Here is a 64,914-nt window from a genome sequence, read left to right as displayed (position 1 = left end):
ATAATTAAAAGTAAACGCGAAAAGAACAATCAAACAATCACAAGACACAAGATTTACGTGATTCGGCAACTTGCATACGTTCACGAGAGCTGCAGATTATTTTTATTACTTGAGGAATCACAATACAATAGTGGGGCGACTACTGTGCACTCATTGTACAACCACTGTAACACAAAACACAAATATATAAGGTACATGGCAGAAACACTAAAATTTCATCAAAAGCGACGTTCGTTCGAGCGGCGTGTCGAGCGCGTATCAAGGGAACCTGTTCCCCGTCAATTGCTTGAGCCATGTGTCAAGCGGCTCACGAGCGAACTCTCTGACTTAAACTCCGCTTGAGCGGTATGTAAAGCGAGTGTCGAGCGAACACTCTGTATCGCATCTGCTCAAGCTCACTGTCAATCAAGCTTTGCGCAAAGTCTCTATCACGCCTCCGCTCGAGCGGTGTGTACCAGACTCCACAGTACTCAACATCTTCTGCAAACGCTTTTTATATTGAGGTTTCTTTCTTGTTATGATGTTCCACATCTTCGCCAAAACCTGTGGAATTACTCATCTGGTTTCTAGGATATTTTTTTTAATATGATTCTATCGCATTCTACTTTGGCTCGTGTTATATTGTGGCTGGTTAAACATTTTGTTTACGATACTTGTGTATAAATTCAAGGGTTCAACGATTTTTGTCTAAGAAAAAGAAAAAGAAAAACTTGAAATCTACTTTAATATTAGCTCTAAGATTGTATTTTCTTATTTGGTTCCACCTTTGCCTAAGTAGTTTATCTGGGTCTGTTTTGCTAATGGTTTTTTGGTTTGTTTGGATGAGTTACGGAGATAACCAGACATCAATGTTGTATATGTCTGTGTTTCTATGTCTGACATGTACTCAATGACTAAAATAAAATAGAATATAATGGCATCTGGCCCATTTGTTTATTTTTCATCATTATATGCTTGTAGGTGGAAGAAGTTTAGGGATCACATTCCTGCTGCTTGTAAGACTCTGGCAGTTTTGCTCATGTTTGATCTAACAAGTTGGTGTACACTAAATGGGTGAGTTTTTAATCTTCAATATTCTTTAAGGGTTTCGAGATTGAGAATGAAGAGTCAATGCATGGAGGAGTATGAAAGATAACTCCGCTTCCTTTAATATGTAATGGTTCCAAGATTGAGACTGAAGTGGTTTTCCTGACATGAGTCTGAGTTCTTTATTAAGACTACCTGAGATTAGAATCTGAGGCTACTGCACTAGTTGAACTAAATCATTTGTGGTAAACTTTCACTTCTTTATTTCATTTTTAGTTAAAAGGGTAATTAGTTTCTAATTTTACCTATTTTTTTACATAAAATTTAATTTTCTATTTTGATATATTTTTATTATTATGGACAATGTTCAATGCTATTATGCTTTTCAGCATGATTTCTTGAAATATAGGCTTTTTAGATAAAATAAAAAAATTATGCTTTGTAACATTACTTTAAAAAAATAAAAAACATTTAACCATAGGCTTTTGTTAATAGTAATAATAAAAAAAAGACCAGGTACTACCCTGAATCCAGATTTTCGGATTCTAGAAATTCGGTTTCATCTGGATTTCGACTCGGGTTAACCTGTAACCCGATCTAGAACCTGGTCCAAATTTGAAACCCAAATTTCGGGTTAGGATGAATAGTTATAAATAAGAAAGAAAGATATAGATCTAATCGATACAAGTGACACGTTCTTGTTGTATTATGTATGGTGGCCAAGCTGACGGCCAAAGTCATCAAACTTTTTTTTTTTGTCTTTCATAAGTTTATTTTTTATTTTATTTTTTTAATTTACATCAAACTTTTCAAAATTTCATCTTAAAAATATTTTATAACCTTTTACATGCATATCTCTACTATGCATAATCGTATCTTAAATCTAAATATATCCTAAATATACTATACAATTTATCTATTTTTTTTTTCTATATCATTTTTTTTTTTTTCAGGAACGATAAAGTAATATGAAGATGAAAAGAGGTTGGGAGAGAAACCACAAAAAAGGAGAGAGTAAATTCATAAATTCATAAAAAAAGAGGTCGGGAAAGAAACCACAAATGAATTCATAAATTCATAAAAAATTCTATTCACCGTCTTCTTAATAGCTATCTTTCAACAATTTTCTTATGTGATATTAAGTGATTGAATGATAAGTAATAAATGGCTGTGTTTAGATGTTGAGATAAGTTGAGTTGAGTAATGAATATTTATATTTTGTGGGTTTCATTGAGATGGATTTAACTTTTTTAAGTTGAAAGAGTTAGTCTACATATAGTCCAAGCCCATACAATTATATTTAAAAACATTTTAAAATTAAAATAATATCCTATTTAAAATGATATTTTTTCCTTTTTACTCTCATTCATCAATGAGACTGCACACGTAGTCCCCTACTCAGGACTGCAAATAGAATTTCTCAAATGGAAATGAATTTAACTTTTTAAATTGAAATGTATGAAATAAGTTGAGATGAGTTTAACTTTCTATGAAAAATTGAAAAAATAATGAGTCACATCAATAATTGATTTGAGATGAATTGAGTTGGGTTCTTCTTCCAAACATAGCATAGATATATTTTCAATCATTTAACTTCATATTAGATGATGATTAGATGATAATGATACGAAAAAAATGAAACGGAGAGATATTTTTTAGATTTGATGATTTCCCAATAAAGCCAAAAATCTTGATCTCTTTGCAAGTTTACACTCCTTTGCAACATTTGGGTTATCTAATCTCATCCTCCTTCGAAGCAATCCAAGGAAATCTCCACTTTCTCAACACTCTTCAAAAGTATGGAAATGGATTAGCTATTTATAAAAACTTGAGAGAGATATTCATACATACTCAAATCGGATTGCCTAATTTTATAAATAAGGTAATAATATATAATTGAAAGAGTATATTCATGACAATATATACATATATATATACACATTTATCAAAAAAATATAAGTTTGTTTATTTATATCTTGAACAATTTCATCATAACAATACAAAAGGAACTAATAATTAACATGAATATTTTTATATGAAAATGTAAAACATTCTTGTTTTAAATTTACAAATCACTTTTAAACATTGAAGTGATTTAAAAATTAAATTCATTTTTCTAACGATATTTTTTTAATGGGCAATATAATTACACTGAAGGATAATTTTATTTAAACGTTTTTACACCGTATACTATCTATCTGTATAATTTTATTTAAAATTTAAAATTTAAAATTTAAATTTTATAAATTAAATTATATTATATTGATGATATGCGGTGTAAAAACTTTTAAATAACACACTAAATAAATTGTTTGATCCCATAATTGGCTGCAGCAAAAGTGGTTGTCAAAGCAATATTCTCTTTGTTGAATTACTTTTGAGACATCCATTATCAAAATATGAAGATGCATATTGACTCCGATTGTGTTAATTTGGTTAAAACTAGACGTTTAGCTAAAAGTCAAACTCATTTAAGTATAACCTCATATTGAATTAGGTAAAAATAAGTTAAAATAATAATATAATATTATTTTTTTAATAATAATTTTTATTTTTTTTTCATATTTTGTCACTAAATTATTAATTAACATATGATTAATGTTAACATTAGAATGCAAACAATTCAAAGTTTAGAAATTAAATATGGGTTTGATATGTGAACACTGATCAGTGATTAGCCAGATTTGCCAAGTTTAGACTTCCATTTTCATTTATTGTAGTTCAGAGTTTCAGTTAAAGGACTTTAGCTATCCAATACAGCTCATTTAAGTAGAACTTAGCCATATTTTAGACTTTATTGACATTTGACTAATCCAATCCCAATGCAATGATGAGTTTTAAGAATTCAAACTCCGATATTTTTTGCATTGGAATAGCTCGATAAAAGCTATTTATTGCCAAAAATTAGCACCAATGTGTAATGATAAATGGATAAGATGATATGAAATGAGTTAAGAAGTTATAATGATTAGATGATATTAAATGAGATGAGTTAAAAAATTTCTTTAAAACAAATGAGGCCTAAAATCTGACTTCAATTGGAATAAAATAGTAATAAAACAAAATAAAATTGGAGTTTGGGATTTTTAAAAAAAATCATTGTCTAACTTTAAAGAAATTAGTGAAATGTTCTTATTATAAATATATTTTATAATAATAAATTTACAGATTAACGTGTGTATATTAAAATTTAAAATTTTTTTTATTATAAAATAAATATAATATATTCCACGTAAATTACGTCAAATCGTTTTAGTGGTAAAAGTTTTTAAGAAATAAATAAATAAATAATCAAATTATTGGTCAATGAGAAGTGAGAACCTAAAACCCATCATAACCCCTCCAAAACCACAGCCCCGATACTGAAGATTCTTAACCCCTGCAGATATTTTCTTACAGTCCCAACCCCGAGCTTCGACCATGCCCATGACCCTCACTACCTCCTCTTCTTCTTCTTATGCCAATCTCATAAACCCCTTCTCCAACTTCCCCCGAATTCCCAGCTTTGCGGTTTGGCCCAATTCCTTTAATCCCTCCCCTACCCTTATCCGTTTGTGTCTGAGCTCCAGTGCTTGCGGATTCTTCAACAGAAATTATGGAATTTCGAACCCCAGTTTTGGTTTCTTCCGGAGGAGATCATGTTGCGCTTCAATCAAGGCCGCTGGGACCGATTATTACTCCACTTTGAGAGTAGGTCGCAATGCCTCTTTGCAGGAAATCAAGAGCGCTTACAGAAAGCTCGCTCGTAAGGTTTGTGATTTTTTTTATGTAGTAAATTTATTAACTTTGGAAGCAAACTTTGTTATTGGTCTGTTTGGTTGCTGAGAAAATGATAGAAACGTAATTTCACAACTTGGTGCCACGCCAATGTCCTTGGGTCAGTGATTGGAAAAATGTAGTAGTTCATGTCAGTTTGTCGTTTAATTTATTGTTCTTGCGAACATGCCAAATACATATAGCAGATGCATATTGTAGTATTTAAAAAGGATTTTCTTCAACTCATATTTGGAATCCATAAGCTCTATGAATCCTTTTCTTTCTAGAGCGTTCCATGAAATTTCACCGTAACAAATTTAATTACTAATCTTGTTCTCCTGCTCAGGTAATTGGTATAGAATTTACCGCAATTGTATTTATTTCGTCTTTAAATAAGGAAATCAATTTAGTGTTGAGATAAGCTAGTTCTTCTCATACCTTTGTTGTTATTTATGTCTACAGAAGGCGACCACCTTCCTATGCTGCTACCCATAGAAAAGCTGAAATTTTTCAATAATTTGTTATGATGGTTTATAAATAATCGTAAAAAATTATGCTTCATGTATCGTTGCAACAGCTCTAAACAATTAATCCGGGTTGGTCTAGATCTCAGTTTACTTATTTTCAAGTTATATTTTATTGGGAAACTGATATCTTCTTCTATGGAACAGTACCATCCAGATCTTAATAAGGGTCCTGGGGCAGAAGAGAAGTTTAAAGAGATAAGTGCTGCATATGAGGTATTTCTTCTCCCAACATTCTGCTTTGTTTGTCATCATTTATATTTGCTCATTCTAGAACTAACTTTTTGTACCTAATGAAGTGGTTAGTTGGATTCTTTGACATTTTTTTTGGAATTTTTTTTTCTTCATCCTTCCATTCATCATTCTTTAATTATGTTAGACTAAAATTTTGCTTCATGTGTTAGTTTCAGTAAATTTTCTTCTTCGGGGGATGTATGGCTTGATGTTAAATCAAGTAGATTAAAGAGTTGTTTGTTGGAAATTCAATGATTTTATATGCAGCTCAATTATCTTTTTGATTTCTTTTTGTACTTAAAGTTTTATTTCATTCGGTAATAAAGTATCTGTGTAGGTCCTATCAGATGATGAGAAACGATCTTTATATGATCGCTTTGGTGAGGCAGGTTTACAGGCAGAAAATGGTGGTTCAAGCGGTGGTTCACAGGGGGTAGGTTCATAACCAACTTTACCTCTTTCCAAAATGTCCAAAAAACCAAATTACTTTTATATTTGTTCACTTCTGAATTTTATTTTAGTGGAGTTTTTGTGTGTATTTATATTTTCTTACGGGGGTGGGGTGCTCATTTCAAGTAACTTCCTTATGTATCTTTTCTTGTTTCATTTCATTATTAAATTTTTAGGTGGATCCATCTGAAGTATTTAGTGCGTTCTTCGGTGGGTCGGATGGGCTTTTTGGAGGAATGGATGATCTGGGAGGCATCAATTTTAACCTGAGAAACAAGCAAAACCAGGCTCTTGATATTCGGTAACTATATATCTGCAAAATATTAGTTGCTATTGAAGCTATAAATGTAGTCCCTGCATTCAGTATCTAGATAAGTCAGTTAAGAGAAAAGAAAGTTGATTGCACTTATATACTAAAACTCTACTCCTGTGTCTTTCAGATGAATTGTTTCCTTTAGCCCTGTTTTTTTTTTTAAGATGCAGCCTTAACTTTTTGCATGGGAAATGCCTGTATGTGAATTGCTGGTTTCACCTTTTACAGTTGCCAGCCATCTTTTGGAATAGTGTTGGAATTAATTCTGATGCATATTTTGTATCGTTATGATCATGAATATTTGAGAATTTATTTTGTCATATTCATAATCTTTATTTGAATGCTTAAACTAATTCTTTTTATTATAGGCATGACCTTTATATGAGCTTTGAGGAATCAATTTTCGGTGGGCGGCGTGAAATAGAAGTTCCTTGTTCTGAGACGTGTGATAAGTGTGATGGGACAGGAGCAAAATCTAATAGTTCCATTCAATCATGTTCTCAGTGTGGAGGTAGAGGAGGGGTAATGAAAAGTCAGGAAACGCCATTTGGAATAATGTCGCAGGTAATATGACCTTCTAGAACATATTGGTGATGACATATAGAGTGAATGAGCATACAAGTGAATCATCTATCAAATGCATAATCTTTTGTCTTTGAAGCTTGCGGAAAACTTCTAGCCTGGTATCAACTCTCAAAATAATGACTCACCTAGTATTTATCAGGGTGCATCAAACTGACGGCATGCTTTTTTCTGTCCGTGAGGTATTCATTCAATATTCACTTTATTCATGAATGAATATTGTGAGACAGTCCCAGGGGGGAGGATATAACAAGAATTTCAGTTGAATAACTAAGTTCCAATTGAAATGCAATTTTCAATTTTGTTATGTTATGCTCTAGTTCTACTCTGAGTAAAGGGTAAAAACAGATTTTTTTTTGTCATTTGTATATCAAATTCACATGATGTTTATTCATTCACTCTTTCAGCTTTTATTTAATTGGAGTATCTTACTTTAACGCTATTCACTTCAATAGGGAAATCCCAGTCCTTGGTCCTTTCAATGCTTATAAATAATGTTATGTACATAATCCCACAATGCGATACTTTTCAACATGAAAAAGAAAAAAATGGAACATAAAAATCATTTGTATTGAGTTGGGATTTGTGAAAAGACCCTATAATTCTCGTAAATGATCCTTGAAAGCATATGGTGGATGCATCCACACTTTTGTCAATGAATTAACTTCTGCTACACTGTTACAAACCTGTGTCATAGTCAAATAGCTAAATGAATGCAGCTTATTTTCTTAATGTTCTTTGTTGTAACTCAGCTTTTATCTTATGTGGAACAAGTTTTGTTTGAGCTAATATTATCAATTATAGGCACATAGGATGGGCTGACCATATAATCTTTCTCCTTCCATCTTTCTTTTAGATTTCACTTCCCTTGTTTGATTTGCTGCATGGATGTTATTATACCACTTTTTAGGTATCGACTTGCTTCAAGTGTGGTGGTGATGGAAAGATAATCACTGATCACTGCCGAAGGTGTGGTGGCAGTGGTCAAGTGCGGTCAAAGAGAAACATGAAAGTGGTCATCCCACCTGGCGTTAGTGATGGAGCAACAATGAAAATTCCAGGTGAAGGGAATGCCAATAAGAACAGGTTTGCTATCAATTCCAGATTTTTTTTTTAAATTGAATTTTACTTATGTAATCTTTAAATTGAATAATCAGAGTTTTGCCAAGTGATTCTAGAAATTGGCTCTTTCTGTTTCTATTTGGTGCCAACAGCTCCAGAAACTGAGAAAGATTAATCTGAAAAAGGGATATGGAAGAAGTAAAAGAGTGAAAATGAAGAGTGCCTTAAGGGGCATAACTTTGGCTTATTACTGATATATTGTCCTGATTTCATTTTGGTCCATTGTATGGTTTTAAATTGCTAATAATTTCTTGGTGAAGTGTTTTTTAAGTCCATGAGTGGGTGGATACAATATAGATCGACTATATTGTAAAATTTGAGCTGCTTTGTGGCCTAAAATTGGGGCCAAAAAGTATGATGAAATTTATGGACAAAGTGATTCTAATGACTAAAAGGAAAACCTAAGCCATATCTAGGCCTATACTCCAAAAGGACTAGTCCAGATTAGAATTGAAGCCATTGGAATCATTATAAAGGGCAAGAACTTACTGGCAATGTAGGACCCCATTCACCACCTCCTATACTCAATGTACGGCGTTATACTCTTCCCCTGCAAATTCCTAACATTCTTGTCAGACCATTACATTATTGGTGGCAAGGCTCGAGTCCCACACTTTTGGTTGGGATTAGCTCTGATACTCTTTGTAACGACCCAAGGACAGCCTTAACCAAATTTGGGTCATACTTCAAAGAGACGAATTAATGTTACAATTAAAATCTTTGTAATCATTATAAAGGGCAGGAACTTCTCCCAGATAATATGAGATCCCATTCATCATCTCTTATACTCAAGCCTGAATATTATAGAGGTAATTTTTCTCTTTTGAGGATTCTGAAGAATATGAAAGTGTACAGATGTTAGAGTTTGTAAACAATGGACTAGAGTATTGAAAAATAACTTGATTTCTTAGAATATGATGTTTGTGACTCAAAAGTCTTAACGGCATTGCTGAAGATAAAAAAAAAAAAAGAAGAAAGAATAAAGAAAATCAGAAGTAGAAAATGCTGACTCACTAATTTGTTATGGGAGTCTAAAACCTAGCGGTGCTAGCTGCCTAGCACCCCTCATAATTCAACCAAAACTCAGCAGAAGCATGCCCTAAACTTGTATGGAAATTGGTGGAGCCCAGATTGGTTAGAAAGCTTGAGTTTTCAAATCCTACTAATGCCATTTTCACTACTACTACTATCTCTAACTGGCATTCCATTCTTCTTCTTCCCCTTTATCATGTTACGACATGCTCATTATCAGGGCTATTTGATTGTGTTCTCAAAAATAGTTTTTTAAAATTGTTACTAGAGAACAAGAAAAACATTTAGAAATATCTTATTTCTGATCATTTTGTTTTACCCTAAATTTGAAACCAAAGAAATACAAAAAAAAAACTGGTAAGTAAAAGTTGGAAATAGTCTTAGGAAACACATCCGGTAACACATTTTTGGACTTTTTTTTTCTGTTTTAATGAACCTGAGAGCGGAAAATGAGCCGTAAAAGTTGGAACAAAACAGGCTCTTATATGTTTGTTTTGTAATGTGCTTTTCACTTTACATGACATAAAGTACTTATCAAAAAGATTTATAGATAATATTTTTTTTCTTTATAATATATTTTTTAACATAAAAGAAAAATAAGGTATCATGACAGGGATGTTTAAACTTTGATTCACTCTTCTGTCTTTTTTTCCTTTTGGCAGGGGTGTAGTTGGTGATCTCTATTTGGTCCTCCATGTAGATGAAAAGCGTGGAATTTGGAGGGAAGGTTTACAGCTTTACTCAAAAATTAATATTGACTATACTGAGGCAATACTAGGGACTGTAGTTAAGGTAATAATAGCTCCTAGAGTTAGAGGTGGAGAGGTTTTATTGTTCTTTGTCATTCATCTACTAAGTTCTATTAACAAATTATTTGATGTGATTAATATTTTGCTTCACGTTTTCCTTTCTATGTTGATTTTGTTATACTTAACTTTCATCACCAGATAAATAAGAGATTAGAAAGGTAAGCTGGAATTGTCGATCACTTTGTCCAGAAACAACTTGAAATAGTATCGTGAATCTAATAAGATCTACCAAAATGGGATTCCATCTTAGGTTTCACTAGTTTCTATGGCATAATCCATAGTTATAGAAAAAAAAGAGCATAATTCAAGAGGCAATTCCACTTTGATTTTTCATCCCTAACAAACTTGGTGACATGATTGACCAGCTAATACCATTAATACTACCTCTGACTCAGCAGGTTAAGTGGTATCTAACTTGGCCTTTGTTCTTGTTTTGAAAATGCAATCAAATTGAAGAGTTCAATTCTAACTTGCACTTTTTTTTTATTATTATTGGCACCGGGTGTCCGGGAACAGCATCCTGACTAATGACTAATACAGGGGGTGCACAGGCCCTCAGCAAGAAATTTCCCACAAGTGCACCTCGGATAATTTAAGGGAAAAATCCCCAATCCGATGGCCCCTAGAGATTGTTTGCACCCAAGAGGATTTGAATCTTAGACTTGGGGGTAGCATACCCCTAAGCCCAAGGCCTTTATGACTTGAGCCAACCTCTAGGGGTTAACTTGCACTCTAACTGCCAATATGTTTCAATTTGCACCTTAAACTACCAATAGGTTTTGTTGTGCACCCTAAGTTCCAAATTAATCCCTTAGATGGACAGGGAGTGCACATTGCAGTTTTCATAGTGTATGGTACCAACTGAAACTTTTGGACCTTTGGTACTGTTTGGTCCACAGAGAAAAATGGATGGCAATTCGGTAGAGCAAAATGTAATTTCCCCCTTTTTTTTATCTACATTCTTCTGTCATTTCAGTTTCTTGAATATTTTTTTTTATCAGTAAATAAGTATTTTATTGATAATAGGCGAAGCCAAGTACACGGGACATATACAAGAGTCACACCTAAGTTTCTTGAATATTTTTATCTGGCTTGTGTGTTGTTTTTCCTACTTTCTTCAGTCATCTTTGAATTGTGGGGTGTCTGATAAGCATGAGTTATGGTATTCTCCAGAGCACTATGGCCGGTGATATTGGTGTGGTTCAAAATATGAATAAATAAATTGACTTAGAAATCTTAATGTGATTTCAGGTAGAAACTGTTGAGGGTTTGAAAGATCTTCAAATTCCCTCCGGGATTCAGCCTGGAGATACAGTTAAAATTTCACGCATGGGGGTTCCAAACATCAATAAACCTTCTCTGAGAGGTGATCATCACTTCATTGTCAATGTTCTGATCCCAAAAGCTGTCAGGTGTGTGCCATTTTGCTGTTTATACTTCTTTCCTATGCAGTGGATAAGTTGGACAGCTTTTAACAGTATATTTCTGTCTACTTCTTATATAACTTGTTTTTTTTTGTTTGTAAGTAATGGAGAATTCTATTATTAGAGAGAGGAAGCGGCTTATAGAGGACAAGCAATTTTTGGAAGAAAAGGAGGTGATATTGTTGTTATCGGAAGAGGAAAGAATCAGAAAATTAGGGGTGGTTTCGAACTGGAAAATTTAGCCTTGATGGAAGAGATTTAATGGAGGCAAAAATCGAGGGTGTTGTGGCTGAAGGAGGGGGATAGGTGTTCTAAATTTTTTCATCAAATGGCAAACTCTCATAGAAGATATAATGCGATTGAGGTCCTTCGTGATGGGGACAGGTTGATTACGGATCAAGAAGATGTTTAAGGCACACATTGTGAATTTTTATGAGCAGCTGTTTTCAGAAAATTTTTCTTGGAGACCAAAACTGGAGAGTCTTGCTTTTAATTCTATAGAGCAGTTGGAGCTGTGTGGTTGGAAAGAGAGTTTGAAGAAGATGAAATTCTAGATGTGGTAAAGGGTATGGACAAGGATAAGGCTCCAGGTCCGGATGGGTTCACTTTGTCTTTTTTTCAAGATTGCTCGAACGTTTTTAGAGATGATATCATGAAGGTGTTTGCTGAGTTTCATTCGTATAGGAGGTTTGAGAAGAGCTTGAGTGCTACTTTCATTGCTCTTATACCGAAGAAGGCAAGGGCTGTGGAGATAAGAGATTTTAGGCCTATTAGTCTGGTGAATGGTATTTATAAAATTATCTCTAAGGTGCTGGCAAATTGTTTGAGTAGGGTGATGGAGAGGATTATTTCACCATCTCAAAATGCTTTTGTGAGAGGAAGGCAAATCTTAGATTCTGTTTTAATTGCTAATGAATGTTTGGAGGGTAGGTTGAAGGTGGGAAAGCTGGGATTCTTATTAAATTGGATATGGAAAAGGCTTATGATCATGTAAGCTGGGATTTTCTTGTTTATTTACTGAGGAGATTTCGTTTTGGTGCTAAATGTAGCTTGTGGATTAAGCATTGTGTTTCGACTTCAAAATTTTCTATATTGGTGAATGGTGAACCGGCTGGTTTCTTTTGTAGTTCTCACGGTTTGAGGCAAGGTGATCCCATTTCCCCATTTCTTTTTGTTATGGTTATGGAAGCTTTGAGTAGAATGATTGATAGGGCTGTGGAGGGTAATCTGCTGTCCAGTTGTGTGGTGGGTAATGAGACTAGGAATTGTTTAAAGATCTCTCATTTGTTATTTGCTGACGATACCTTGATTTTTAGTGAGCCTGATTCGGATAATTTTCGTGTTTTAAGAGCACTTTTGCTATGTTTCGAAGCTGCTTCAGGGTTAAGAGTTAATTTGTCTAAGTCTGAAATTGTTCCTGTTGGTGATGTTCAGAATTTATCAGATCTGGCTAATTTACCGGGGTGCAGAATCTCTTCTTTGCCTTTGAGGTATCTTGGGCTTCCTTTGGGAGCCTCTTTTAAAGCTGTCAATATATGGGATGGGGTGATTGAAAAAATTGAAAGGAGGTTAGCGGGTTGGAAGAGGATCTACTTGTCTAAGGGGGGAAGACTAACTCTTATAAAGAGTACTTTGTCCAACCTTCCCACCTATTTCCTTTCTCCTTTTCCTCTTCTGGCAAGTGTTGAAAAGAGGATTGGGAGTTTATTTCGAAATTTCTTATGGGGAGGCTATGGTGAGGAAAAGAAGTTTCACTTGGTTAGTTAGAAGAAGGTTTGTCAACCACTGGATTGTGGTGGTTTGGGGATAAAAGATTTAAGGGTTTTTAATAGAGCTTTATTTGGAAAATGGCTTTGGAGATATCATTTGGAGAGTAAAGCCCTGTGGAAAAATGTGATAGAAGTGAAATATGGAAGTTTGTGGGGCGGTTGGTGTTCTAAAGCTGCCAGTGGTGCTTATGGGGTTAGTTTGTGGAAATTTATTAGAAAAGGTTGGGATTCCTTCTCCAATAATTTCAGATTGAAGGTGAGAGATGGTAAGAGGATTCTCTTTTGGCATGATTTGTGGTGTGGGGATACTGCTCTCAAGCTGGTTTTTCCTTCAATTTTCAGAATTGCCAGGGATCATAATGCATCTATTTATGATTCTTACTGCAGTAATAATAACCAGGTTGAATGGAATATCATTTTCTAAAGGGATGTCAATGATTGGGAGGTGGATGAAGTTAAGGCTCTGCTGGTTAAACTCTACGGTTCAAAGTTGGTGCTTGAAAGAGAGGTTAGTATGGTGTGGATCCCTGCTGGAAATGCTAAGTTTTCAGTCTCATCTTATTGCAGATTTTTGTCAAGTCATAGTAGTTGTGTTTTTCCTTGGAAAAGTATATGGAAAGTGAAAGTTCCCAGTAAGGTTGCTTTTCTGTTGGGTGGCATCTTTGGGTAAAGTATTGACACTGATAATCTTAGAAGGAGAGGTCTGTTTATAGCTGATTGGTGTGTCATGTGTAAAAGGGCAGGAGAATCTGTAAATCATCTTTTTCTTCACTGCAAAGTGTCAAGATTCTTGTGGACTGAGGTTTTGAGTTGGACAGGTTTACATTGGGTAATGCCTAGAGAAGTGGTGGATTTAATGGAAGGGTGGAAGGGTTTGAAGGGCTGTAAGAAGGCGGTGAGAGTTTGGAAGATGATACCTCTCTGTCTTATGTGGTGCATATGGATTGAAAGAAATGGGAGATGCTTCGAAGATAAAGAACGCTCATTGGGAGATCTTAGGGATTTTTTCTTGAGTACTTTGAGTTCTTGGGTTAAAGTGTTTGTAATGGAGGATAAGTTTCTGCACTTGTTTTAGTTTTCTGGCATTTAGTTTCTTTTCGTTTGTGGAAGTTGTAGGTGTTTCCTTTGTATACGTCCTGTGTACTTGGGCTTATGCCTATTTCTTGAATAAATTATTACTTATCAAAAAATTTTATTATTAGAAAACACAAAAGCATAGAACAAGTACATTGGATGTATACGAGAAAAACACTTTAATTAGAAGTAGAAAATGATAGAAGAAAGCATGAAAATTCAGCACATGAAAGTCTATTGTGGCTGCCCAAAGGATTGAAGTATTTGAGAAAGAAACTCTTAAGCTTTTCCCTTGTGTGTTTACAATCATCAAATTTTCTATCATTTTTTCCCTCCAAATACACCAAAGTAGACAGATGGGGGCCATATTCCACGTTGCTACAATTTGTAGGGCTGCCATATAACCCTCTCCAATTTGGAAAAAGGTCTACTATTCTACTGGGCATAATCCACACTTACCCAACTCTACCGAAAAAGCCATTCCACGAGACTCTTAACAATTTTCAATGGCGTAAAAGGTGGTCTATAGATTCCCACTCTTTTTGCACATACAAATCTGTCACAATGATTTGACATTTCCCTAGGTTTTTCATGATGAGGATCTTCCCTAAGTAGGTTTTCTAAGCGAAAAAAAGAACTGCTCTTGAGACTCCTTAGTCCATCAAATACTCTTCCAAGGAAAAGAGTTGTTATCCTAAAGGTACAAGGACTTGATAGGAAGATCGAATAGTGAGCTTCCCTTTCATGGAAGGGTTCCAAGGGTCTGATATGCACATCTAAGACATAATCTAGTAGACTAAAAGAGACTGGAAAACTCTGTGAAGACATCAACCTCCAGTCATGTGTTGATCTGAAAAAACTAGCATTCCACTCAGAGGAGCCTCCGGAGAACTCCAATAATCCTCTTCAGATATCTTTTCACAATCCCACTTAACAAGGCGGCTCGTATACCTTGTTAGGGCACCATTCACCTCAAGCACTACTAAATTTAAAGTCCACTACAGCTTTCCACCAGACCTTCCTTCATGTTGGTAATGCCGAAGCCACTTCCCTAGAAGGGTCTGATTAAACAGAAGCAGGTTTCAAGCTCCCAAACCTCTCTCAGATCAGAGAACAAACATTTTCTAGTTTACTAGGTGCAATTTGAACTATTAGCCTTAACCACCTCATATAAAATCCCATTGTAGTTGCTCTATTTGATTGGCCACAATAATGAGGGGGAAAAGGGATGGAAAAGATGTAGGCAATGTGGACAGAGTACTCTTGATCAACGTGATCTCACTGCCTTTAGACAAATAAATTCCCTTCTAGCTAGCCAAACGATGCTCAATCTTCTCAATCACATAATCCCACATAGACCTAGTCTTGAAAGAGGCACCCAATGGAGACCAAGCTATTTCGTTGACAAAGAGGATACCATATACTCCAATACTCTAGTCAAACCATCTACAAGCTTAACTGAATGTAAACAAAATCCCACTCTCATCTATATCAGATGACTATCTGGCAAACTAATTGCTTAAGCTAAACTTAAAAATATCTTCATAGTAATATGGAATTACGATGCTTAGCTATGTGATGATAGTTTCATTGGCGTGATCCTATTTTTATTTTGTTATCTTGTGCACATGTTTAAAACCCAAATGAACTTTGGTAATGGCAGTGATACAGAACGCCAAATTGTTGAGAGATTGTCCTTACTTAGGGCATCAAGCAGACTCCATTCTGATTTTGCCAATACAACCGGTATTGTCAGCTATTTTCCTTATATTACCACTTTTAAATTGAAGTAGATTGTTGGTGAACATCCTGCTGGAAATCCAGATTTTTATACCTGTTTCATTCTTTCTTTCCAGAAGTACTGCAAGGTGACTCTGATAAACATAAAAGTAGAAACCAAGAAACCCATTCTTCAAGCCCACAGATCAAACGCGTGGCATCTTTATGGAACTCCATTAAGGATTTCTTGGGGTATGTTTCACTGGTACTTCATATCATATCTTCTTAGCTTGACTTGACAATTAGGCATGCAGAAAAGTTGAAATTATGCTAAGCATAAAACTCAAAAATATTGAACTGAGAAAACAGGATGTCTTTAATTCTTTGGAATTGAGAAATCAATTAATGGTGAAGCTATGTTTTCAAAAGGACATGTAAATTAAGTAAAAAAGCTTTTGGGCATGGGTGCAAGGTCTGAAATGTCACCATCCATTTGCCAAATGGCGAGTCACAACTCTCCAGATGGCTATCCAATGGCACTGCCTACTGGCAACCATCTCTCGCACCAAGCTCTCGTATCACAGGGTTTTTGTTTTGAAATTCTGGATTAGATTGGTTTTACTAAATGTTGGAATGTAACATTCTCAGTAATATGACCAGTATGTTAAATGAAAAACAAGATGCAGATATCCAACATTCCTGGGCATCGAGGATCCTGAGCTATCCCTATTTAAGTTCCTCAATGAATCCTGTTTGATAACCTAAAGCTGTGTGCATATGAGCGACTCCTTTCTAAGTAGTTTGTTAGATGAATAACTTCTCAAAGTTTTTCCTGTAGGTTGCACCGTAGTTCCTCTTAAGAAAAATGGGCTGATGAGTCGTCGTGATTATGGTGTTCACTATTTAGAAATAGGACTAACCATGGAAGAATTACTTGTTCATATAGGCAATTTTTGCATCTACTGGAAACGAGTCTTGAATTTGCTTACTTGTCATCTGTAAGCCTTGAACTCATCCTGCAAATTTCTATCTTTTGCTTATTTACAGGCGGCGAAGTTCTCAAGAAGGGTTTGCATCAGTTAGCTTGGAGCCATCTGTTTCATTGTGGAGGTGTAGCAAGCCAAACTCCTCATTTGTAGTTTCAATTTATGTAATTTTTGTTTTAACTTGTATATTGTCCTTGATTGGAAAGACCGAGGACTGCACATCGATACAGAGAAGAATTAATTCCGCCAGTATCCACAGAAAAAGAAAGGAAATTGAATCAAAGAATTTTTTTAGGTAAACCATTTGAGGGTATATCCACATGTATTACTGTAGTGGACAATGGGATTGGATGTAATTTCAGTTTTGCCTGCATCCTTTCCCTTCTTAACTTTATAATGCTCAAGAAATGTCTCATAATGCCTATTATATTAATACAGTCGTTTACTTATATAAAAAAGAAAGAAATGTCTCATAATCTTGTTGTATTTTCCATCTTGGAGCATTGATGACAAAGAAAGATCTAATTCAATCTTTGTCATTGAGGCTGAAATATAGATCTCAAACTGCCCAGTATTGAGTGTTGTGAAAAACACCACACTCACGCAACGATAGTGAGACAAACAATGAAATAAATGCGGAAATACAAGAATCAAGTGCACACGCAATTACACAGCATAATATTTACGTGGTTCAGCAATTTGTATACGTCTACTAAGCTGTAGGAGATTTTATTAAGAGGAGATTATAACACAATGAATTATAAAAGCTTCACTTTACTCGCACAATTTCAACTCTCTCTATTGGACTTTGTTCTCTTACAAGAAGGCTCTACACATTGTTTGCCTCTCCCTCACTTCAATCTCATCTACAAACATGAAATAACCTTCATATATATATATATATATATATATATGTATATATGTACGCCCCGACATGAGAAATCTTAAGGCGGCAAAATTAGGATTCTTCACTCAAGCGATGTGTTGAGTGCATTCTGAGTGAATCTCGAGTGAACACTAGGATTACTATAGTAAAATGTAAAATAAATTTCAACCACAAAAAGTGATTATCTATGTCATGCTTAATATCTTTGAATAATGCTATATATATATATATATAGTTATAAAGTATGTAAGTACAATACAGTCACTTGGAAAAAGATAGAATTTATTATTAAAAAGTTAATTTTTTTTATATAAGTCTCGTATTTATTCACTTTTTTAAAATGATTACGCTATGTTCATGTACTCACGACTGCAATTATCATTTTTCATATCCTTTATGTAATATCTCCACCAAGGTACCGTTTAAATACAAAAACATTCTTAATTTATCTTATTATTATAATTTTTTCAAATTTCTATATAAAATATAATAAATAATTTAACTTTTTCAAATTTTAAAATAATAATAATATTAAAAAATAATATTTTATTTAAAAAAAATCTACACAATCTCTTACTATTCATATAACCTCCACATACTACACTTTTTTTAATTTTTATTATATTATCAAATATTTAATATATAAATAATGAATAGAAAAATTAAATTAATTAAAAAAAATTAAAAAAATAAACTCAAAAAAAATTAAAAAATTTTAAAAAATTTAATATATAGAAGTTAAAAAAATTGTATAATATCACTCTTTATTTAATTAATTTAAAATCATTTTATTCTATCTCATTTATCTCTATTCGAGTCACAAATGTCCCTTCTTTGAAACTTGCTTGCAGCTTTGCTTCACCGCTAAGGAAAAAAAGTCAAGAGGACCAATCTACATGAAATCATCCAACTACCCGACCTTCCCTTATTAAAGCCAACCCTCTACCTCAACACACTAATCCCGTCCATAAAGCATAGTTTCCTGGGAAAATCCCTTACAACAACAGTTTTTTTCCCCGTCTTTTTCTCATCCCCCAAACACCCAAAAAATGGCTCTAGAATGGGTTGTGCTAGGCTACGCGGCAGCCGCAGAGGCCGTAATGCTTCTCTTGTTGACCCTCCCAGCACTCGACCCTCTCCGCAAGGGTCTTCTGTCCGTCACCAAAGCCCTTCTCAGACCTTTCCTCTCGATCGTCCCGTTCTGCGTCTTCTTGCTCTTGGACATCTACTGGAAGTACGAGACGAGACCTACGTGCGGCTCTCCCGGCGCCTGCACTCCTTCGGAGTCTCTTCGGCACCAAAAGTCCATCACGAAGAGCCAGAGGAATGGGATCTTGATTGCTTCGGCGTTGTTGCTCTACTGGGTTTTGTACTCGGTGACGAATCTCGTTGGTCGGGTCGAGGAGTTGAAGTATAGAGTCCAGAAGTTGAAAGATTCCAACGAGTAAGGGGAAAGGGAATCCCATTAGGTGCTGTATACTGTTTGGTTGTTGGGAAAAGATAGAATTTTTACGAGAGCTATGTAACGGATATTATTTTTATTTTTTTTTAGATATTTACAGTCGAAGCATTCATAAATAATTCTCAAAATCCATTTGAATGTTAGAATTAAAAACTAAATGCAAAGTTAAAATGAAATAATAAGTAAAATATATTTATTTATTACATTAATGGATAATGTAAGAGATTTGCTATCCAACCACCCGCACACTCTACCTGTTTTATTTTTAATTTTATTTTTTTGTTAAATTAATTGAATTTTTATACTCAATCAATTTTACACCGTATATTTGTTAAGAAAATAAAATAAAATAAAAATATTGTGTGGGATATAGAGATGATAAGGGGAATTTTTTATCATTTAAATAGTTAGAATCCAATTTGATCACTCTGATTCTTTTATTCTATCCATCAAAATATATCATCAAAATTTATTTATTTTTATTTTACATATTAATTTTTATAATAGATAATATATCAATTTATTTATTTATTTTTATATTATTTAAATATTTTTTATTTAGTTCAAATATTTTTTTTAATTACTAATGAATTTTTAAAGAAGGGAGAAAATAATTAAAAGAATTTTAGAATTGTGAATAGTATCTTCTACATTTAAAGGATTATTATAGTAAAATGTAAAATAAATTTCAAAATACAAAATCTATTGGAACAACTTTCTTTATATTTTACATGAGTCATTATGAATGCTCTAAGACTTAATTGTAAAATGAGAAATATTTTAGTCATAAATTGATTATATAAAAATAATTTTATAAATTGATATAGTTTGATATAATTTATCAAATTATAAAATTATTTTTATTGTAAAATAAATTTGACAGATTATATAAAATTACGTCAGTTTATAAAATTATTTTTATATAATTTATTTATAGCATTAGCACTCCTCTTGTAAAATAATATATAGGGTATTTAGCATTTATGTTAAGCCATGGGAGTTCAAGTTGTACCTCTTGAAGATAAATACATAGGAGGGGTAGGGTTCCTCAACAACCGACATCTCTACTCATTTCTCACCCAAAAAAAAAAAATCTTAAATAAATTAGTTGTTACAATCTGCCTAACGGACTGCAATACCATTAATAAAGACAATAGTTGGTTGTTTTGCACGTAGTTTCTTTGAAATTATTAGTTAGGATAATGCCGACACATGAAGGACAACGCCGACGATAATGTAGCTACATAGACAGCGCCACAATGCACACGTGTGATCATGCCAACACACGGAGGCTATGCCCCTTGTAGCTGGTTTCGACAATGAATTAAGTGGAAAATTAAATAAAATATTATTTTAATATTATTATTATTTTGATATTTGAAAAAATTAAATTATTTATTATATTTTGTATAAAAATATAAAAAAAATTATAATGATTTGATAAAATAAAATACTTTTTATATCAAAATCAAGCCAAGGCCGAACTTGAAGAAAAAGAGATGCATCGATGGGATTAGAGAGAAGCTTAGGGTTTTTCTTTCGTGATTAGTATACTAAGAAAAAAGAGTTTTATTCTTATTAAGTCACATCATACAAAATGATTATGAATTTAATTATTTAAGTTGAAATAATGTAGATCGTCACATCAATAAATATTAAGCGACAGCATCATCTATCTCGATAATTTCAAAACAATACACTGGTAGATATCAACAGCTCTCTCAAAGTGTCTATCACGTCTTGTGCCTCCCTCCTCTCTGATTCTCTCCTCTTTGCATCATCTTCATTGTCGTTGATGTTCCAAATCTGACTTTCAATTTTTATTTGGAAAAAATGGAATTTGTATATGTATATTATAGTACAAACTTTGAGTAAAACAAGTGATTTTTAGAGTTTATTTTTTTAAGTTTGAAGTCCAAAGTGATCAAATCATTGGACCATACCGGGAGGCGATAGGATCGATGCCCGAGAGCAAGAAGAACACCATGGTGCAATCCGGTCGGAGCCCAGATGGAGGAAAGATCGATCGGTGCTCGTTTGACCCTCTCACCCACCAAACTAAGGGGGTCGATTTTCAGCCATAATCATCAAACAAGCTGATTTCTTTCCAATCAAAGGGAACTAATATTTGCAGTCCTAAGATATACAAGTCTCGTGCACTCTCTTTGTAAAAAGTGAGTAAATATATGACCTACATGAAAAAATAATTTTTTAATGGTGAACCTCACCCTTTTTAAAGAGTGCGCGGAGCTTGCACACCCTAATACTACATCTAACAATATACCCAAAAACACCCGGGCATTTAGAAAATAATTACAATTTCTGCGAGGAAATTACATACAAAAAATGGAAGTTACTTGCACTTAACCATACAGATCCTACCGTCGAAGCTTCTTCAGTAACCACTTCCTCCGTGCAGTGACATCCATGGCCACAAACATCTTGGCCTTTCTCTCATCTTCCAAAAGTTCACAAGCCTCCAAGAAGAGCTCGTCATCCATGTCTGGAACAGTTTGAAGTGCTGCAACAATACATTCTATTGAGCTGTAGTCTTTGTCCTCTTCAGCACCCCCGTGAGTTTTGACTAGACATGACTTCTCCTCAGCTGCTTCTTGTATCTCCTCCCCAAGTGTTCTCTGAACTTTTTGAGTGCATGCTGAGGTTGATGAACTCGCGGATTTTCTCTTTTTTCTCTTCCGAGACATTTCAAATTCCCCAGATGGAGATTGCATGTCTCCCACATCATTGATCCCCATCCCAAAGGCATTATTGTCGGTTTCGAATTTTATGTCCAAACTACTTGTTCTACCATTCCAACTGTCATTTCCATAAATCAAGCCCAAATCACTATAACCATCTAAGATCCTATCTCGGTATGCAATTGCATCAGGATGCTCCTGCAAAAAATCATTTTAAGAGAAAGCTACTCAAGTTATCCAGTTCGCTGATCTACAATCAGTACGACTATGTTCAGCACTACAGTAAAAAGGCGTGTGTGGATGCATGTGTGTACCATATTGTGCGTTGAGATACCAGAGGCACCTTGGAACACCCATATACTATAGCAACATATTAGGAATAAGAAAGAATGGTACCTTGATATACGCCATCCAAACATCATCATCAGCTATCAGTGTTTGGTCTATTTCATCCCAAGCAAAGCCATAATGATTGAGGAGATTCAAGACATCTGTATACTCTTTCATCAAACTCAAATAGCGATCTTCCAGCACATCTTTGTCACAAATAAGTCCGAACTTTTTATTGAATGACGCAATCATCCAGGTCCAAGCTTGCTCGTTGTAAGTCCCATAAATCTTATTTCCTCTGTGCAGCTGCTCTAACATGAGGTCAATAAAATAACGGTCCATTTGCCTTGTCCAGTTTATCCCTAGAGGATCACTATTAGCAGGAGATTGGTCATCCTCTTCACCTACAAATTCAAAAAACTGACATTAGGTGAGAGAATTTATTCTACATGCATATGGTACCAAAGAAAAAATGAAGTAATTATGTAGTTTAATACTGTTCAACAAAAACAAAGGTTTCAAACATTACTTGAAATCCATAGATTTCAATGCTCAGGAAATAGAACTATTACTTATTACAACACTAATTTAGACAAACTATGGCACCCGTAATTACACACGTTAGTGCAATTTTCACATGGCCCTTCAGAATTGATGCATGTACCTTAAAAGTTTCTGGTGATCCTAAATAGATTGTACCAGTCTTGTCTACCTATAGGTAGTATTGCAAATGAGAGAGAGAGAGAGAGAGAGAGAGAGAGAGAGAGAGAGAGAGAGAGAGAGAGAGAGACCAATATTTACTCCCAGCATACAGTCCTCAGCTTCCATAGTGTGACTTGAGTAATTACTCCTTTTGCCAGTGTTTTCACTTCCGTAGATAAAAAACAAATCATTGAAATTTGGTAGAGTTCTATTGCGATATGTTCGGGCATCAGGATGCTCCTGCAGAAACTATCTGTAAGCTGCTGGGAACTTAGAGTTTTTATGTAATGTGAATTCTTAAGGATCATCTTGACATACTTATTAAAAAAGAAAACAAAAAGATCACCTTGACGTAACCATGCCATAGATCATCTTCAGCAGTTATCATCTGCTGCATTTCATCCCAAGCAAATCCGCTATGGTCAAGTAGAGTTTTCATATCGTTGAATCGCTTCCTCAAATTCATAAAACGACTTTTCAGGACATCTTTGTCATACTGATACCCAAATTCTGCACTAAACTTTGAAACCATATCGCTCCAGGCTAGCTTGTTGAATTTATGATCAACAATACTTCCATTGCATACCTGCTCTAACATAAGATCAATAAAATATCGATCCATTGGCGGCGTCCAATCAGTTCTCCAGTGATGGCTATTGCTAAGCCTGGCACCTTCAGAAAATTCTGAACAATATAAATATGGAAAAAATAAAATCTCTGGCTACTCATTAAAACAGTATATTCAGACACATTGAACAAGCCTATTACTAATTGTACACCAAGTACAGTCCAAGTATCAAAGACAAAAATTAAAAAATATATATATGCCACGTTACTTTAAGCTTGTCAAAACAAAATCTCACCAACACCATTACAGCCAATATCTTGACCTGATTGGTAACACCCTCTATCAGAAACTGGATTTCCATAAATCAAGCACAAATCATTGTAGTTTGGCTTTGGCTTGTTTCTGTATGATTTTGCATCTGGGTTTTCCTACACACACACAGTGTTATCCACATATAATTGAAACTGACATATAAGACTAAAATAAGTTGACAAAATGCACCTTTAAATAAGCATCCCAAACATCACCATAAGCTGTGACCATTTGCCGTGTTTCATCCCATGAAAACCCACTCTGGTCGAGAAGATTTTTCATATCATAGTACTGCTTTTCCAAACTTCTATAATGAATCTTCAGGAAGTCTTTGTCATAATGTAGGGCAAATCTGTCCCTGAACAACATAACCATATCTATACATGCTTGATTCTTGAAAGTGAAATCGATCTTCTTCCCCTTATGTACTTCCTCTAGCATAATGTCAATGAGGTATCGATCCATTGAAGGTGTCCAATGTGTTCTTGAAAATTCACTGTTTGCATTACATTGGATGTCCTCTCCTTTTGCAAACCAGAGATTTTGTATGTTAATATAAAAATAAACGTGTATTTCAGAGAGAATAAATTCAATAATGCAACTGATAATTCTCTTTTTACTTTTTGTCAAATGCTAGGGTTCAAATACCCTTACACATACTGATGAAAAAAAAAAACCCTTACACATAAATAAGAATTAGGTTTCTGAGACATCAAAATTGGGATAGCAATCAGCAGATATGGCAATAATGAAAAGGAAAGGAGATGGATTTTTTTTATAATTTGAAACCAAACAGATATTTTAGGTTAAGAACAACATAATGGGAGTATGAGGAGACTGATTTTAAGTTAGAAATAACATAATGGAAAAATAAGAAGCAGACGATAAAATTCTTAAATTATTTGGGAAGCTCTGCACTGCTGAAAAAAGAAACATACCAATCATCAAATCTGGATCTTCACTCTCAAGATCTGCATTGCATGCTGAAACACTGTGTCTCCCATTAGAAACTTCCTCACCATATATAACACATAATTTGTGATAGCTTGGGACAGATGTATTTTTATAAGACCGGGCATCAGGATGCACCTGCAAATATCATACAAAAGGCACATAGTAAAACAACTCATTCTAAAAGATATAAGAATGGGAAAGGTGGCAATTCACCTTAGTATAAGAATCCCAGACGTAATCCTCAGCCGTTACCATTTCTCTTGTTTCATCCCAAGAAAATCCACCTTGTTCAAGAAGAACCTTTATGTCATTATATTGCCTTCTTAAATGTTTGTATCTATTCTTCAGAGCATCTTTGTCATAGTGAGTGCCAAACTTTGCATTGAACAATTTGACCATTTCAATCCAAGCCTCAGCTACAAATCCATGACCAATTTTATTCCCACTAAGCACCTGGTCTTGTAATAATTCAATGAAGTAACGATCCATTGGGGATGTCCAAATCATTCTCTGGCATTCGCTACCAGCAGAGGAATGGCCCTCCTTTTCTTCAACTGCAGGAATGATAAGATAGATTTATGGGGATGATTAATCTCTCAACAAAACATTAGAAATTTCAAACATAGATAATATATGAAGCAAGTGTTATAGTAGCCGTCATTCAAATATTAATCATCCAATTTCACAGCAATTGCATTGCTCCTTTGCCCTGGCACATAACAATATCAATATCAGCAGCTCAATAATTCTCTCACCCTAAGAGAAAATTTAAAGAAATTACTAACAAGACTAATAATTTCATGCATCTTACTGAACTTCTCATGCCTACAGCTATGTAATGAAAAAGCAGGAACCTTAAAAAATAAAAATTACATTAAAGAGAAAATATAACCATTATGCTGTATACCCATCTGTCTCATTAAACCTGTATATGATAAAATACAGTTTTATGAAGTTTGATACCTACCATCAAAATGATCTAAAAAATCCCAAATGGAAACATAAAGATGAACCCCCAGCATTCTTTTTTTTCATAGGAAAAGAAAACTAGTATTAACGAATTTTAAGAGTGGTAGCCTGAGGAATACAGGTTGTATACTAAAGGTCCTCCAACATTTTTTTTTATCGTTTTGATATAAAATGACACCAGTCTTGAGTTGTATAAGATCACCTTCAAAATTTTTTCCTCGCTGAAAATGACTAAAATGTCCATTGCTGACAGCATTTCCAAATATCAATTCCAAATCTCTACAGTTTAGCAAGGTCTTCTTCCTATATTGACTTGCATCTGGGTGTGCCTACATTGGCAATTGTAAGTGCAAAAGACAATTGAAAACATGAATCCTAATAACCAAATGGTCAAAACAGTGTACCTTGATATAAGTATCCCATGCATAATCGGCTGCTGCTATCTTTTGTTGCTTTTCATCCCATGAAAACCCTTTTACCTCAAGTAGTCTCTTCATATCGGTATAGTACTTAAATAGTTTCTTATAACGGTGTTTTAAGAAACTTCTACCATATTTTGTTCCATATTTCCCATTGAACAAAGTGAGCATATCTTTCCATGCTTGGTTTTTGAATGTATTGTGGACCTTATGGCCTTTTTTAAGTTGGTGCAACATAAGCTTGACAAAATATCGGTCCATGGCAAGTGTCCAATCTTTTCTCGAATGCTTTTTACTCGCCGGTAAAAGGCTATTCACTCCAATACCTACAATAACTATGTAATCAGTAAAAGTAGCTTCTATTCATTAAGAAGAGATGATGCTACTTGAAATTCACATTACTATAGAGCTAGCAGAAAACATGAATTATCATCTTACTGAGTTTATTTCCCAACAAAGCAAGAAACTCAAGAAAAAATAAACCATCAGGATTGGTCACATCAAGTATTCACAAGCCAAGCACATGAGATCATTTCATTCTACCTCATCTTTTTGTTCACCCAGGGGGGTGGGTTAGTTTAGGTGCTTATTTTTCCCATAATAAGGAAAAGTTTAAAAAACAACAATATGTCTTACCATTATGCAGCAGCTACTATATTAGGTTATAAATTAGATTGCTTAAGGTCCAGCTGTGAGAATATTGATATTTAACCAGGCCACTGTTTACTGCCCCAAAGATTGGCTGAAAATGAATTTATAGAGATGGAGTAGAAGGCAATTTCCTCCTGATTTATAAATTATAATGTGTATAGAGTTCCTTCCATCTAAATTCGTTGCTTTTGAGTCTTTTCTCCTTTTCTTGCATACTCTCTAAATTAACAATAATAAAAAATAAATAATTAGATCTTGGCATAATTTTAAGCACTACCAAAGCTGCTTCAGTATAACCACAGTACCAATAGGATACATTTCAACGCCAATGACAAATGCAACATTTTTGCATATCCATGACAGAACATAAAAACACACCAATATTCAATCCTTGAATGTCATCATCAAAGTCTAAATCGTGACTGGACCGGCTGTATCTTCCATCTGCTGTTGTGTGTGCATATATCAAGCACAAATCATCAAAGTTCATCAAGGCTTTATTTCTGTAGGACTGCGCTTCTGGGTGAGCCTGCATTTGTACTATGCCGATTAACTTTCACCCCAAAGGTAGAGCTAAAAAAATATAAAAACAAAAATGACCAGAGAAAGTAATGCACCTTGGCATAGGAATCCCAAACATGATGACTGGCTACCACCATTTGTTTAGTATCATCCCAAGAAAATCCATTCTGATCGAGAAGAATTTTTATATCATTGAATTGCGTCCACAAATTAGTGTAGTGACTTTTCAAGACCTTTTCGTCATATGGAGATCCAAAATATGCATTGAACATGGTCAGCATATCAGTCCAAGCTTGTTTGTTGAATGTATGGCCCATCCTGTTCCCCCTATGCACCTGATCTAACAAAAGATCAATAAAATAGCGTTCCATTGCTGGTGTCCAATTTGTCCTTGTACGATCACTGTTCATGGGAATTTGGGATCCCATTTCTTACCCTACAAATCAACAATTTCATTGTAACCATATGGCCCTTTAAACATAGAGGATGACTCGTATCTAGTCTTAGTAATGCTATGGCGCAAAAAGGATCACCTTAAGTACACAAACAGGTTTGCACGCTATCTTAACACATCTAGCTTTGGAAAAGTCACGAGACCACAATGTAAACACTAACTAGTGATCAAACCAAGAAAATACAATGAAATAGAACAAAATTTTGAATTAACATATGATCTTTTGCCCTTCAGAGAATAAAACCCAGAGATTCACAAACAAACGCAGTGCACTGGTTTGTTCGCGGTTCGATAATCCCCAAAAAATAACAATTCAAACTCATATCGACGACCAAAGTAAAGCAAGCTACTAGAGAGCACAGCTACAAAATGATCTCAAGTTCCACATATTAACAATGTTTCTTTGCCAAGAAAGTCGAGGGGGAAGAAAGGAAAGGGGAAATGTTCAAATTTATACTCCATACTTTTCTGGATTTCTATAAAACGAAGATCACAGCTCAAATAGACAATAACGGTTTGGGTTTAGGCTCAGCCCAGTTAAAGTTTAGCTCCTAACAGTATCAGAAAGATGATAATGTCGAGAATCTAAGTTGTGGTTCCATCCGCCGTTTCCTACACCTTCTCAGTAACCAAACAGCACATAATCTAATTTCATAAATATCATGTGGGTGTGTGTGCGTGTGCGTGTGCGTGTTTCGCGAGAGAGATAGAGAGATATTAGGGTTTAGTACCTTCGATTTGGGAGAAGGAGAAAGAGACCACGAAGAGAGAGTGTACGGAAGAAAGCCGTTCGAGGCAGTATGGTTTTCCTCGACCAATGGGGCAGACACTTTCGCGGCTTCGCCCCAACAAAATATTTGTACAACGGTGGCCACACTAGTTACATATTAATAATCTTTAACGGCGGTTAATATCGTCTTAATAAGAGTTTACATTATATATGCGAGTTATAGATTGCTGATGATGTTTCTGTCTTAACAAATACCATAGATTGACTAGTTGACAAGAAATGGGCCAACAGAAGGCCCAACATGTTAGGTCCCGATTGGCCCAGAATGTTCACAAGGATTAACGTCGTTCCGAGATCTAAGACTGGCCCAAAAGCCCAAGATACCATCTCTAATCGCTTACACTCGTCTCCCTGCTCCCTAATTAGTAATTATATTATCTTTTCAAAAATGAAACGGACACTAAATTGCACAATTTTTGCACATTTGATAAAATAGATGTTATGAACGTGTTTTACAGCTCTACATAGGCAATCACCAGAAACCAAAAGAAATGGGGCTTTGGAGTTCATGGGAATGTTTTCGATGTCTAAGTCAGTAAAAGTAATAGATATTTCTTTAGTCGTAGAGAATATGGGTCTCGTTGTCATACCCGAGTGATATAAACAGAACCCCTGATGTCATCTGTTTGATAAGATAACCGTTTGGGATTATTTGAAATTCAAGTTGCGAGATACACAAGCTTCACTTGCCAAAGATGAACACTAGCCTAACCCAATAAACCTTGAATCGAGGATTTGATTATCTGGAAGGATATGAGCGGTTATCACCGAAATGATAACTACCCAAGAACTTTGGGAGAGAGATTATTAGTTTATCCTTAGCAAGTGAAGATCGTACATCTCGTAACTTGAATTTCAAATAACCCTCAGGCAGTTATGCTATCAAACAGAAGATATCAGGGGCTCTATTTATATCACCTAGGTATGACAATGAAACCCATCTTCTTCTTCAACTAGAGAAATCTCCACTACCTTTAATGACTTAGGCATCGAAGGCATTTCCATGAACCCCCAAGCCCCATTTATCTTTGGTTGCAGGTGATTGTGTGCGTAGAGTTGTGAAACACGTCCATAACAATAGAGTTATTCTATTTTTAAATCGGTGTGTAAAACATATATGGTAAAGTACTTATATGGTATAATTTGATTTAGGAAATAAATTTTAAAATTTGAATCCAAATCTTATTATTTAAGTGATGTGGATGATATATTCTACATACCGGCTTAATATTAGAATTTTCCGAATAGCAGTTGTATTTTTTTTCTTTTTTACATATTCACAATGGCATGGATGTACGAACTTTTCACAAATATCATCTGACGACGAAGGTAATCTCCATAATAAATTAGGTCTCTGAAATATAAAAAGAAAATGATTTATACAAGTTCGGGATGTACGTGTAAGTCATTTAATAAAACGATTTTCACTTAAAAAAACCCTTTTTTTTTTATATAGTATCTACAACTTTTTCCCAAACGACATATACAGGATTTACCGCACCTTAAAATTGTGTTTAACGTCACTCTTTTAAAATTCCAATTGGATCCCTATATATGAAGTAACCGATAATAGTCTTTTTAAGCCCATGAGCATGGCTGCATGTGTTGGGTCCCCATCAGAAGGCTCATGTGGCCCCATCAAAGGGTCATGTGCCCTTTAACCTAATTGTGGGGCCATTCACCCAAAAGAGGCTAAGGTAGTGTTTGGATGTTGAAGTGAGTTGAGTTGAGTTGAGTTGAGATGATAAAATATTGTTAGAATATTATTTTTTAATATTATTATTATTTTGAGATTTGAAAAAGTTGAATTATTTATTATATTTTGTATTGCGATTTGAAAAAGTTGTAATGATGAGTTGAGATGAGTTTGGAAACCAAACGAAGCCTAAGGCTCTGTTTGGTTTTTGAACTACACTCAATACAGTTCATTTTTAGACTGCTCTCAACATTCAAACACACGGTTTATACCGTTTGAATCCAGTTTAAAATTGAGTTCATTGTGGAGCTCGGTAACTAACAAATATTAATTGCATCTGACACGATTTTTCATCTCTCTCATGGGGCCCACATGGCTGACGCCATACTGCCATACTATTGCATATTTGTTTATTACTTTAGGCTGTAGTTTATTATTTTTGCATTCTGGCGCAGTGCAATTTGTATAAAAAGTTTTTGTCTTTTGCGCTACCAGTAAGAATGAATGCCAGGTGAACAGTTGATTTCAATGGTGGGACCTATTCATTTTTACAACTTCTTATAAATATATCTAAACTCATCTTAATATCTAAATACACCTAAATTCATCTTAAGTGGACTCCACAAAACTCATTCAACCATCTCAACTCATTATTATTCATAAAAAACTCAACTCAACTTAACATCCAAATGCAACCTAATCCTTTCTTTATCAACTTGGACAACTGCAGGTGCCCCAAGTCCTCAACATCAATATCACCCTAGTATTTTTTTTTTCCCTTTTTAAAAGCCCCCTTCAATGATGAAATGTAGCTGCCAATACTTATCAGTTAGGCTGAAGAGTCAAGCTCACCAGCAGATGTTTATGGTCCTCCTACTCCTCCTTCTCCTCCTCCTCCTCTTCTTCTTTATTTTTTATTTTTATTTTAAGTATAAATCAATCCAAAAGATAATCTTTAAGTAGTTTTGGCAGTTAGGAGAGCCAAACATACCCTTCTTTTAGGTAATTAAACTTCCATCCACTCTTATCCCTCTTCACATTTAATAAAAAAAAAAAAAAAAAATCCTCTTGTTTTATTTAGAAGGCTGTTTGGAAAATTTTATCTTAATTCTAAAACTTAAAATGAGAAAGAGATAAACACATAAAGTACATCTTACAATATTTATTATTTTTTTTTGTATTTGTATAACTAAAACAAATGTTTAAGAAATTGTAAGACCTAATTCCATGTTTGTCTCTTTTTGATACTATATCTTAGAATTTGAGCAAGAGCTTTAGAATATTTTAATCTAAAGCAAGATGAGATTACAATGAGTTGCTGGGTGGAAAATATTGCAAAGTTGGGTAGAGTTTACTGCTCCATATTTGAACAAGCTGATGGTGGGTTGAGCTGAGTTTATAGGATCTTTTATTTCCTCAATTTCCAACCAACAATAATTTGCCTAACCCCATTCATTGCCTTCATAATGAAACAGTGTCTTTTGCAATCAATCTTCAATTCAACTATAAAATCTTGACCAATCCATTAAACATGAAAATCAGTATCAGTTGTAGTTTTTTCTTTATGAAATGTGAAAGTTTGCATGCAAGTATATAAAAATCTTGACCAATTATTGTCTTACCTTGTGAAATTCTTGTAGTATTTAGTCATATTCTGATTTTTTAAGACTCTTTTTGTCTACTTTGTCTATTAAAGTCATAAACCTTTAAGCCTCATTTGGTTATACAGATGAGATGAGAAATCTATAAATAATAGTGAGATAGTTTCTGAATAGTAGTATAATGGTTTGAATCAAGATGTTTTATGGGATTTGAAAAATGAGAGAGAAAACGTTGAATAAAAATATTATAAAATTAAAATATTATTAGAATATATTTTTTAATATCATTTTTGTTCTAAGATTTAAAAAAAGTTGAATTATTTTTTGTATTTTGTTCAGAAGTTTGAGAAAGTTGTAATAATTAAACGAAAGAGTTGAAAATTTAAAATTGAAAAGTGTTTTTATTTGAATGATGTTTGGACAATGAGATGAGAAAACTTGAGATCATCTGTAAAACTAAATGGGACTGTAGTCATCTCTTCCTCTTTTGTCTGAGCTATCTAAGACTGATATGTGTGGTCTCTTTGGTTATATTTCCATAAAAATAAAAAAATAAAAAACATGTAGATGGGCAGGAATAAAGTCTTACATGGCAACATGTAGGATGTGATCAAGCTTTGTAACAAAGTATATAACCCATATGATGAACACTGCTCACCATGAAATTCCCAAAAACCCAAGACCAGGTCACAAAACACATATTAATCCCAATCTATTATAAGATAATAAGATATTATATTTAATATCACATCTTGTTATAAGTTAGGACTATAACACTACTAACACTATTTGATCTTACGTAGTTTGGCAGCTCATAGTCCAACAAGTAATATCAAAGCTAGAAGTCATAGATCTGAGCACAAGAGTCTCATCATGAGGGAAGGAGCCTCATGTAAAAGCAGGTTTAGTTATTTTAAGTAGATTTACAGTTCACTGTTCGACAATCAAGAAGCAAAAACAATACTTTAGTAAGAGTTGTTTCATAAGCATGTTTACAACTCTACGAAAGGCCATCTTTGAAAGGGATTTCTAAGCAGTGGCAGATGTCGTCTTCATTGACAACACCTAATAAATTGGGAGATCAACACCATCGTCAGAGACATTCGAATCCTTTTATGTTTCAACCGAGGGAAAATGCAAAAGGTCCATCGATTATAGTACAACTAAGGTTCTATTTGGTTGCAAGAGTCAGGTAAGATTAACTCAGTTCAATCAAATTTTAAGCTGAGTCTAACATCTAAACACTCAATTCTCAAATTACTAAACTCATCGCAAACCTTCTTACATGTGCAACAACTTTTTTCAACTCAACATATCTTTATACTTAGGATCCACAACTTTTTTTAATTTCTCATAAATAATATTAAACCCATATTGACATCCAAACACATATAAACTCATTTTAGATGGGCACTACATAACTCATTAATTTTACATACTCAACTCACTACTATTTATAAAGAATTCAGCTCAACATTCAAACGTAGCTTTAAAATATCATGTAGCTCATGATCTAACAAGATGGGGTTTTGTATTTTCATTTCATGATATATAGGCAGATAGGACTATCACACCATACTTGGATATATAGTCTTTTAATTAGTTGCTAAAGTGAGGATTAAAAAAAAAAGATATGTTTAGTGCTGGTGGATATTCTTGTAAATTTGGAGATGTATATATATATATACTTGGGCTTCAATCAAAATACGTATACTGATCAAAGGAAACATAATGCGTAGAGAAATTTTATTTATAATTTTTATTTAAAGATTGCATGTGTAAATTTTTCATTAAATAAAAAAAATATATAATTTTGATAATAATATTATTGAAGACTGTACGTAATATTGCTCTAATGCATAATTGCATACCATTAAACAGTTAAAAACAAAAAACTATAGTCATCTCAAGCAGGCAATCTTGAAGAGGCGATGCGTACTCAACTATTGCGGCGCCTCAACAATATAATAAATGAAAGGAAAGAATAAAATGAAAGTTCAGACAAAAATAAAAAAATTATTATAAATATAAAGAGATTATATAAAAATAAATTTATAAATTGATATAATTTTACGTGATCTGTTAGATTTATTTTATATAAAAATAATTTTATAATTTGATGTACTACATTAAATTATGTTAATTTATAAATTTATTTTTATATAATCTTTTTTATAAATAAAATATTTCTCTTTCAATAATTACTCCATCCCCCTCATCGAGGCTCCTCGCGAATCGAATCCGGGTCTCAGCACCTCTCGTCGGATTACGAATTGTCAATCCACCAAAAATATTTAATTATTGCTAGGGAAGATACACTCGAATCCTTATAGTAGTCGAAATCACACCCCATAGATTAGTATTATCATTGACATGTGCACCAACAAAAATAAAAGAGAAATTAATGCTTTAATTATAAATAAATTTTATAAAAATAAATTTATAAATTAATATATTTTAATATGATACGTTAAATTATAAAGATATTTTTATTATAAAATAAATCTAATGCATGATATAAAATCATATTAATAATTTATAAATTTATTTTTATAAAATTTTTTCGTGACTGTAACATTTCAAAACTATAATTGGTTTTCTTAACTAAGTTAAAAAGTTGTAAATTGCTTTTTGAAGTAATAGGAATTTCATTGTCTGCTCAAAAGCAGTACCTCCCATCTAAACATGGCCATCAGGGGTTAAACATCTTGCATGCACTCGATCGTCTGTCTGCCAGTTCCTTTCAGCGTGATGTTATATTTAGACCTAAGATTTTGTACTGTTTTGTGTTGAAGTGCACGTTAGCTTTTGGGTTTCTTTTACTGTAAGAGAACTGCTATAGATATAAAGAGATTACACAAACTAAATTCATAAATTGATGTGACTTCATGACATCTGTTAAATCTACTTTATAATAAAAATAACTTTACAATCCGACTTTCTACATCAAGTCATATCAGTTTGTGAATTTATTTTGTGTAATTCTTTTATGACTAAAGTATAATCCTAAAAAATCGTAGTATACACAATGTTTTACTTTCAGCACCAAACTCAACTAACCTTGGAATCTTGGTATTAATTAATACTGAATAAGAACAAAAGATATGGTACAAGAAATGAAAATTCATATGCTTTTTATGAGTGAATCATGCGATCAATGGTGTTTGTTGGTGTCCAGTTTTGCTTGCATGCATGCTAATTCACAAGAGCAACGTCAAAGAAAACTTAGTTTCAAAGAAATTAAGAAGAGGAGAGAAAGGAATATCTCACCTATGGTTAACCTAACATATAATTTAAGCATGTGTGTGATCTAAGCAGGCTTGGGCATCTATATATCATCATCCTAACACTTTTCTTTTTTTCTTTTTTTTTCTTTTCTAGTAATTAGGGATGGAGTTTGAGATTTAATTCATTATTAGGTGTGTGATTTATTAGGAATATTATAGGTCCGAGAGATGGGGGAGTTTGAACAATGCTAGCTACCACTCTTCAACCTAATTAAATCTGGTCAGGCTTAGTCGCATTTATTGATATCATATAGTTTGAGAAAAGTGAATAAAACATGAGACTCACATAAAAAAATTAATTTCTTAATAGTGAACCTCACTCTTTTTCAAAGCGATTACGCGACGTTTACGTACTTCACGGTTGTATGTAAAATTTCTCTTACTTAAATTACAATCACTTAACATGACGTGCTACATTTCTTATTCCATTTCTTATTCATTAAAACACAGACTCGAGCTCAAAAAATATCACCATATTTTCTTTAGAAACCTTGTACACATAGCCATATATATATATATAGAAGTAAACATTATACATCTGAATTTTTCCCACATCCAAACATCAATTCAAGCATCGACCTTCAATATCATTAAAAGCATATAATATACACAGACAGGTGAATGTAGAGATCACAGCTAATGTCTGCCATTATTTTATGAGCAATATGGCTGTCAAAATGTATAACTTAATGCCACCCTTTGGACTTTGGAGACTCTCCTAAGAATCTCACCTAAAGATCATAACACGCTGGAAATTTGATTACTTTAATCTCATCATTGGACAGCACAGTATTTGGCCTTAAATTATCATAAACATGCATGCTAGTTTGTACCTGATCATGCTAAGCTTAAGCTTCAAGTTGATGTATTGTTTTTTCACATCAAATCTGTCATGCACTAATCATCACCATAAACTTAGGTTTGTTAGAGGGTCCTACATCAACATATATATAACCAACGAAGGATTGAGACTACGTACCACGATTAATATCATTTCTACAGTGAAAAAGTCTATCTGTAACGATCTGTTTGAGCTATTCTATTATCAAGTCGATGTGAACGTAGAATACATTATCTACGTCACTTAATTTGTAAGATTCAAATTTTAAAATTTATTTTCTAAATCAAATTATGTCATGCAAGTCACGTGTGCTGTAGAAGTCCTAGAATAACACTGTTCTTTTTATAATTATATTAATAAACTCTAAGACAAGTGGTGTGTTGACATAGAGTTTATTATGAATCATGGTGGGATTCAGACAAACATGAAAATTAACAAAGCCTTGCGTAAAGTGCCCTCTTTGACAAAGATGTTGAGAGAATGGGAAAATTGGGACTTTCTCATAACTTAATATTGAAGGATTCTTCGTGGCAATGAGAATATTTGGTGGCAATGGATATTCTTGCAAGAAAGCCCCCAAAAGAAGATAAGGGAGACATTTAAATAAAAAATAAAATGGAAAATTATTTCAATGAAAAAACCTAATCCCAAAGGACAAAATGGTAGCAAGTTTTTATACCTCTACCTAACATGAATTATATATTGGCTCATGTTGAGATGATCTTGTACTGAAAATGGCAGGATGGTTCCCATTTTTGTAACTGTTTGATCCTCTATTTATTAAATGTGTATATATATATATTATTTATTAAATGTGAATATATATATATAGAAAAATAATTTGTATAAGTCTCAAATAAACAAGTCTCATATAAATTTTTATAAAAAAAATAGGCCTCATCTTAAAAATATGTAAAAAAAAAAAAAAAAAAAGCTATTATATATTAGTGGGAACAATTTTTTTACAGAAAACTTATATGAAACTTATCTATTTGAGACTTATACTTAACATTATTCTCACATCACATATATATTAGGAGTGTAAAAATTAAACGAAAAATCGAAAAATCGGCCCAACCGAAAACACTCCTTATATATATATATATATATATATATATATATATATATAATAAGATCAAATTTCTGAATAAAGTATTATTTGATTGGAAAGTTTTGGCCACATGTTTACAAGATAAATATCAAGTTTGGCTTCCTCCTTTTCTCTTGGACTTATTCATTTATTGAAAAGACAAATGAGAAAATGAGTTTAAGGTTGATGATAAATGGTTTGAAAATTTTTAAATTTTTTTTTTTTAAAAATGATGTTCTTTGTCGGCACAAATGTATTTTCACCATCAGTTATATTAATATATTAAATGATTTTATATTTAAGTAAAAGCATAAAAATTGACTAAGGTATATCACATGGGTTGATTTGACTAAAAATAGCAAATTTACGACTAGACGATAAATTCAAAATGAAAAGTAAGATCATTACTCTAATTAAACCAAGCTCTAAATGATAAAATTACTTCCAACATAATCAAGATACAAAGTTAAAAGAATCTTGATTTGCATGAAATTTAAGTTAAGCATGTAATTTTCATATCATAAAAAAAATACTCATCATTTCTATACCACGCACCACATATGATTTTTTTTTTTTTTTATCTTTCTATTTGTTTTTTCATTAGCAAGTATGTGATGTAGAAATGATAAGTAAAAGAACTCAATTAGTTTAACATGAATAAAATATAAATAATATAAATAAGTAAAAACAAGTGTGATGTGTGGTATGTGAGATAATGAGTAGTAAAGTTTTTTAAATAAATCTAGAAATAATATTGGCATCAGCCATTGTTTGGGATCATCAAAAACACCCTCACAACAAAACTCACTTCCCTCTCATTTCACATATTTCATTTTTGAAATTCCTCTCTCTCCTCCCCCCCATCCCCACTGTCCGAATTCGTAATAGTATCAGGCGAGCTTTGAGAGAAAGCTAATGAAGGAGTGAGAGGGGGAGTGAGAGAACTGATGAGAGAGAGAGCTGATGGATGAGAGGTGGAAAGCAGGAGAGAGGTGGAGGGCGAGATACAGAGAGTGAGAGAGAGGTGGAGAGTTTGGCTGGCTCGGAAGAGCTCGGGGAGGAGTCGCGGTGGTCAGGGGAGGTGCTCGGTGAGGCTAGAACCAACGCACGGCTACGATAGGGTCGTCGATGGCCCTGAGCTTGTGAAACCCACCATTTATGGGTAGCTTGCGTGTATGCGACGGAGAGGGAGATGAAGGTTTGTGGTGGCTGGGTCTGCGAGAGATGGTCGCCAGTGAAAGGTGGTGGAGGTGCGGGGGCCTAGGTGGTCAAGTACGGCGGTGCAAGGGGAGAGAAATGGGTGAAATCCATTTCGGTTGGGTTACCGTAGGGGAGAGAGAGGGTTGCGCGTGGAGGAGATCAGTGGTGGCTGGCTTGGTCATCGATGGTGGCGGTGAGGCTGGGTAGTGCATGGCGGCACTAGGCTGAGCTAAAGGAGAATCAGGTAGAGGCTTCCGTCGGGCTGAGAGAGCTGATGAGAGAGAGAGGGGTAAATGACTCTGAGTGATGCGTTTTGCATAAATAAGTTAGACACATCACGTGTGCTACGGATCAGCCTGAATAGTGGTTGATCCGTAGCACTACTCTTAAATCTAATAATTTATTATTCGAGTTTTGATACTCATCATCTACACACATCATACACTACATTTTTTTTTAGTTTTATTTTTCTTAAACTAATTGAATTTATATATTTATCATTCATACACCAGACATTTGGTAAGAAAAAAAATAAAAATAAATGTAATGTGTGGTGTGTGGAGATGATAAATAGAATTTTTCATTTCTATATATTTCTTATTGAGCTTTGCTAATCATCATTCTTACACATCATTTTTATTTTTTATTTTTTTCTTAAATTAATTGAATTATTCTACTCATCATCTATATACTATATATTTTATAAAAAAAATGTGTGCAAAACTATAAATAGAATTTTTCTTTATTATTTCCTCCCAACAGTGTCACGGTGACGTAGCTCTTTTGAAGCAACCATATTAATGCACGTGGGACTGAGAGGTTGCAATTAAAGACAGGACCCACCCAACGACAATATAATCCAACCCTTAACTGCCGAATACCATAGTCGGTGGATAAGGCAATCATCTTTCCGAATCGGACGGTCCAAAATGCCCAATGATCCTACGATAACCAAAATTCAATGGACGCTGCTAGGTCCACAGATGAAGCCTGAAGGGGACCGAAGGGAGTACATCTGTTTTTTTTTTTTTTATATCTTTAAATATGTTTTTTAAAAAAATTTATAATATCATTTAAAAATACTTCTTTAATTACTAAATAAAAAAATAAAAATTCCGTGGCTCTTTCGGTGGCCTTGGATTAAGCATTATCCAAATTGAAATTTATAACAGTATGTTTGATTTGATTTGATTTGTCGTTTCACCCTTTTAAAATTAAGATTTGCTTTACTTTTAAGATTAAAATTTTAAATTTTAAAATTTTAAAATTTTTTTATATTATTTTAATTTTTTTAAATTTTTATATAAATAAAATAAATAATTAAATTTTTTTAAATTTTAAAATAAAAATAATATTAAAAAATATATTCTAACAATATTTTATTTAATTTTTTAATTTTAATCTCAACTCATCTTTATATTTTTCTTTCCTATATTTATTATTATTATTATTATTATTAAAAGTGTCTACTTGCAAGATAATTCCGATTGGTTTAATAAACATAATATATATATATATATATATATATATTTATAAAAGAGTAAGTGGGTTAGCAGATCACTTATAATGGAACCTATTAATGCCAGAAATCCTATAAAAGGCTAGAACAGTAGAAAGAGTTATCAGTGACTCACGATGATGATTCGAACATCGATACAATACTCTTTGCACTCATTCATAGAATAAATAATAAATAACAAATAAAATATAAATAGAAAGACACAAAAATTTACATAGTTCGATATAAAATTCTACGTCCACAGATTGTTTAGAGGCAAAATCCACTATAATATGTCATTTTATAATCTCTTATGATCTCACGTATCTCTCAATACAATGGAAGAATTTAAGATTTTGCGAGGTTGAAAATAATGCCTCATTTGAGAGAATGTCATTTGGAGTCATTGTGCATGGTAGAGTCTGTGTGTAGAGAAGTTATAGAGAGCCTCTGTAGATTTGTGAAGATCTCCTCCTTATATAGAGATCTATTCATTTCTTTGAGTGATTGAGTCTTACTTATCTTATGAAACCATTCATTTTAGGAGTATGAGTCAACTTATTTTATCTCTTAACTTTATGCCTTTATCTTTTTTCTTATTATGAATAATACATTTTCAATGTGCTGGACCCGTCGACTTTATCCATAACAAGACCCATTATAATTTTAAAAAATATCAAGATACTAATAAATTTTTAGCATAATTGATGTAAAAAGCTTCCACATCAGCAGTGTGCTGAGTGTGTAAAATTGATTTTCTTTATATATATGTGTAAGGAGATTCCACACCGCGGCCCAGAGTCCTAGCCAAGCCCGGCCCAGGACAAAATTCCACAAATCTGGTGCACTGGGAGAATCCTATATACATGACCTGTAGGAGGAATGGTGCAGCAGGGGTGTGACTTGTCGATCTGAGGTCCCTCGAGTAGTGTACAGTCATCGAGTGCCCGCCCACACGACAGGCGTGACATGTGAAGATCCGTTGATCTACTGATAGAGGAAGTATGAACGGACTAGGATAAAGACAAACTAAGAGGATAAGATTGGAGAACCATGCCGCATTAATGGCTTGGCCACCCGAATGACACGCCACATTAATAATGCCATCGCAGAGCCACGCCACATTAATATGGTTGTCGCAGAGTCACGCCGCATTTAAAGGTTCTGATAAAATGAACAGTACGAGGAATTCGGATCTCATAGTAGCAGGCATGATCTGCTCTTCAAACTTGTAGTATAAATAGCTGATCCCAGGTACGGGGAAACTCTTTTTGATCCCTAGACTTTCTTACTTATTTACTACACTTCAAATACATTTACTGATTTTAGCATTAGAGACTCTCGGCCTCAAGGCCGCCCTCTCAAAGCCGTGTTATATTCTTCTCTATATAGAGCCCATTATAGAAGACCTGAGTTGTTGGAATTTAATTCAATAGTGTACGAAACACAACGTTAATAATATATATATATATATAATTATGCAATGTGTATAATATATAGTGCATGGTGTAGCGGTCTTATAATAAAATTATATATATATAGGGAAATTTAACCACTCTCTTATTTCCTCTACTCTCTTTTATAATGGAAAATGATTATTATATCGCCTTTTGCATATTTTCGAGCAACATCGATCGCACCACTTTTCAAGCTATTAAAAGTTGAGAAATGATATTTAAGTATCATGCATTATTTAAAAAATAAATAAATAAATATAAGACTTAAATAAAAATAAATAAATTTTTAATAATAAACTCTAAACCGTATTCTTTTAAATATATATATATATAACTCTATGACTGTACTTAACATTCATTTTAAAAGTTTGATGAAACCATAACTCATTTTGACCGTAGTGTTTTTGACCTTGTATTTTAAAAATCTAACCGCTCATGCGCCTCCACCTTGGATTTTTTTTCTTTTGAAATCAACATCATAACATTTGATTCATGAAATAGAATCCATGAAAAGTTTGTCCTTAATTACATCATTACGAATACAATTTGGTCCTTCCTCCATCCATATCTTCTCTGCATCATCAAGAAGCGCATACTTTGCCAATTTGTGAGAGAATCATGTAAACTTCTCTTCTCTATATATAAATTGGACTTATGAATAGTTCTTCACGCTGGCAAAATCATAATTACATAAATAAGTTTTTTTTTTTTATAATCATACTTTAAAATAAAAATATTTATATAAAGTGATGTTATTTTTATAAGTTATTTTATAATAATATTCTTTATTTAAAAGATAGTTATATAAAAAACTATAAAAATAATTGTATGTCCTTTCCAAATCCTATTTGGTCCAACTTCCATATCTATCTATAAATGTTATTACTTTCCCTAAAATTAAGGTCATCATGCTCCTTATCTATGTCAATGGAGATGAATTTCTGTTAAAAACTCAACCATTGATTCAAAAGTTTTAAAACTGTTAGATACTAATTTAGTTAAATCTTTAACTACTCTCGGGATTATAACAATTTCTTTGGTTAACATTGGCAGAACAATCTACATGAACGTAACATCTTCTAATGTTACAAGCAAATCAAATCAAGAAATAATCTTATGAATGGTTTAAATCAACCGTCCTTGTGAATACCTCATCCCCTTGTTTTGCCATTTTAATATATATAAGCTACTTAGAAAAAAACATCATTTATATATAATAGATCCAAGATTTTGAGAATGATATTTTGAGGTTTTTTCTAATTGATTCCTTCAATCAATTATGCGATTCACATGTATAGAAAATTTACTGAGTCACTTCAAGCTCAAGAGTTGGTTCTAAGGAAATTATAATGCAAAATTAGATTTGAAACTTCTAATCTATTATTATGGGATGAGAGTGGAATGAATGTTCCATTTATCACAATTTAACTTATTAGGGGATAAAATTAGTGCAAGTGTTAAGTCCACCAAAGACGCATGGAAGATTATAAACCCTACCATACTAAGATAGAAGGGACCAAAGGTGAAAGAGATGGTCCAAAAGAGATGGTCCAACAAGAAAAATTCTATTTATAAGTCTCATACGTCAAATACTATTCTTTTTATGATTTTTTTAATTTTTTTCTCTTATTAAATATGTGGTATATAGATGATGAATAGAAGAATTCAATTATTTTAAGAAGAATAAAACCAAAAAAAATTATAAAAAAATTATAGTATATGATGTGTGAGACTTATGAATAGTATTGTCTAACAATGACAAAACTTGATAAGACATAAAGAGAAGATGAAATATACGCGGAAGGACAAGATATAAACCAAGTAGGTCTAACAATGACAAGACTTGGTAAGACATATATGCGGAGGACAAAATATAAACCAAGTAGAAGGGAATCGAAGAATGGAGAGAGAAAACATAGAGATGGATCACCTTCTTTTGAAGTCGGGAGGGATTTGTGGAGTGAATGAGAGAAATAGAGAGTTCTAGGCCAGGTTTGGTAGATGAGATGAGATCATTATAATTTTTTCTCATTCTCACATAAAATATAATAAATAATTCAAATTTTCAAATTTTAAAATAAAAATAATTTTAAAAAATTATATTCTAATAATATTTTATTCAATTTTTAACTTTTATCTGATCTTGTTTGTGTAACTAAATGAAGCCTTAAGGTTACTTTTTTAAAAGTTGAATGATTTTAAAGAGCTTAATAAATCATATTGTTAAAGTAGAAAAATATATCAACATTATCCTTCCTTGGTATTCTTTCTATTGACAAAAGATAGAAACACTTAAATGGGTATCGATACACAAATATATCTCATCTCATCATTATAATTTTTACAATTATATTTTAGATGAGAGTTATTTTTATAAAATTACTTAATGTGCATTTGTCATGATAAAGAGTATGCCTATAGATGGAATATGATGCAGAAAAAGGCAGAGCACTAGGAAATGATGGGGGCAAAGTAGTACCCAAAATCAACACATAACTTAAAAAAATAATGGCAAATTCAATATTTCCTCTTCAAATAAAACTGCATCATTTTGTAAAGAGGGGCATTTTTTAGTACGGCTCTTGGCCGGTTGCCCGTGCCCAGCAGCCACGCCTGAGCCCTCCTTGTGGCGGGCGAGCAAACCATCCAAGTGAGCCAGTTTGGATTGAGCTTGAGCTCTCATTTCACTATTATTTATAAATTTCAATTCATAAATTATAGTACTATTCCTAATTCATCTCATATCATCTCTCAATCCAAATGAGACCTGCAAGCAGATGGGCGGGAGTAATCCTAAATTCACACGCTATTAAGATTTCACCCTCGCGGGAGTAATCCTAAATTCACACGCTATTAAGATTTCACCTCGCGGGAGTAATCCTAAATTCACACGCTATTAAGATTTCACCCGCCTGCCAGCTTATATATATTACATATATTTTAAAAAAGAAAAAATTTAAACAAAACAACGTCTCTTTTTTTAAATTAAAAAAACTCTATAAACAAATGCCGTTTTGAAAACTTGTTTTTTTTTAATATAATATTTTGATATAATTTTAATTAGATCTTTATTTCAGTATTGGATGAATTATGGGCGGAAGGTATAAAAATCCATCCACCAAGTCAATGGAGACGGATGAACCAAACAAGAGTGTGGGGATGGAGGGGCCATGTCACCACCCCTCCAGGAGGTAAGATATATGTACGGTTTGGATAATGAGATGGGATGAGATGAGATGAGATAATTTTAAATAAAAGTAAAATGTTAAATAAAATATTATAAGAATATTATCTTTTAATATTATTATTGTTTTGAAATTTAAAAAAGTTGAATTATTTATTATATTTTGTGTGAAAATTTAAAAAAATTATAACGATGAAATGAGATGAAATATTTTAGGCTTCGTTTATTTTCACAGTTCATCTTAATTCATTCTATTTAATCATTATAACTTTTCAAATTTACGTACAAAATATAATAAATAATTTAATTTTTTTATATTTTAATTCAATCTTTTCAATTTTTAAAATAAAAATAATATTAAAAATATATATTTTTATAATATTTTATTTGATTTTTAATTTTTTTTTTTTTTACTTATTTCATCTCATTTCAATAAATAAACGAGGAGAATTATCCAAATTGGCATAAAAAGTGAAGCCATCCATTCAAGTCTATTTTTTTGTTTGAAAAAGGTACTAAGAAACTCTTTTTTTTTTCATTTAGATGAGAAAATAAATTTTATAATGAAAATAATAATAGTTTAATAAAGATAAAATAAAAGATAAAGGAAACGAGAAAACAGGGGAATCCCAGTTGACTACCCAACGAGAACACACACACTGCAAAGAATACAACTAGGGTTTCTTACTTCACTTCCATTGTCTTTTTTACTCTTCTTTTCTATCCATCTAATTTGCGTGAAGTTAACCACACTGCCTGTCTCTCTCTCTCTCTCTCTCTCTCCAAGCCGCAGACAAAAAATGCAGCTTCCCCAACTCACTCACTGACCCCGAGAGCCAACACCGATGCCTTGAAATTGGACCTGAACCTCAGAATCTACGGACCATTTTCATTCTTGGCGTCCCTCTTGAGAATCTGGGTTTTCTTTTAGGAGAAAACCCACCAAGTATCCAAAATGCAGCCTCAAACGCTTCCCATTTTGCTTTTCACCTTTCTCATTGTGTTCCCCTTGTCAAGACCAGATCTGGGTTCGGACCGATCTGCACTCTTGGCCCTCCGGTCGGCAGTCGGTGGCCGGACCCTTCTCTGGAACGTCACCAAGTCGGACCCGTGCTCTTGGGCTGGAGTCTTATGTGAGGACAACCGTGTCACTGTGCTCCGTCTTCCTGGAGTGGCCCTCTCAGGCGACCTCCCCTCTGGCATTTTTGGCAACCTGACCCGTCTGCGCACTCTCAGTCTGCGTCTCAATGCTCTCACGGGTCAACTCCCCTCTGATCTCGCTTCCTGCGTGAACCTTCGCAACCTTTACTTGCAAGGTAACCTCCTTTCCGGTGAAATCCCGGACTTCGTTTTCACTCTTCGTGACCTCGTTCGGCTCAACCTTGCTTCCAACAATTTCTCTGGCGGGATCTCTCTGGGTTTCAACAATCTGACCCGGTTGAAAACATTGTTCCTCGAAAACAACCAACTCACAGGGTCGATTCCCCCTGAGTTGGACTTCCCGAAGCTTGAGCAGTTCAATGTGTCCAACAATATGCTCAATGGTTCAGTACCAGAGAAACTTCAAACGTTTAAGGAGGATTCGTTTCTGGGGAATTCACTATGTGGGCGTCCCTTTGAATCTTGTTTCGGGAATGTGACTATACCGGACCAAGACAGCGGAAACAATGGCGGAAAGAAGTTGTCCGGAGGTGCAATTGCGGGTATTGTGATTGGATCCGTATTGGCTTTCTTGGTTATCCTTGCAATTCTGCTAGTGTTCTGCCGGAAGAAGAGTAGCAACAAGCAGACGAGCACTGTGGACATTGCGATGGCGAAGCACCCGGAGGTGGAGATTCCGGGTGAGAAACCTGCCGGGGACGTCGAGAGCGGCGGATATGGAAATGGGTATTCGGTGGCGGCCGCGGCGGTGGCAGCGATGACTGGGAATGGCAAGGCAGATGCAAACGGTGGTGGTGGAGGGGCTAAGAAGTTGGCGTTTTTCGGGAATGCAGCGAGGGTGTTTGATCTGGAGGATCTGTTGAGGGCCTCGGCAGAGGTTTTGGGGAAGGGGACGTTCGGAACGGCGTACAAGGCGGTGTTGGAGACAGGGACGGTGGTGGCGGTGAAAAGGTTGAAGGATGTGACAATTTCGGAGAGGGAGTTCAAGGAGAAGATTGAAGCGGTGGGAGCAATGGATCATGAGAATTTGGTCCTTCTCAGGGCTTATTATTATAGCAGGGATGAGAAGCTGCTTGTGTATGATTACATGGCCATGGGAAGCTTGTCTGCACTTTTGCATGGTGAGCCTTCTTCTTGTATTGGTTTTGGTGATTCTTTGTTATGATTTCTTCCGTATGCATAATTCTACTAGATGATTCATTTTTTCGGAAAATTATTTTTCTTTTTTCTTTTTTTTAAAAAAAAGATTGATTTTCCCTCTTTTTTCATGTCCAAGGGGGCTATGGGGCTGTTGTTTAGATCCCCTTTATTGATTGTGCTGTTGTGCTTGCTGAACTTTTATTGTTTCCTACTTGGTTTCATGGTTATTGACAAATTCAATGCAATTGGCGTTTGCTTGCTGCTTGGATCCCTTAATTGATATTTTTCTTCTTAGATGGAGTTACTAGTCATCTGGTTTGCATAAATCCAAGTATCGTGCTGTCTGCATAGACTTTTATTGCCAATGAATGGTTGCATAATTGACGTAATGCTTGTTAGCTTTCATTTGGTCATTGTTCAGCAATTCAGTTTTGAGTTGTACATCAAAGGAGTGATATCATTTGCTTAAGTAGAACTTTTGAATTTTTCCAGCAACGCATTGTAACTTTTTGGTCTGTTATTTTCCGCTACAGGAAACAAAGGTGCAGGCAGAACTCCACTGAATTGGGAAATTAGGTCTGCCATTGCACTTGGAGCTGCTCGTGGCATCGAGTATCTGCACTCGCAAGGTCCCAGTGTCTCTCATGGAAACATAAAATCATCCAACATCCTCCTCACCAAATCCTATGATGCCCGAGTTTCTGATTTTGGTCTCGCACACCTTGTCGGGCCCTCCTCCACTCCCAACCGAGTTGCTGGCTACCGAGCCCCTGAGGTTACCGACCCTCGGAAAGTATCCCATAAGGCAGATGTCTATAGCTTTGGTGTTTTGCTCTTGGAACTGCTAACTGGGAAGGCCCCCACTCATGCCCTTTTGAATGAGGAAGGGGTTGATCTTCCCAGATGGGTGCAGTCCATTGTACGAGAAGAGTGGACTTCTGAGGTCTTTGATCTTGAGCTCCTCCGCTACCAGAATGTTCAGGAGGAGATGGTCCAGCTATTGCAGCTTGCAGTAGACTGTGCTGCCCAGTATCCTGATAAACGCCCTTCAATGCCTGAAGTTGCAAGGCGCATTGAAGAGCTACGTCGTTTTAGCTTGCGAGAAGATCATGGCCCTCAACCTGATTTCATCAATGAGTCAGATGATGTGTCTTCTCGGTAAGTTCTTCAGTGACTGCCACCATCCCTTCCTAATGGATTGTAGAAGACTCTTCACTGTTTTCTTATGCCCATATATTGTGTTAATTCTGGTGGTTTGGTTGTATGCTTGATCCGGGCCTCCCCCATCTTCTTTCCTTAGGAGCCAACTGTCAATTTTTTCATTTCCTTTTGTAATTTTTTTTTCTCTTCTCCCATTTCCCCCATTGTACTAGTTTGTTTTTGCCCTTTTCTCATTAATACTTTGGGGTGGGTATCTGTTCCATTAGTTATTGTTGGATGATGGTGGTTGTAATTATTACTTTTGCTTTTACTTTCGCTTTTGCTTTTGATGCAACTTTTAGCCTGCTGAAGTTGAGATGTTGCAGTTGCTCTTATAGGTTGGTTGTGACGTCTCTTCATTTGATTCAATCTCTTAAACCCATTGCTTTGTGGCATAAAGCTTAGATTCACATGCAAATCCTACCTTGGTAAAGATGTATTGATGCTCACCAGAGCCCTACCATTTTTCTCCCCTTAAGCAACTGGTATTAGATGTTAGTAGTTTTAAAAATAAAAGTTGAGGGATGGGGTCCACACAAAAGGGTTAATAAAATGACAACTAGAGACAACTCGATGGTCCAGTATATTTTTGGCTATACTAAGCACTAACAATGATTTATGTATCTTATCTTTTAAAATACATCACTAAAATCTATTTTTATTTATTTATACACTGACTTTTACAATATACTATACATCAATTTATCTATTTTTTCTTTATATTACATTATTTAATAGTTTGTTAGAAAAAAAGTACAAGGAGAGACAAATTATTGTGAGAGATAAAGTATATGAAAAGAGAATAAATAAATAAAATATTTTTACATTTGTGAATAGTTCATGCTAAATGTATCTGAACACCGTAGTAAAATGTAAAATAGATTTGAAAATAAATGATTGATTGGAGGCACTTTTGAGCTACTTTTCTTCAAATTTTACATAAAAGGGGTGCTCTAAGACAGACCATTTTGAAGTTTATTGATGTAATGGTCCAAAATGTTATCCACCTTGCTATTGTAATTAAGGGCCGGTTTAGTTATACAAAATCAAATTATCTCATCTCATATAATTATTACAATTTTCTCAAACTCTCACATAAAATATAATAAATAATTTATTTTTTTTTTTAATTTTAAAATAAAAATTATATTATAATAATATTTTATTTAATTTTTAACAAAACATCTTATCTGAACTGAGACCTGTCATGGTATATTGGAGGGGATAGGACAGATGCACTGTTTGAAACTAATGTGTGGGGAATTACTTTGAAAGTGAATGATATAAACGTAATCTTTTTTGCAACCCTATTGTAAATAGATGGTATTTTTTTTTTTTTTTGTAAAATCATATCACTAATTTACGACTTATTTGTATTAAAATTCTCTTAATTTTATAACAGAGTTGAGTATGTTAACTCCAGAACTCTTCTGACAGCTACAGGAGTCATTGTGTGTAAGGACTACCAATTATTGTGTTCGAGTATTGATGCTCCTATGTTACATTCTGGTTAGTAGTCAGAAACAAACAACACAATAGCAAAGACAACCATTCAAAAAAATATTCTAATTTCACTGAGAGAACACTTTCTGCAGCAACACATACTGCATAAACTTTGAAATTTCAAAACATCAAGGAGTGGCAGTCGAATGATACTGTCTTTGAAAGTTGATTACTATGATCATTTTTGGTGGACCAAACAGCTGCATGTAAATGGAGGGAGGGGTCAGCTGTTAAAGTTGAGTAGACAGTCTGATATTTGTGGTCCTACTCCCAGTTGATGCTTAATTTTTGTTGGCATCCAAAGCCTTGGAAACTTAAAAATCTCTTTTAGGGTCTCCTAATTTTTGTTCTGTTTTGTTTTCCTCAGTTTTGTAAAGAAGATTTAAATAAATAAAAAAAGAACGTTGGAAAAGGAAACAAAGATACATACATATACACTTCCCAATTCCGATATGGGTGGGTTTGTTTCATTGTTTGTCTCTTTGCTATTGCTATCTGTCTTGCTTGTCATTTGCTTTGCTGAAGATTCAAAACGGCTCTGTAGTAAAGATAAGTCCAAAACATTTCATCAAATAATACAAAAACTGGACACTTTCAGTCCCATTTTCAAAATGGACCAAGAACCCACTAGATGAACCCTTTCCCCTGGCCAGTTTGTCCTACAAATGTTGTAGCTCAAGACAGAATACTTATAGGCTTTAGCAATATAAAGTATAAACCTTTGTGCAAGCTGGAAACTGTGCCATGTGAGGAGATTAGTCAATTCAGATCTGTATTTTCTTTGTAATTTTTTGGAGCTATTGCATATATTGTATCTGTCAACGATAAAGTTATTGTTGACAACTTGGGGGGAGGGACCAATCTGATCTAATAAAATAAGCATTATGGAAATTTTTATTCTTTAGTTGGAAGGATTTGGTAGGTAACCCCAAGGGGTTGGCCAAAGTGGTGAAGGTGGTCTTAGGGTATCACTTCCTTTAACGTCCAAGATTCAACACCTAAAGAGTGCAAACAATCATTTGGGGCTACACCTCCTGGTGAAAAGTTAGCGATTTAACCAGTTCCGTGTAAGGAAACTTCTTAGGGTATAGTGCATGGGGACCGTGGTTTACTTTGCAGGAGTGGGTCCAAAAGGTCCTGCCTTGAAGAGGTTCCCCGACATAATAAAAAAAAAAAAAGTTTTGGTAGGTATAGCAAACTTTCTTATTAATGAGGAGGCCTAAACATTCATTAGTTAGGTCTACAATGACAAGAATTTAGTAATTTATTTTACAGGCTGCAAAGTGCAACTTTGGACCTGTATTTTTTATTTTTTAATTTTATTTTTGGATTTTAGCATTAGATACTCCTGGCTAAATTTCTCACATTGCCTTAGAGCATTAAATTTTTTTTATTTATTTTATTCTTATACATTACACTCAACCTTTTTGATAGGTTATACAACACACTCTTACTGTAAACCATCATCAGAATCCATCCCTAAACTTCAATTTATATTACCAAGTTTGAGTTTCAATGTACACCTTGTGATCATTTCTATTTTAGTTTTTAATGTTCTTTTTGAATTTGATAATTTATTTCTTATATATATATATATATATATATATATATTATGCATGGCTTTTGATTACAGTGAGTAAAATGGAAGGAAACCCCCGAAGATGAGGCCATTGAAAGACCATTCATTACATAATACAAACCCCATTACCCCAAATATCAGATATAGGCCAAAGAAAATGGGCATTAAAAGAATGCCTAATGTTTAATGTATCGATAAAATCTCTGTTAAGATGGAAAAAGAAAAAAAACCCCAGATTTCATATCAACTATCATCGAGGACATTCACCACATATCTCAACACTATCAAAACTGGAAATTTGCTAAAATACATCGATCTTAAAATCGATATGCATACTCAGTGACGCAATGGGCAGCTACCAATCATGTTTTTGAAAGCCTACCCTTCGATAAAATTCCTATTACTTTTTGTATATTGACAATGAAAATGATCCACTTTAAGGATTTGTAACTTTAAACTTCAATTTATAATATGCTTGATTAGAAAGAGAAAAAAAAAAAGATGGAAAAAAACAACAAATAACATAACACGATCTTATTATTTGAATATTAACATATTGGACAAATTGCAATTTTCTTTTAATCCAAGTTAGAGGATTAAATGGAAACTTTAGTAGTTGTCAAAGGAACCATAATTTGGAGAGAAAACATGGATTCCCTTTAAAAGAATCAGAGAATGAAATGAGGACGGACGGATCTTGCTAAGCTAAAACTTAAAATAGGGAGAGTATTTGTCTTTTAGTTTTATTGATAAAGTTTCCTACTGGCATATAAGAAACTTGAGAATAAATATTGTTTAGTCAGGGACCAAGAAAAAAGTTGAAAAAAAGAAGAGAAAGGATTAATATTAGTGCTATACAACTATAGATCAATTATCAAATTATCAAAATTTCATAGGCTTGTCTATGGGTTTTTTTTTTCTTCAGACAGCAGTATAACTACTGAAATAAAAGTGAAGTTGTGAGTTCAAATAAGTTTGTTGAATTGTTATAACTTAATAATAGGTATGTTGATGCCAAAAATCACAGAACAAGCTGGAATGAGATAAAGAGTCATTTATAGCATTTGGTGGTGACCCGGTCCTCGATCAGCATCATCTGGAGCCCACGATAGCGGTCCGGAGAGATGGTATGGTGTTCGTACGTACATCCATAGCAATGACTAGAAAATAAATACATGAAATATAAATAGTGATAGAGATATAGATTTACGTGGTTTGGTACACGGCCTATTAGGGATGGGCAGTGGGGGCGCGCCCTATTTCAAAAAAAAAATTATATATTTTTTAATAAGATTTATAATTATATTATATTATAATTTAGATTTTAAAAAAAATTAGACTAAAAAATAAATTATAGATCTAGTGAATCATATGGTTGAGCGGGGTGTTGTTTCAACCCCACCCCCCATACCGGTGTGGGGTTGAAAACCCTCCCCCTGCATGGTGCGGGGCGGGGTAGCCTACGTCTACGAATCGTTTGGAATACAAATCCACTATAATATGATTATTTTATAGTCTCTCATAGTCTCTCATTTCTCTCTATACAATAGAGGTCGGAGACCTCTTTTCTAGAGAAGATAATATCCTAGAGCTCTTATTCTTCGGTTGATGATGACATATGTGATCTTGTAATCGTCCCCTCTTGTCCATCATATATCAGATACCTTTTATTGTGGTCCTGTCAGTGATAAGTGAGGAAATTAACTTTATGTCACTCTTCTTTTGCGTGTTTGGCTTATTTTTATTTCCTTTCTCATTTTTCTCTATTTCCTCTTCCCATCTGACATTTGTTTTTTCTTATCTCCTCATTGTCTCTTCCTACTTGCCTCCTATGGTGACCTTTTGATTGGTTGGGCTGGGTATATTTGGACCTATTATTTTTACCCCGTCAAGGTAAATAAATGTATACAGACGCAGACATACAAAGGTTAGTCATATATTTCTACCAAACAAAATGCTGGGAGTAAGAAAACAATATGTTTGAAAAGAAATGAAAATTATCATAAAATATTGAGTAGTTCTGTTAAAAAGGGTACTAACAACGTAACACGTTCACAATAAAAGGGATTTAAGGTATACCTCTAGTATCATCCTTCACTGTAGGCATGTTGGCTTGATGGTTGCTTCACTTGCTTAGTTTCCTAACTCACTTTCATGGAGCTAAATTCCAAGACGGCTAGCTTTCATCGGATGTGCTGCTCAACAGGCTAAGCTCTACATGTTGATGGATGATGATGCCTCTGTGTAAGAGTCGTTGTTCAAGTGATGAATGAGAGAGCTAGAAGAAGCCACAAAATACTGAAGTACATGTTTTTGCAGGCTCTTTTTAATTTTGGCAACTAGTGGCTAAATTGATAGAGTTCCACCCAATTAGGATTCTCTATGGCTAGTCAACTAATAGACTTTTATCCATATCTCCCATTCAAATTTATATATCTTAAAAGGATTTACATTTTTTTTCTATTTTATTTTAGCTGAGTTTAACAGTTTTTGAGTTGTATTAATAAATGATCCATGAATTTAAGAGTGACAATATATGATATGACCTGTGAACTCGACACAAAGCAAGCAAGTTTGAGTTTAATATAAATAGATTTGGATAAAAACAAATTGACCCGATAATATACGATTAATAAACGGGTAATTATAGGTCAAGTCGCAAAACTCGCAATTAACCTATATTATAATACGAATAAATTCTATTTTCAAATTTTATAAATGTTTAATCTTATGTTCTTTTTGTTGTTGGGAATATGTAATATTAATATTAATATTAATATTTTACTACTTAATATCTCAAACTATTAAACTTTTTTTTTATTCATATGTAATTTTTTTTTATGAAAATATCAATTTTCTTGTATATTATTAGTTTGAACATTGATAATAAAATATTTTATCATAAATCTAGTTGTAATTATGATTTATATTATTATCCTTGTATTAAATATAAAATTATATTTATTGAATTAAAAAAAATATATACGAATTAGCTCAACCCATTTATATGAAATTAAATGGACTAACGAGTTGAAGCGGATTAATCAGGCTAACATGTTAAATTGGTTATGTCCAAGTTAACACAATAAAAGTTAATTACTTAACAAGTTAAGCAAATCGTGTCGTGTCACCCATTATTTATATAGATCATGTTAAGATTTTAAAATCTAACCCTGATCGTATTCAGATTGACCAATATAATCTAATATTCATGATTTGACATGACCCGCAAACACGAATTGCCACCCCTATCCAAATTAATTAGATGAACAATACACAGTCAAGGAGTTTATAATAGCATATACATATTCCAATGAGGAGCTATTCCTCCTTCACCCTCCCTTTCCTTTTTGTAGTCTCCACCTACTATAGCAATCTTCCTCCACAGCAAGCAAAACAACACTTTCTATAACATACTATAGATCGTTGTACAAACCACATTCACAACATTCTCCTTTTTGAATATCTGGTCAACCAAGAAAAATCGGCTCCACTTCTCACATTTTTCTCTTTATTTTCCTATTTATTATTGTACTATTTTGGTATTTAATAGGGTTATTGTTAAGGCTCCACATCCCTTGTCATTGATAGTATCATGTGCAACGGTATAAATTTGTCAGATAATTTGTTTTTTGACAAACCTTGTTCAACTCCAAGACACAATTAACCCTTTTAAAATATAAGACTTGAGCTGAAACAATTGATGAAATTTAGTGGCTGCAAATCATATGCTAAACCATCATATCAGCACGAGTAATTCTACATACAACTGTGAAGTGCTTAAATGCAGCGTAACCGCTTTGAAAATGAGTAGAATCCTCTATTAAAAAATTTATTTTTTTCATGTGAGTCATATTTTGCAAAGCGATTACACAGCGGTTACAAATATATTTTCTCTATTGACATTGATAGTATGTTGTTTATGACTAATATTAAAAGCAATGATCTTGTTGTATGTTAATGTAGTGGATTTTAACTCAATTGAGAAGATAGATCTTGAAATCAACTCACCTTGGATACATAAATTCAGGCTTTGTTGAGCAAAAGAAATACTGATGAAATAATCTCTTTAAACACCATTTCAAGCTCAATTTTAGCACCTGTTTTTAGGGGAATTAAGCCATTAAGTGATCTGCATCATCAGAGAACCACTCTTTTCTACCACTTGCAGTCTTGGTACCTGCATCTCCAATAAAGCCTGAAAGTCACCGCACATAAGTTCAGAAAAAACGAATTTCATAAACTACACGATAAACTGTACATATGAGGAAAGTTCTCATTGCTAGTGAGGAAAAGGGGGGTGTGTAAAAGATCAACGTACACCACAAATCAAGACTATAACCAACACCAGGGCACATAAATTAGGGGTGAAGTTTCTCAAAATAAAACCAACAAGCAGCTCAACGCTAATATCATCGAACCCCTGGACTAGACCTGTTAAGTCCAAGGAAAGAACATCCCGAACCAGTTTTAGCCTCTATGTTCTCCTCTATTTCTGCAGATGGAAAACATCGACTGAATTACAAAGCATGATGATATATACCAAACAAGGGATGAAAATCACAAAAGTTTTGAGATCATACATGTACAGGTTGTACAGTAACACCAATTCAGCCCCACAAATATGCCTAATCAAACTAATCCAAAAACCTATTCCAGATAAGTCATGCATTTGGATTTGTTGGGTGATCGTCCTTGAAACCCTTTGACAGCAGGTCGTAGTTGATTGATGCTAGCTGGGATAGATTCTGAATAACCACAAGAAATAAAAAATTAAAGAGGCCGCATGACTATATTATGTGACAAAACAGAAATATAAAAGAGAACTTTAGGCATGAAGACATATCTGGGGGCAGAGAAATAAGTTTAGCCCAGAATCATCAATCATTTTCGAAGGCCGATAGCTAAAATGATATTGGATATCCTACTAAGTCATTTTGCCGAGTTAAACATCAAAACAGCACCAATTTAATATGAACCACATCCACGCAAGGCCAATTTTCTAAACATGGGAAGACACTCCTACTGAGTGAAACACTTCTAAAAGATTCCCCTCCTACTCTCCCCCAAAATTTAAAAAAAAGAAGAAAAAAGCAAGGTTTCTAAGCTGCCATTCCAACAAAGCTTTAGAATAGTAAAGGTTATTCACATTCTTGATACAATAGAAAATTTAACATTCACAACGATAAATAATAAAGACCAAAAAGTTGCAAAGAAACAGCTCTACTTAACCTATGTACCATGCTTGTACTAGTTAGTGGAACTTCAAAGGTTAAATCAGAAAGTAAAACCATAAAGATAAAGATTTACCTTGAATGAGAAATTACTGAAAGAGTAATTCACAGATGAGCCAGACTCAAATTCAGCAAGACCCCCACATTCATCTCCCTGTTATCAATGTCGCCCAAGATCAAAACAAGCCTGTAAGTCCCTTGAATGGTGGTGGTTTTTTTTTTTTTTTTTCCCCCCGTACACTTTCTGTTTCGTTTTGGTTTTTTCTTACTGTTGGTGGTGATTTGTTAATGGCTTTTCTTCCGTGTGGAGATTAGCGTATCATTGCAACCTGGTTTATCATTGTGGGTTGGTTTAGATGGGGTTGTGCAACGAGGTTTTTATTGACCAGAAGTTATTCGAGTTCAAAAAGGAGAATGCAAGGTAGTGGAGAATCATAGAAAGCAGTCGCCGTGCAGTGAACTACATTTCCATAGATCATGATGCCCTGGGTTGGCTGGGCACTATGGTGAAGGAATATGCAGTGACACTAGGCTCCTATGAGTTTTTGAGAACTCGTAGAAAAGAAGACACTGTGTTAATGGTGCGGAAGGATTGTAACCATTATCAGTTTTATCTCCCTCTTAGAATTTGGCCATGATAAGAGGAGATGTTTGATAGTGATTCCAGAAGGGAGAAAGGGGAAGGGGTGGAGGAACTTCGGTGACACTTTAATGGAGCTCCATTCCTCATCAGTTTAGAGCATGAGAATCTCCCAGGCAGGTTACGCAAAGAAGACTAGAGGAGATGGTGGTGCTCCATCGTCGATGGTAGGAGGTGCAAGGTCGTACAGGGAGGTGCTGACGAAGGTACTGCCTTGAGCTGTGAGTGTAGTGGTGCCAAGCGTGCCCAGTACAGAGGTCGTGCAGAGGTATGGGGGAGAAGACAGCGGGATGTTGGGGCCAAATGAGGAAACTTTCTTGAGGATGCTAGTTGGTTTGGAGGAAAAAGTTGGTGCTGTGTTAGAGGAAATCAGTTATTTGAAACGTTGCGTTAAGGGTAAGGCAGAGATGAAAACTGATTTGGGTCGCGTAACGGGCCATAAGAGCAGCCCTTGATCTTCTGGTAATTTTGTGATGGGCCCAGGGACGGGCCAGGCCACAGGCCCAAAGAAGGCCTGGAGGGCATTTCATTCGGAATCTCCCGATATTTTGGGCCAACAGAGTCAAGCTCCCATGGCGCCAATAAGCACTTCACCAGCATCCCCACCGGCATAGAAAAAGTCGCTTATCTCCGTCGAGCATTTTGGTTTGCCGGTAAAGTTACTCCAATGGGAGGAGTTAGAGGATGGAGAGATTGTGGTGGAGCCGATAGTGGTGGAGACTTTGAGAGATGATTCCCTGTCGCCGTTACTTGGGATGGTGTTGGAGAGTGGGCTGTCTGAGTCGTGCAAAGGCCCAGATGCTACGCCGGTGCAGCCTGCCTTTCTGGAAAGTGGGCTATTATTTCTGGGGCCTCCGTTAGGCTCCCCATCACTGGAGATGGGTGTTTTTCATGGGATTAAATCTGGGGATGGTTTTGCATTTGAAAATATGGCTTCAAGTGGTTAACCAAACTTTGTGGGTGGCTCAGAGTTGGTTCTGTTTCCCAATGATAGTGTCGGTGAGGAGGGGGCTCTTTCCCCTCTGTGTACACTAAGTCCCAGTTCCAATCATGGGAGTTGCTCATTGAATTGAGTTTTTAAGAAGGTAGAGGAGTTACAAGATATCTTTGGGGTTTCTTTTGGAGGTTACGAAGAACAATTTATAGCTCTTGTAGTGGCTATTGAAGCTAGCCGTTTGAAATCAGCCACAAAACTGGACAGGGAACTTAAATGTTTAACTTGTTCCATCAATTATGATGTTAAGGAAGGGAGTAGCGAAAGGGATCGATCGAAAGGGAGGGGCAAGCTAAGTTTTAATGAAGCTTAAGATTGTATCATGGAACGTATGGGGACTCAATGATAGCAATAAACGTCTTCATATCAAATCTTTATTGAGGTTGTGGAAGGATGATGTGGTTTGTCTTCAATAAACAAAGTTGCGTTTTATTGGTAGAAGAATTGTGCGTAGTATTTGGGGATGCTCGTTTGTGGGTTGGTCCTATTTGGCCTCTCAGGGAGCCTCTGGTGGAGTGTTATTAATGTGGGATAAAAGAGCGGTTGAGGCGAATGAGGAGTGTGTTCGTGAGTTCTCGGTTTCGACACTTTTCAAAAATGTGAGCGATGGCTGGGAATGGACATTTGCAGGGTCCTATGGTCCTAACATGGACAAAGATAGGCGAAGGTTGTGGGAGGATTTGGCAGGTATCTACTCTTTATGGGATGTGTCGTGATGTATGGGGGGTAATTTCAACACTACTCGCTTTTCTAGTGACCGCTCGGTGCATCATCAGCATACTATGGCCATGGCGGACTTCTCTGAGTTCATCTTTGATTTGGACCTTATGGACCTTCCCTTGGTGGGGGGTGAGTAAACATGGTCTAACAGCCGAGCTTGATCGAAATTGGATAGATTTATTGTCTCGCCTGCATGGGAAGCCCATTATCCAGAAGTATCAGAAAAGGTTAGCTCGAGTCAGTTCAGATCATTTTCCCATTCTCCTAGATTGTGGGGGTATTCATAAGAGTTGCCGGTACTTCATGAGAACATATGGCTAACAGCAAATGGGTTTGTAGAGTTGGTGCATACTTGGTGGGCATCATACCAGTTTAGTGGCACTCCAAGTTTCATTCTTGCAGGTAAGCTGAAGGCTCTAAAACAAGATCTGAAGAAGTAGATCTTAGAAGTTTTTGGTCACACTGACAATCAAAAGTCTACATTGTTGGAGGAATTGCAGGAGTTAAAGGGTAAGGAACTATTGAGACATCATGGCGCCAAAAATCCAGGGCACTTTGGCTAAAAGAGGGTAATAGGTGTATGAAATTCTTTCACAAAGTGGCTAATTCACATCGACGTAACAATACTATTGAGTCGCTTCTTTCAGGTACTCAGGTGCTATCTTCTCCCCCCGAAATAGAAAATCATATTGCACATTATTATGAGACTCTTCTCACCGAATTGGCAACTTGGAGGCCGAAGCTTGATGCCTTGTCTTTTGAGGCAATTGAGCCGCAAAATGTGAGTGTCTTGGAGAGACCTTTCGAGGAAGAAGAGATTTTCAAGGTCATCTCTGGTATGGCTAAGGATAAAGCGCGGGGTCCGGATAGTTTCTCAATGGGTTCCTTCCAAACTTGTTGGGATGTTGTGGTGAAAGGTGATGTCTTGCTGGTGTTCAGTGAATTTCATGCTTTTCAAAAGTTTGAAAAATCACTTAACACGACTTTCATTGCTCTCATTCCCAGGAAGCACAGGGTTACGATTATTGAGGACTTTCGTCCAATAAGTTTGATTAGTAGTGTTTACAAGATTATTTCGAAGGTTCTTGCTAACCGGCTTAGTCCAGTGTTGGAAATATTATTTCCAAGCCTTAGAATGCTTTTATTCGTGGGAGACATATTCTCGATTCGGTGCTTATAGCAAATGAGAGTTTAGATGCTAGATTGCGAAAGGGAAGTCCAAATATTCTTAGCAAATTTGACATGGAGAAGGCTTATGATCACGTGAATTGGGAATTCCTTTTGTACTTGCTTAAGAAGTGTGGCTTTGGGGATAGGTGAGTTTCTTGGATGCGTTATTGTGTTTCAACTACTCGATTCTCAGTTCTAGTTAACGGCACTCCTACTGGTTTTTTTGATAGCTCGTAGGGTTTCCGACAAGGTGATCCGTTATCTCCTCTTCTATTTGTTATTGTTATGGAGGCGTTGAGTAGAATGGTACAGGCTACTGTTGATGAGGGTTTCTTATCTGGTTTTCAGGTGGGAAATGGCTCTGGTGGCCCTTTTATCATCTCACATCTTCTTTTTGCATATGATACTCTGGTATTTTGTCAAGCGGATAATAGCCAGGTCCAAACTTTACGTGCATTGTTACTTTGTTTTGAAGCAGTGTCAGGGCTCAAGGTGAATCTCGGCAAGTCTGAGATGGTTCCGGTGGGTGTGGTACCTAATATCCGCAGTTTAGCAAGTCTTTTGGATTGCAGGGTGTCCTCTTTCCCAATGAAATATTTGGGTCTTCCGTTAGGTGCAACTTTCAAGAGTAGAGCAATATGGGATGGGGTGGTGGAGAAGATAGAGAAAATGTTGGCTTGATGGAAAATGGGGTATTTATCAAAAGGGGGTCGTCTCACCCTTATCAAGAGCATCCTCACTAACCTCCATACCTATTTCTTATCTCTTTTTCCTATGCCTGCAGGGATGGTGAATAGGATTGAGAAACCTTTTAGGGATTTTTTATGGGGAGGCATAGGGGAGGAGAAGAAATTCCATTTAGTTAATTGGAAGATAGTATGTGCCTCAGTTGTGAATGGGGGGTTGGGTGTTTGTAACTTGAGAACCTTTAATAAAGCGTTTTTGGGGAAATGGCTTTGGAGAAATCATTTGGAAGGGGGATCTTTGTGGAAGGAAACTATAGACGCTAGATATGGTGTTGCTTGGGGTGGTTGGTGTTCCAACGAAGTGAGAGGAGGTATGGAGTGGGGTTATGGAAGTTTATAAGGGGTGGACATGTTTTGAAAATCATATTCGCTTTGTAGCTGGTGAGGGCAACTGAATCAGTTTTTGGCGAGACGCGTGGTGTGGAGATCATGCATTGGAAAGGGTTTTTCCGGCTTTATATCGTATTGCAACTACTAGGGAGGCTTCAGTGGCGAATGTGAGGTTATTTGCTCATGGTTCGCAACAGTGGAATATATTGTTTAATAGGGATATTCATGACTGAGAATTATCTATGGTTTCAGATTTTTTCAGCCTATTACATTCCTCGGGGACTACTATGGCACAACATGATAGCTTGAAGTGGAGGGTTTAGGATCACAAGAAATGTACAATTAAGGCATATTATAACCTTTTGATTACACAGGATCACATCCCTTGGAAGAACATTTGGAGGTCTTGGGTGCCCTCTAAAGTTGCTTTTTTTGTATGGAATGCCGCTCTTGGGAAGATCTTGACCATAGACAACTTGAGGAAGAGAGGATGTGTAGTGTTGGATTGATGCTACATGTCTAAAAAGAATGGAGAATCGGTGGATCATCTCTTACTACATTGTGATGTAACAAGGGTGTTGTGGGATGAGATCTTTCGAAGGGTTGGTGTTGCTTGGGTAATGCCTATGAGGGTGGTGGATTTGATGGGTCGTTGGAGAAAATTGCAGGGTAGTCATCAAGTGGCAGCAGCTTGGAGGATGATTCCATTGTGTATCATTTGATGCATTTGGACGGAAAGGAATGCACACTATTTTGAACACAAGGAACGCACAATGGTGGAGCTGAAGAATTTTTTTTCTACATTATTACTTTGGTTTTCCACTAATGTATTAAACGGGGATGATATTCATGATTTCTGTCTTTAGTTCATCGCTCTTAGAATGTATTTAGGTGTTCTTCTGTATACTTCCTGTGCAAATGATACATTCCTATTTCATTCACATCAATAAAATTTATCTTACTTGTAAAAAAAAAAACAGAGAATCTGAGCATAATTTTGTCAATTTCAAAGGGGTACCAGAAAAACAATACCACTTCATCCTGGCGATGGCTCAAGCAACTACTGCTGCCACTTAAGCTGTCAGCATCACTGGAATCCTCTTCACTGGCTGGATAACCATGGTCATCCGAAGGATTCCAAGTGTAGCGACTTGTGAAGTAACTGGTATCTAGTGCACTCTCTGAAGAGGGAACAAAAGCAGCCTGTAAAAGAAACGAGATTTAATCATGCAGTTCATCTAAAAACATTATTACGGGGGAACCATCCCACGGCAAAGCCCTGAGGACTCATCCATGGAACCTAAACCCCAGAGGAGACTAGCACAACAACCCACCGCCATGACCTTCCACTAAAATCGCAGTTTGATCCCAAGGGGAATCGAACCTATGACATGTGGCACATGCACACAACTTCGCCTTACCACTTGGGCTACCCACGGGTGGGTATTCGTCTAAAAAACATCTAGAAATACTTCATCTATATCAAAAGAAAAAAAAAAAAAGGATCAGGCAATCACACCTTCTGCCTGGCAAGCGTGTCCCAGTTGATATTTTTGAAGAAGACATGTTGCTTCACCTGGATTGTAAATTCCACTTCTACATTTATTAGTTCAATATCTAACATATTATAAGAAAATGAAAAAGATTGAAAGGACAGGTATTAACAAGATCACCTCCGATGCTCCTCTGTCTCCAAGTCTCTGATGAGGGTCCTCAGTAAGTAATCTGGAAACCTAGTGTATCAGCATCTAAAAACTTACTAAATAAACATCATCAATTCAAAAGAACTACCATCTACCCTGGTCACTTCAGTACCAAGTCCAGAAATATCACCCCTATATGAAGAACTTCGCATATTCCTTAACAGTGTCGTATGTACAATTCACAGCTTTGTATCCATAACACAAAATCACCATGTGTAAACATTGTGCATTCATGGATGTTTGTGGAGAGAGAAAAAAAATTGTTACTGGATTCATATATTATATTATGATGTAAACCAAATCCTAGTTCGTAAGATAATATGACAGAAAAAGAATAATGTAATACCATCTAGTCCAATTACTTGTAGCATAGTCATACTAACTTAAAAAACTACTAGATCCTCAGATAAAAATCAAATATAATGACAATCAGATGCTGCTCTTACCGATCAATTAGATCTTGTGCTTCAGGACTCATTTCATCTGGTACCCGGGGCCAAGGTATATTCCGATTGAGAATATTATCAAATATGGTCTGAAAGAAAAATTTCAGAAAAGGCCAGAGTAATAACTCAATCAAATACACTTAACAGCATATCAACATAAACACAAATAAGTAATTTGATGATTTTAAAAAGTTGTAAGTCATGTCATGAGTCTCCCTGAAACATGAAAAAAAACAAAATTTGATCGGTATATGCCTATGTGACTTGATGGTATCATCAATTCCATGCTCAAAAATGTATTGTTGTTATCATCTACTTTTGAGGAGGAAAACCAGGTCTTGCAAATAAAAACCAACTTATCACACCATAACTGCTAAGCGATTTGATTGAGCCAATCTTTGACACACCAAATTCTACAAGCAGCAGCCTAACACTTGCATAGTAGTAGCTTGTGATTTAATTCATTTTCATCATATCAACTCACAATTTTTTATTTTATTTTTTTATTTTTTTATCGTTGTATCAATTGACAAATTCGATATTAAAAGCATTTTGGTCAACTCCCAAAAACTGAAGTTGAAAAATACAACTAATCATTCTTATGTTTTAAACTTATAAATTAACATCATAAACAAATCTTGCCACAAAGGCTAGCCTATGCATCCTAGACACTACTGTGACAAAAATATCACCCAATTTAATTTTTACAAACAATTTAAACAAATAATAATAATTCGAGGCAGAGCAAATGTTATTATCAACAGCAGTGGTGAGCAGGATAAGGAACATGTTAACCTGAGGATGTTCTGCATTGAATGGTGGAATGCCAACAATCAATTCAAATAATATGACACCTACAGACCACCAATCTGCAGTTGCACCTGCGGGAAAAAGGTCCAATGATAGACCATTAATCGTACAGTTTAATAACTGCTATTTCTAAGGGTAGGCCTTTAATAACTGCTCATTCCAAGAAGAAAGGTCAAATCAGCCAAGTAGATTATATTTGTGGGTGTTTGGGGAGAGAAAGAAAGAGAGAAGCATGATAGTAGATTGTCACTTAAGAGCTGAAGTGCAAAGCACAAGTGACACACCTGTCTAAAGTAAAAAGCACGCATTTTTTAAAATGATGTATAACAACCAAAAATCTATAAAATACAACAAAAAGCATTAAAAAGAAAAATGGTAATATATTTAGCCTATTAACTCAATTTATTAGAGTATTATGCAACATAAAAATCAAGTAATAAACTAATTAAATAAAATTGAACATAGCATTTCTATAATCTCTTGTGCTTTACAAAATATTCACATCTATGATGAATGAGCAATAAATAAATTGAACTACATGGTGCAATCAAAACATACCAGCAAGGTCATGACCAAAAAAGTTCAAGAATTGTGGCTATTGCTTCTATGCTAATGTAAGCAATCAAATATCAATCCATCCTAGAAAGCCAATTTGGACAACTGTATCGGGCACAAAGCATATACATCACTTATGACAGCTTGTGGCGCCATGATACGTAAATAATCTTCAATATCATCTAGATATTTGATTACATCATTTTCTGTCTTTAACTGATTTTTGTAATTTTTTCTGAAAAAAATTACAAAAGCATGCTTTTGTGTGAGCTTGAATCACATAAAAGCGCGCTTTGGTAAATGAGCTTTGCTTTTCATTTGTGCAGTAATTCGGCCTTGGTGCTTTGCACTTAAGCATGCTTTTATTAACACATGGTATTGGACATTTAATCAGTATTGAGAGTTTGAAAACTCTGTAGCTCAGCATTAAAAATCCATCTTGCTTCAGCTTCATTTCCTTCAAGAGGATCAAAGTTAAACCTAAAGTTGAAATAAGAAAGCACACACAAGATAATCATACCACCTTAAACTATGAAAAGGCTATACGTACCATGTCCTGTTCCCAAAAGTATCTCGGGTGCCAAATAATCT

The 64,914-nt window shown here is 34.8% G+C and overlaps 5 protein-coding genes across 7 annotated transcripts in view; 3 read left to right on the top strand and 2 right to left on the bottom strand.

Annotated features, from left to right (window-relative positions):
• Nucleotides 1–4,363: 4,363 nt before the first annotated feature.
• On the top strand, nt 4,364–17,141 carry LOC108979711 (chaperone protein DnaJ). Its single transcript, XM_018950435.2, has 11 exons — nt 4,364–4,776; nt 5,454–5,522; nt 5,878–5,973; nt 6,167–6,291; nt 6,672–6,867; nt 7,796–7,971; nt 9,702–9,831; nt 11,100–11,260; nt 15,779–15,861; nt 15,972–16,086; nt 16,882–17,141. The coding sequence occupies exons 1-11, from the start codon at nt 4,447–4,449 to the stop codon at nt 17,117–17,119; spliced, it is 1,719 nt and encodes a 572-aa protein (XP_018805980.2). The 5' UTR covers nt 4,364–4,446; the 3' UTR covers nt 17,120–17,141.
• A 1,388-nt stretch (nt 17,142–18,529) lies between these two features.
• On the top strand, nt 18,530–19,287 carry LOC108979713. The gene has a single exon (XM_018950436.2). It carries the CDS (start codon nt 18,756–18,758, stop codon nt 19,152–19,154), a length of 399 nt encoding a protein of 132 aa, XP_018805981.1. The 5' UTR covers nt 18,530–18,755; the 3' UTR covers nt 19,155–19,287.
• A 1,974-nt stretch (nt 19,288–21,261) lies between these two features.
• LOC108979710 lies at nt 21,262–28,587 on the bottom strand. 3 transcript variants are annotated; one of them, XM_018950432.2, is made up of 13 exons: nt 28,480–28,587; nt 27,390–27,730; nt 27,151–27,301; nt 26,107–26,447; nt 25,905–26,031; nt 24,947–25,287; nt 24,718–24,868; nt 23,969–24,303; nt 23,763–23,895; nt 23,246–23,571; nt 22,989–23,139; nt 22,264–22,601; nt 21,262–22,065 (listed from the first exon to the last, which is right to left on the bottom strand). In XM_018950432.2, exons 2-13 carry the CDS (start codon nt 27,720–27,722, stop codon nt 21,547–21,549), a joined length of 3,246 nt encoding a protein of 1,081 aa, XP_018805977.2. In that variant the 5' UTR covers nt 27,723–27,730; nt 28,480–28,587; the 3' UTR covers nt 21,262–21,546. The 3 variants fall into 3 exon arrangements, with proteins under 3 accessions (XP_018805977.2, XP_018805976.2, XP_018805979.2); XM_018950431.2 differs by having other exon boundaries at nt 21,263–22,065; nt 23,246–23,583; XM_018950434.2 differs by lacking the exons at nt 27,151–27,301; nt 27,390–27,730; nt 28,480–28,587 and having other exon boundaries at nt 21,265–22,065; nt 23,246–23,583; nt 25,905–26,021; nt 26,107–26,239.
• Nucleotides 28,588–45,086: 16,499 nt separating this feature from the next.
• On the top strand, nt 45,087–48,228 carry LOC109006189 (probable inactive receptor kinase At1g48480). The gene is made up of 2 exons (XM_018985393.2): nt 45,087–46,674; nt 47,227–48,228. The coding sequence occupies exons 1-2, from the start codon at nt 45,348–45,350 to the stop codon at nt 47,853–47,855; spliced, it is 1,956 nt and encodes a 651-aa protein (XP_018840938.1). The 5' UTR covers nt 45,087–45,347; the 3' UTR covers nt 47,856–48,228.
• A 6,966-nt stretch (nt 48,229–55,194) lies between these two features.
• LOC118348674 (probable serine/threonine protein kinase IREH1) overlaps nt 55,195–64,914 on the bottom strand; it is a 10,144-nt gene continuing 424 nt past the window's right edge. The window contains exons 2-10 of the mRNA XM_035690768.1: nt 64,874–64,912; nt 63,754–63,839; nt 62,959–63,047; nt 62,483–62,534; nt 62,329–62,385; nt 61,842–62,012; nt 56,286–56,363; nt 55,559–55,723; nt 55,195–55,470 (exon numbers count right to left, since the gene is read on the bottom strand). Of these exons, the coding sequence (XP_035546661.1) occupies nt 55,640–55,723; nt 56,286–56,363; nt 61,842–62,012; nt 62,329–62,385; nt 62,483–62,534; nt 62,959–63,047; nt 63,754–63,839; nt 64,874–64,912 (656 nt within the window). The 3' untranslated portion in view covers nt 55,195–55,470; nt 55,559–55,639. The remainder of the gene's footprint in view (nt 55,471–55,558; nt 55,724–56,285; nt 56,364–61,841; nt 62,013–62,328; nt 62,386–62,482; nt 62,535–62,958; nt 63,048–63,753; nt 63,840–64,873; nt 64,913–64,914) is intronic.

Source organism: Juglans regia, chromosome 6, assembly GCF_001411555.2.
Source record: "Juglans regia cultivar Chandler chromosome 6, Walnut 2.0, whole genome shotgun sequence".
Lineage (NCBI taxonomy): Eukaryota > Viridiplantae > Streptophyta > Magnoliopsida > Fagales > Juglandaceae > Juglans > Juglans regia.
The sequence above is the reverse complement of the archived record's forward strand: the minus strand, read 5'-3'. Positions and strand labels throughout refer to the sequence as shown.

Bases quoted from the DNA above. Each gene is read 5' to 3' on its own strand.
- LOC109006189 (XM_018985393.2), top strand. From the start codon at position 45,348: ATGCAGCCTCAAACGCTTCCCATTTTGCTTTTCACCTTTCTCATTGTG. The intron at 46,675-47,226 runs GTGAGCCTTCTT...TTTCCGCTACAG, and splicing joins CTTGTCTGCACTTTTGCATG to GAAACAAAGGTGCAGGCAGA.
- LOC108979713 (XM_018950436.2), top strand. From the start codon at position 18,756: ATGGCTCTAGAATGGGTTGTGCTAGGCTACGCGGCAGCCGCAGAGGCC.
- LOC108979711 (XM_018950435.2), top strand. From the start codon at position 4,447: ATGCCCATGACCCTCACTACCTCCTCTTCTTCTTCTTATGCCAATCTC. The intron at 6,292-6,671 runs GTAACTATATAT...TTTTTATTATAG, and splicing joins AACCAGGCTCTTGATATTCG to GCATGACCTTTATATGAGCT. The intron at 6,868-7,795 runs GTAATATGACCT...ACCACTTTTTAG, and splicing joins CATTTGGAATAATGTCGCAG to GTATCGACTTGCTTCAAGTG.
- LOC108979710 (XM_018950431.2), bottom strand. From the start codon at position 27,722: ATGGGATCCCAAATTCCCATGAACAGTGATCGTACAAGGACAAATTGG. The intron at 23,584-23,762 runs GTGAGATTTTGT...TATATTGTTCAG, and splicing joins TATTGGCTGTAATGGTGTTG to AATTTTCTGAAGGTGCCAGG. The intron at 22,602-22,988 runs GTCTCTCTCTCT...TTGAATTTGTAG, and splicing joins TATGCTGGGAGTAAATATTG to GTGAAGAGGATGACCAATCT.